The sequence below is a fragment of the Arvicanthis niloticus genome, chromosome 9 (assembly GCF_011762505.2).
Source record: "Arvicanthis niloticus isolate mArvNil1 chromosome 9, mArvNil1.pat.X, whole genome shotgun sequence".
NCBI lineage: Eukaryota > Metazoa > Chordata > Mammalia > Rodentia > Muridae > Arvicanthis > Arvicanthis niloticus.
The window spans coordinates 84745469-84817557 of record NC_047666.1 but is presented as its reverse complement, the minus strand read 5'-3'; positions in this window follow the sequence as shown (position 1 = coordinate 84817557).

Genomic DNA, 72089 nt, shown 5'->3' with positions numbered 1-72089 from the left:
TTTTGTTACTACTTCTGAGAAGGACTGAAGCACCCACACTTTGGTCTTCCTTCTTCATGAGGTTCATGTGGTCTATGAGTTGTATCTTGGGTATTGAAAGCTTTTGGGCTAATATCCAGTTATCAATGAGTGCATACCATGTGTGTTCTTTTGTGATTGGGTTATGTCACTCAGGATGATATTTTCTAGTTCCATTCATTTGCCTAAGAATTTCTCGAATTCATTGTTTTTAATAGCTGAGTAATACTCCATTGTGTAAACGTACCACATTTTTTTGTATCCATTCTTTTGTTGAAGGACATCTGGGTTCTTTCCAGCTTTTGGCTATTATAAATAAGGCTGCTATGAATATAGTGTTATATGTTGGAGCATCTTCTGGGTATATGCCCAGGAGTGGTATAGCTGGGTCCTCAGGTAATGCTATGTCCAATTTTCTGATGGACCGCCAGACTGATTTTCAAAGTGGTTGTACTAGCTTGCAATCCCACCAACAATGGAGGAGTGTTCCTCTTTCTCCACATCCTCACCAGCATCTGCTATCAACCTCAGTTTTTGATCTTAGACATTCTGACTTGTGTGAGGTGGAATCTCAGGGCTCCTTTGATTTGCATTTCCCTGATAACTAAGGATGTTGAACATTTCTTTAGGTGCTTCTTGGCCATTCAAATTTCTTCAGTTGAGAATTCGTTGTTTAGCTCTGTACCCCATTTTTAATAGGGTTATTTGGTTTTCTGAAGGCTAATTTCTTGAGTTCTTTGTATATATTGGATATTAACCTTCTATTGAATGTAAGATTGGTAAAGATCTTTTCCCAACCTGCTGGTTGCCATTTTGATAGTATATTTAAGTGACCCCAAAACCTCCACCAGAGAAGTTCTAAACCTGATAAACAACTTCAGCAAAGTAGCTGGATATAAAATCAACTCAAGCAAATCAGTAGCCTTCCTCTACTCAAAGGATAAACAGGCTGAAAAAAGACATTAGGGAAATGATACCCTTCACAATAGTCATAAATAATATAAAGTACGTTGATGTGAATCTAACCAAGCAAGTGAAAGATCTGTATGACAAGAACTTCAAGTCTCTGAAGAAAGAAATCAAAGAAGATCTCAGAAGATGGAAAGATCTTCTATGCTCCTGGATTGGCAGGATTAATATAGTAAAAATGACCATCTTGCCAAAAGCAACCTACAAATTCAATGCAATCCATATCAAAATTCCAACTCAATTCTTCATAGAGATAGAAAGAGAAATTTGCAAATTCATTTGGAATAACAAAAAACCCAAGATAGCGAGAACTATTTTCAACAATAAAAGACATTCTGGGGGAATCACCATCCCTGACCTCAAGCTGTACTACAGAGCAATAGTGATAAAAACTGCATGGTATTGGTATAGAGACAGATAGGAAGATCAATGGAATAGATTTGAAGACCCAGAAATGAACCCACACAACTATGGTCACTTGATTTTTTTTTTTTTTTTTTTTTTTTTTTTTTGGTTTTTCGAGACAGGGTTTCTCTGTGTAGCCCTGGCTGTCCTGGAACTCACTCTGTAGACCAGGCTGGCCTCGAACTCAGAAATCCGTCTGCCTCTGCCTCCCAAGTGCTGGGATTAAAGGCGTGCGCCACCACCGCCCGACCACTTGATCTTTGACAAAGGAGCTAAAACCATCCAGTGGAAAAAGGACAGCATTTCCAACAAATGGTGCTGGCTCAACTGGAGGTCAGCATGTAGAAAAATGCAAATCAATCCATTCTTATGCCCTTGTACAAAGCTCAAGTCCAAGTGGATCAAGGACCTTCACACAAAACCAGATACACTGAAACTAATAGAAGAGAAGGCGGGGAAGAACCTCAAATACCTGGGCACAGGGGAAAAGTGCCTGAACAGAACACTAATGGCTTATGCTCTAAGATCAAGAATTGACAAATGGGACCTCATAAAATTGCAAAGCTTCTGTAAAGCAAAGGACACCACCAATAGGACAAAACAGCCACCAACAGACTGGGAGTATTTATATCCATTTCACATAGGAGTCCGATGGTGTGTAACACGTCAATGCTTCTTGTATAAGGAGCCTAGAAACTGGAAGATGTCAGCTATTGGCAGAGTCTCCCTGCTTTCCTACTCTGACACACACTGAATAAATGTACATGCATCCATCAGTTCTCCTTAAGAAAGTGAGCAACAAGTCAAGAGACACCTTTTCACTGGGCAGCTGGGAAAGTACCCTAATTAAAAAGGAAGAAAAGGCTAGTGCACTCAAACAACTGGATTTCTTCAGCTATGCAAGATCTCCCAACCGTCTTATATCTTTAGGTCAAGGAAGAGCTGAGCTAGTTTTCATGCCTCTGGTTTTGCATGACAGGGGTTTTCCTGTAACCTGCACCCACTGGGCTGCTGACTACCGAGGAGCATGGAACCAGCCTTCCCCAGGGACATTGTTGCTCAGGGAGCTATAGACTTCTTGATCCTTACAGTGAGCTTTGAGCTTCTTGACCTTCCTTCCCTGTATCATTACGACAAACATAGACCCTTCTGGAAGAAGTTTTATTTCACCTCATTTGGAAGAGAAATGACTAGGGGCATGTAATCTTCTGAGGGTTACACAGGCTCTTCTAGAGATCACACAACCTTAGGATGTAGGAAAAGGAGTCTAAAGGCATAGCCTCAATTTTCTTCCCACAGGAGGTTCCTGTATACCCTTTCATAGTGCTGGCTGGCAGTCTGGTCTCTAACAAAACTGTATTGAGGGTTAATAGCATGAATACTAGACTTCCTGGATCCAGGGCACCTGAATGTTAACCAAACCCTTTTCTTCCTCAGCACCACCAAGGCACAGATATAGGAGTGTTTTTTTTTTTTTTTTTTCTTGAAGGAGTCTGTCTATACACCAAGTACCCAACATTTACAACTCTCACTTGACGAACCATATTCTATGTGCCCTGGCTTTGGGAATAGATAGCACAAAACAATATGAATTGCCCAAGACCATAGTACAAAGAGTTGGTTTTTGCCAGTTTTGCTAGGTTATACCTATAATCCCAGAACTCTAGAGGGTGAGACAGTCTCAGTATCAGGAGTATCAGTAGTTCAAGGCAAGAGTCAGCTACATAGTGAGTCTGAGGACACCTTGGATAAATGAGACATTGTCTCCAAAGTAGTAGTAGCAGTAGTAGTGGTAGTAGCAAAAATAACAATATATAATGCAATATATAATTAATTTAAAATGCCCCCAGGGGCTACATTTCTCAGAGATAGAGCATAGTAGGTAATAAAAAGTACAGTCCCCAGTTTCTTATCAGAAGGGCTTGCACATAACAAGGCGCCTGAGTCGGTGCTCTGGGTTTCCTAAGCTTCATTTCAGCTTGTTACAACACTAAAGTCAGGCCTGCTGATTCTTGTCAGCACAATTTGTATAGCTCCCACCCAAGAGGTGACCTCCTTAACCTCCCAGCTTAGAGAATTGGATTCTACATGTGTGGGTCTCCTTAAATCTCTGAAATATGGAGACAGACAATCACTGTGTTTCACTTATGGCTGAAACCTCACTAAGTCTGGAAAGCCTAGTGGGAACCAATACAGACATTTGCCATAGATATGGCTTGATGCAGGAAGAGTAGCAGGTGTGTATATATACCTGTCCTCAGTTTTACATTGAAGATATCAAGAAACTGAAATATAAACACCGAACACCTTGACCTTTCCAGTCATGTCATCTAGAGATCTGGCTTCTTCCTCACCCAGACCACCATCTTGAAAGGCCACGCCCTAATCTACTGGGAGCTGCTAACAACAGATAGTGTGGATAAACACAGACCTCATGATAACTTAGCATAACTGCTTGGACAAATCAGTGAGTTCTTTCTATGTGAGGTCAGTCTGGCAGAACTGAAGAAATTGTCTCTGAATAAAACAGATAGTTGAGGGGAAAATGAAGATACAAGGCAGCATGCTGCAAATAAAAGAAAATATATATTCAGAAATCAATCCCAGTGAAGTATAGTTATGTGTGTTACATGACACGGACTTCAAACTAACAACCACTGAGATGCATGCCATGATCAGGTCAGCAATATGAAAGCACACTGCAGGTTTTAACAAAGAGACAGAAATGTACTTAAAAATGTACTTAAAAATGTACTTATCACTGCACTGAAAAATACTGTGACTGATTAATGAATTCAGAGAGTTCAACTTCAGACCAGATCAAATAGAAGAAAAACCAGTGAACTAAAAGGTAAACCAGTTGCCCATCCATGTGTGAGCTTATTTCTGGACTATCTTCTCTATTCCATTGATTGTCATGTCTTATTGTAGGTCTCCTCCAGTAAGCTACTGAACTTATGATAACTTCAGATTACTCTAAAGAGAGGAAGGGTATGTAATATAGAGCAATCAGATTGTACCATTGTAGTGTTGTGTAAGTATATGTTACTCCCACTTCCTTCTGACTTTAAAGAAAAATATATTTAAGGATAAATTGTCAACTGGTTCTCATATTTAATTTTTATTGGTAGGACTTTTCACTATCAGTAAAAGAAAACCCATCCAGTAGTGTCTTTGATTTTTTTTTTTTTAAAAAAAAAGGTTTTTCAGCTTGCAGATAGACAATTTGATATCTCTACAATTCTCTTGACATTTATTTTATACTAGATCTTCTATATTTCAAAGATCATGTGCATATTAAAGTTGTGAAGAGGCAGTTTGGGCTATAACTACTTCTTTAATTAGTGAAGAAAAGTTTCCCAAAAGTTACCTAGCAGACTTCTATTCCAGTTACTTTGGCCAGAAAGATGGAACATGTTTGTATGTAGCTCCAAAGGAAACTAGATAAGTAAGTTTAGTTTATTCAACTTCTATGTCAGAGAGAGGAACAAGGTTAGTTTGTAGGATGCTGTCTAAGTGATCAGCAACAGTGTTACCAGAAATAAGGTCCTGCTACCAGGTTCTTAGAATGGCCTTCTGTGCCTTAGAATGCCTCTGTGAGGCATTTCCACAGTTGCGAATATTATCAGCAGTGTTTATATAACTGTAGGAGAAAGATAAGTACCTGGAACTTTAAGGTACAAAGTATTGTTTCAACTTTAACCGTGTATGTCATAACGGGGTTTAGAAACCTCCTCCGAAGACTATCTTATTACTATTGATTTCTGCTTAAACGTCTCGTTTCACTATTCATTGGCCATTATTTTTAGTGTAAAACTGCAGAACTTCTCAGAAGTAACAGTTGAAGGTGGCAATCAGGATTTTACAATTTCTTGTGAGAGGATGTTTTAACCTGAACGATCCATTAAGACAATGAAGGCAGTTGGACATGGGAACAAAAGTCAGATTTGATCCTCATCCTAGTTTTGTTCTGAGCTCATCCTTATTAGTAATTGGCCATCATGGTCCACTGCCTGCCTCTACAGTGGCCACCGTAGAGGTGGATTCTTCGCTGCCCTTTTCAAGATGGTGGCCATATGCGAGTGCATATCTCATTCATCTTGTTACTCTCCTGATGAAAACAGGTGGCTTTTTTTTGTGCAGTTTGCTATTATTATTATTCAGTGTGCTCTCATTCAAAATGCTCTCCTTGCCCACGGACATCCTGTCTATTGTCCAAGGATACCTCAAATACTCATTTCTCTGCTCATTTATCTCAGAATATATCAGTAAACTGTCTTTGTGTGCCTATCACAAGCTACTTTGTATGTCAAATGTTATATCTTCAGTAGGCCATCACATCTTTTATCTTAGAGAATTACCATCTCCACAGTACCTGACATGAAGCGTTCCACATTGTAGGTGCTTGCATATTTGTTTTGTTTTTTATATTTGTTGAGTTTTAAATTCTATTTGTAACAAAACTGACTTCTAGAGTGATTGAATAATAAAAAGTCATACGTAGTGGCTTGAAAAGTTCTTGGTCTGAAGGATCTGAAAATTTTCTGATCTCAGTACCAGCAATTGTCTCTTTTTCAAAGAAGAGCCCAGATTTGACACGTATCTGAGTTGTGACTACATTCTAGAAGCCATGATTGAAAAGAAAAGATAAAGAAAAATAATATTCACTGGAATAGAAAAAAACCTAAGAATTCTGAGCATTTAATACACAAAATAGTCTGGTGTCCAGTGATTTTCATCAGCGATGTTTTGGACTGTGTGACCTCAGTGGCTCACCTTGGTTACTTGTGATTACTGATGTTTGTCCCTCTGTTGTAGCAACCATTCCATCCAGTGATACCGACCAGCTGAGCTAGGTTCTTCATCCTTTGCCAACAGAGTGGATGACTTAATAAAATTGTGGTGCTTCTACATAATGTTAAAAATATGTCATATTTTTTCCTGATAAGTCATTTGCTCCAGGGAAGGAGATTCACAGTTGCTTGCTTGTCTCTGGAAATTAACTCAAAACAGAGCCATAACAAATGGATAAATCAATCTGTTTAAAGCTGAGAGACTATTGACCAAAGGAAAAGGTTTTTCAATGGCTGTGGGTAACACCAGGCAAGATGATGATGATGATGATGATGATGATGACGATGATGATTTTACAACTGTGTACTAGCACAGAGAAGCCACCCTGATCAAATCATTATGGATAAATGCCTCTAGTAGAAGATAGAATTGTTAAAATAAATACAAATGGTGATTTCCATTTGTTTGTTTATTCTTGAACCAAGATTTCTCTCTGTAGCTTAAGTTGGCCTGGAACTTTATGTAGCCCAGTCTGGAATTGTGCTTGGATTTCAGGTAAGAGCCACCACAGTCCAGTTTTCTTCCCTATGAGCAGTCCATCAATCCTGAAAATTCAAGTTTCAGATACCCTGCACTTTACATAAAGAACAAGAAGACTCTTTGTGTATTAATTCTGACCCAGTGCTTTCTTACTCACAAACTTAGGAAACCCGTGATCTCATAGGCAGAAGCAACCCCAGACTGGGAATGAATTCATTGTGAAATTTTCAACCAAAGTCTAAAAATATTGTTGAACTAAGGGGATGCCAGACATAACCTCAGAGGTGTGGGGGGTCCTAATTTTCACCCACTGACACTTCAGGTGTTCATGAGACCATGTACAGCTTGGGAGTAGAAACCTGGAAAAAGACAGTAAGGGAGAGATAGATGTTTTAGAAGCCTTCCAGAAAGCACTGCCACCACAGCAATTAGAACCTCCACTCACAATGTCCATCGAATCTTATCCCAAAATCTATCCCACAGATAGGATAAGTCTTGAAGTTGTGAGACCTTTGCTCCAGCTGAGGTTCTACTCAAATCCTTGAAGCTGCCTGTAATTAAACCTGTGGAACCCTGACTCCTTGCTTGCTGGAGACTGGGTTGCTGATCTAGAGAATGGGATCGCTTTAGTAAAGGTACCAGTATATTGTCTAAGACTTTGCTTCTGAAATAACCCCTAAATAATATTGTAGGCAAACTCCATAGACATTATTATATTTTATTATACTAGAAAGAACCACAAGACATTAGTCACAGCTAGCTGCATTCCAATGACATGAAAGCATGCAGTACTTATGTGTCTGTACTAAAGAGCAGTCCCGTTCCCCTGCCCTCACCCCATCGTTCCCAAGAACAGCAAATCTGTCCTTACACTACCATCCAGCCAGCACCACAGCACCACAAGGATGCTCTGGGCCATGTTTCATTAGAAGGTCCTGGTCTGAATCTTTTGGGGCTTTATGTGTCTTTCATCTGCACTTTGTTGATAGCCTAAAATTTCAGGAGGCCTGTAAGCCTGGAGATCTACCAGTCAGAGACCAAAGCTCATGTTTCTGTGAGACTCATGTTGAAAACTCCCTCATCACAGTGTTCTTGAGTGGCCTTGTATTCAAGATGGTCAAGCCCATGGTAGACAGAAAAAACAGATCTTTTCATATGTTTCATTATTTTTTTCCTGAGGCAAGGCCTCACTATGAAGCCCTGGCTGTCCTGGAACTTGCTCTCTAGACTAGGCTAGCCTCAAACTCTCAGAGACCCTTCCTCTGCCTCCTGCCTCCTGCCTCCTGCCTCCTGCCTCCTGCCTCCTGCCTCCTGCCTCCTGCCTCCTGCCTCCTGCCTCCTGCCTCCTGCCTCCTGCCTCCTGCCTCCTGCCTCCTGCCTCCTGCCTCCTGCCTCCTGCCTCCTGCCTCCTGCCTCCTGCCTCCTGCCTCCTGCCTCCTGCCTCCTGCCTCCTGCCTCCTGCCTCCTGCCTCCTGCCTCCTGCCTCCTGCCTCCTGCCTCTGCCTCCTCTGCCTCCAGTGCTGGGATTAAAGGTGTGTACTACTGTTCTTGGCAGCATAAGTAATTCTGTGCTTTTTTGAAATGTCTTATTGTGTGATAAATGTTAATAACATTGAATAATCTAAAAACCATAGAAATTACTAAGACTGCAACAGCTCTGAAGTAGAAACTTGGGAAATATTTCAGATGATTATAAGAATTCAAAATGAGTCATTATGCTGCCTGGCTTCCAGTATTTTAAGATATAATAATGTGTATGCTTATTTGGTTAGTTATTTTTTACATCCACATGGCTCCTTTCTTGCAAAACTAGAATTTGGTATTTGAAATGAAGGCCTTTGATGTCCTCAAAAGTCACATGTGCATGCTCTGTTTCCTCATGAAGTTTTTTTTTTTCTTCTAGCATGTAGCATAGGTTAAACTTAGCTAGACTGGATCCACTGATTGCATGCTGATCTGGAGTGGGACCAGAAGCATAGTCCTGACCCTTGATCAAAGCTACAGAATATTGTAAACGAGACAATAGACCATGAGATAACAGCCTATGGTCTAAAAGTTGTTTGTTTGGGGAAAGAAGGTAGTCACTAGTTAGGGTTGGATATGTTTCAGATTGATGACTGCACTGGCGTTAGCATCACCTATGAGTCCCAATTCTGAAGGCTGTTACATACTGGAATGGATACCCATAAACAACTCCTATGAAAAACCGCTGCTATAGAGCAAGCTAGCTGTGTTGGCATCTGAAGTGCTTCTGGGAATGATGACTGGTTTCTTTTATAAAGAGGCGGCTTAGGCTGTTTTGAGGGGAAGCAAAGAGAAGATAATATAAAAAATTAAAATGAACTTTTCCTGTATGAAATGACCACAACCTATCCTCTGCCTTAAATGTCAAAGTATTCCATGATCTGTGGTGGGGAGAAAACCTGCTACTGGTGTCCAGAGATACTAAGTCTGGATCTCAGGGAACAGCAAGTGAATTGAGAGAAACATGTAGATTGATTTCAAAACACAAAAGCATTTTGCTAGTTGCTTAGTTGTTTTGGGGAAATTAAAGAAAACCTAATCATAAGAGAACCAAGATTCAATTTATGGGCTTCATCTAGTGCTTCTACTAAAAGAATTATAGCAGATATAATATTTTAAATTTACATTATTTTTGTGTATCAGCATTTGGCCTATATATAGGTCTGTGTACCATGCTCATTCTGAGTCTTCATGTGGGTGCTGGGAATGGACTCCAGGTCCTCTGGAAGAGCTATCTTTAGTTATAAAAGGAACACCTACAATAGACATTGGGACACTTTAAAAAAAAGAAATAGGGGAGCTATGAAAAAATTCCATTAGGAAAGTGAGCCTCTTCACTCATGTCTCTCAGGGAACTGTGGCCAGCATTCTTGCCCACTTCTCAGCCACACTGGAGCTTCCCAGATATCACCCAGGGTTCTTTTGGAATGTTTCCCCTGGCTCTACATATGGAGGACTTTCTTGGAGTTAGTCCAACATATACATTATGCTTCAGGGACAAGTGTTCAACCTGTTGGATTCACACCTGTAAAGAAACATTGGTAGAACTCCCTACCCCATATGACTGAAGTTGGCCACACAGTGGCTTATGACTTATTACTCAGTGGTCAAGAGAGCTCCATGTCTGTTCAGTATATCTCATCCCATTTAACTGAGGATGGGTGAAGCAAACTACAGCAGCAAGACTATTACTGTTTTTGGTGGGAAATCAATGCATTTATTTGATGGTCTGTTTTAAAATAAATTATAGCAGAAAAGAAGGTAAAATAATTTTAGAGAACAAGTTTTCAGGTGTTTCTCTGTGTAGCCATAGACAGACTAGAATAAGCTCTCATTTGTGGATAGAAGTGTGGTACCATTGTCAAGCCCCAATGAGAGACTTGTAACTTATATTTCTAGAGATACAGGGAGAGCCAAGCTTTGTGTAACTGAAAATATCTCATCTAAGAAGTAGCTTCTTCTGCCCTAGTGAGTGCTACAGAAAGTCAAGTGCCATGGGACACCAAGTAAGTTGTATCAGGTAATTCCAAGGGGCTCACTGTGAACTGGATAGCTCAGACCCCTGAAACCACAATACTAAATGGGCAAAGAAACAAGTCATATGTGCGTGAAATTTGGCCTGAACAAGTGAAGGAGGCAAGAGTACATTCTTCATATCCATGTCCTGGATTCTCACGGCATACACTTCAACAGTGCCAATAGCCTCCCCTCAAATAACAGGACAGTATTTCAGTAGGTAGTTAACTAAGGCTGAATTCACAACCTTATCTCATTGCCCCTCCCCTTCTCTTTGTGGCAGGATCCTCTTGCCTCTAATCCCTGAGTGTTGGGAGGACTGGCTTACATTACCATACCTAGTTTAGGCAGGGCTGGGAATCAAAAACCCAGGATTTCCTGCCTGCTAGACCTGAGTCCTACCAACTGTGTGACAAGCTCTGCCTGTCACATGAGCACAGCTTAAAGAGCAGAATGAAGATCTGGAGGTTTAGAGACATGGTGTTCTGTGCTTGTCTTCCGTTTCTTTGTTTGTCACCTGGGTATCCGCCACCCGTTTAACCACAGGGCTCTTACAAGGTTAAAATGAATGTAGTCTGAGAAAGGCTAAATGCTACTTAAGTGTCTGGTGCTATTAATCATGCTTTTCCATTGCTGAATTTCTTATGCATCTGTTGCAAAGCCCAGGGCTATTTATAGTGGAAGATCGTCTTTCGATTAGTCAAAATAATCCCTTATTATCCTTGGGGTTAATGCAATGGCTTTAGAGATGATACAGTGTGAAAAAGCTTAACCCCAGAGAATGTACAATTGTTTTCTTGTTCTTTCTCTTAGCACTCTAGAGGCCATGGAGTCTTTTGTATAAGCATTCCTTCAGGGAGAGGGTCCTAGATTCACTGGTTCAGTTTCTCTTCTAGAAACTTTGTGATGGGTGTTGTGTAAGGGAATCCTTAGAGCTCTTGCTCATGAGGTAGAGATGATGTCAAGTGGAAGCACTGGTCATTTTCCTACTTGTCTTCCAACCCAATTTAGCCACTACAAGAATGGCCAAGCCTCTCAGAAACTAAAACATGGGCAATTTTCATACAAAGCTGAAGGCCAGTTCTGGGCCTGTCTTCCTAACCCTCCAGACCAGGAAGAGTGGAAAGGGAAAGCTAAGGAGGCAGAGAGGGCAATGGATGCTTACTCGAGATCAGATTGGAGATGGACACATGAGACCGAACCATAAGGGAAGTGGACACGGTGAGTATTAGTTCTACATTCACAGAACCTAGCAAAACACATGGTAGGCATGTGTGTATTTTATGAATAAACTGTTTAAGAACAACAAAAATCTGGTCTAAGAAAGTTCATTCTTTTCAAAGAGTAAGTGATTGTAAGGGCAAGTTAGAAAGTTTCCCTTCCTAAGAAACTTGTTTATCTAAATTTCTAACTGGAAAATTTTCTCATTTGTGAAACAGAGACTACGTTACTCTGCATAGGAGTGACATAAAGATCAACTTAAAGTGCAAGTTTGATCAAGATTCTCTTGCTTAAAACCTTAGGCCACGACTACTTTCATTCCCTTGTTAAGTGAACCATTATCAGGCTTCCTCTTAGCACATGTTCAACAAACTCTTAAGTTGCAAAATGAATGATGGACAATTCATAAACCATAAGAGTCGGCAGAAAGCAGAGCCCATGGATTTCCAGATGGTAGTAATGATCTTCCTGCAAACAGCAAGAGTACCTACTGCAGTGGCTGAAGTGAGAAAGGGTATCAGGTCGAGAGTACTGAGGAAGCGTGGCAAGTCCTATTCTAGGAGGCTTGGAAAAATGGGAAGTCACAGGAGTCTGTAAATAACTTTGGTAGACAGATGTGGTGCCGTGGAATACAGTGGCAAGGTTTATAAGCAGGTCAGAATAAATATGAAGTGAGGGTCAGGAGATACTCAGAGGTTTAGCTTCATAGCTGATGAAAGAGGTGTAGCTGCTACTTGGAAATCAGAGAGAGAGAGAGAGAGAGAGAGAGAGAGAGAGAGAGAGAGAGAGAGAGAGAGAGAGAGAGAGAGAGAGATTTTGTTGATAGAGTAGAGGCAAAGCTGGTCTGGAGTAGGAGTTTAGGAGATGTTTATTGGCCTCTTAGTTAATATTTGGCCTTTGGATAGACATTGACCATGTAGATAAGCAATTAAGTTTGAAGTCTGGATCTCAGAAAAAAGGAAAAAGCTGGAGGAAGCCCCTCTTTCAGCAGGGTTTTTGAACTCTTCTGAAGTCGCAGGGAGCACCACAGACCATAAAAAAAAAAAAAAAACTAGGGAAAACTGAGGGGGGGGTGATGTTTCTTACATTTGTTTCCTACAGGTAGTTTCCATGTTAGGTTTCATGAGAAAGAGTTCAGAGTCACATTATAACAATAACTTGTGCATAGGGCATACTGTGTGTCAATGATCTAATATGTACAATATGCATGTATGCTAGTATCCACAGCAATCTATCAGTCATCTATCTATCTATCATCTATCTATCTATCTATCTATCTATCTATCTATCTATCCATCTATCTATTACCATGGCTCTGTTCCTTTTAGCCTTCAAAACTCAGTGAGGATCTGGGGGTGTAGCTCAGTTGGCAAAGTACATACCTAGTAAACATGGAGTCTTGGGTCCAATGCCAAGTCCTATGTAAATTTGAGAAAGGGGCATGCATGCTTTTATTTGAAGGACTTGGGAGGATCAGAAATTCAAGATCCTGCTTGGCTACATAGAGACCTAGAGACCCTGTCTCAAGCAACAAAGATAAACCCAGATAGGCAAAAACATTTTGAAAAGGCTTGATTGGGTTCTTATTTTCTGAAGGTGGAATATGTCACAGACTCCTTTGGACATTCAGAATGCTGCTTCTTCTGCTTCTGCTTCTGCTTCTGCTTCTGCTTCTGCTTCTGCTTCTGCTTCTGCTTCTGCTTCTGCTTCTGCTTCTGCTTCTGCTTCTGCTTCTGCTTCTGCTTCTGCTCTGCTTCCGCTTCCTCTTCCTTTTTATCTTCTTCTTCCTCTTCCTCTCCCTCTCCCTCTTCTTCTCCCTCTCCCCTTCCGTCTCCTCCTCCTCTCCTTCCTCCTCTTCCTTCTCCTCCTCCTCCTCTTCCTCTTCATCTTCTCCTTCCTCCTCCTTTCTCCTCTTCCTCTTCTTCTCCTTCTTCCTCCTTTCTCCTCTTCCTCTCTCTTCTCCACCTCTTTCTTCTCCACTTCCTCTTCTATCTACTTCCCCCATCTCACATATGCACACCAAAGTGTGAAAACCTTAGAGACAATGGCTCATTCTCTGTTACTGTAGGCCACAAATTTTTTCAACTTTAGAAGCTGATGGGTCAGAAGCCAGCACAGATGCAGAAGCATCTTGCATAATAAAGAGATGCATGGAAGTGGTATTTCATAGATCCATGAGTGCACATGCTTCAAGATAAGATCCTTCTAGCTGCTTCTGAAACACAGAGACGTTACTGAGCTCTCCTTTGCCTCAGTGCATGGCTTTGTGATGCACAAATAGGAACACACACTAGTAGTATGGTTGTAAGGATAAATATTACACAGCAAGTGACAATGATTGGTACATTCCATTCATCTGATAAAGTCTGGTATTATTTCATTACCTTAATCAATACCTGTGACTGTACAGACCATGTCTGTTGAATCACTCATTAACACAGCAGTAATTTTGTGTCTATGGGGCTCTATGTCTGTGTTAATTTCTGAGGATTTACTGGTGACCCACAAAGATAAGGTAGCTGCCTGCTCAGTGATTATGATCTCAGTAGGGTAAAGTGAAGTGAATTACTCATAGGCCAGTCCTAATGTGACGATAATGAAACTGTGGGGTGGCTGGGAGTTGAGGAGAGGCCTTTCCTCAGATTTGAAAGGTCAAAGTGCTACCTCAGGTAGGCACAGTAGTATTCAATATCAGTGTGTTAGTGGAAACAAACACCAATGGATGTTTAAACCAGGCACAAACAAACATTAGAAGCTAGAGAGCAAGGCCAACCTGAGAAAATTAAAAACTTACTGCCAGGCCTGTGAGAGGGCTCAGCCACTAAAAGCACTTATTACCAAGAAAAAAGAAAAAACCCCAAAACCCAAAAACCAAAACCCCAAAACAACAACAAAAAACAAACAAACAAACAAACAAACAAAAAACCCTTGAGTCTGATCCGCATAGTTGGGGAAGAGAACCAACTCTTACAGATTGTTCTCTGGGCTTCATATGCATGTCCATACACATGCACATAGAATGACTAAATGAATGTTCTGTTTTAAGAAGCTCATTGTCAACAGAGACAAGGCAGCAGAAAGGGCCAACCCCAGTTTTCAGAAGGTTTTAGTATCCAATTAACATGGACTCTGTTGTAAGAGAAATGGTCAGTTGTTAAAGTGAGAGCTGAGTTTGTTACCCTGGGAACCAAATGGAAATGGCTGTTGTCTTAGAGGCCAGTAAACTCTGCCTCTTACCAGGACAAGCAGCCTGTGCCTACCTGGGACTTGCCATTGCCTTGTGCAATGAGTTTGTTCCTCCTTACCCTGAAAACTTGGCACCACTTGTAGAACACAGAACAACCCCCCCCCCCCACACACACACACCTCTGCATAACAAGGCATCCTTCCTAAAGAGCTATTTAAGGTCAGATGATCATCATTATTATTACTATTATTTTGATTTTAACCTTTTATTAAAATAAAAATTACATACTTTATAGTAATTTTATGCATCAGAACTGAAGAAGTTGTTGTAGAAAGAGGCATACACCCCCCCACACCCATCCATCAATACTACTGATTCCAACTATAACTTGAAAGTTTTAGTTGAGTGCTCAACTAAAACTTGCCACTGTGTTCTGCTGAAAACCTTTAAACCACATTGGATTTCTAATAAAATGAGTTGGAGGAGACTCATCAAGTGGATCAAGTGGGCCAGAGCTTGGTTTTCAATAAGTGCCCTAAAGAGGCCCACAGGATGGAAGCAACGGGAACATGGCTGATTAGGAAAGGGTGGGTTTTCTCACAAACGACCTTCTGTCTTTGCATTGGAAGGGAAGAATACAAGTCATTTTTGTAAGAGTCCTAAACTTCCATTTGATAATTTAGAGAATATTAAATTGCATTGTTCATGTAGTGGTCAACTTGTAAAAATTACAGGTGACATCAGAACAAAATTGATGAAGCACTTTCCCACAAGTAGGATCTTAACTAACCCTCGGTAGTATAAGAATTTGAAGAAAACCTTCAGTAAAGAAGAAAGCAGACCTGGCAGGTACTCATATAGCAATCTACAGCCATTAGGAGCAAACAACCAAGATTTGCCTTACTTGCTTATTATTTTTTAAGAAACAACATTTTTCGAAATATTTCTGTCCTCTTCTGAGTTTGAGTGGAAGGAAGTTAAAAAAAAAATAAATTAGGTAAAAGAACAGAAAGTCTCTGCTTCTTCTCTGCTGCTTGTTCCAGGACAAACACCACAGGAGGTGAGGTGACCACCACAAGACAGACACAAGCACTAGGAGCATAGAATTTTGAGTTGGAGGAGACTGAATCAAGTGGGCCAGGGCTTGGTTTTCAACAAGTGCCCTAAAGAGGCCCACAGGATGGAAGCAACTGGAACATGGCTGATTAGGAAAGGGTGGGTTTTCTCACAAATGACCTTCTGTCTTTGCATTGGAAGAGAAGAATGCAAGTCATTTTTGTAAGAGACTCCTAATTAGAATTTAGCAACAATTTTACTATGACAAGATGTCAATAACTCGTACAAATGAGCTACACAGATTTAATCTGGGAACTTTGAACAAGCATGCTAACTGTGGAACAGTAAGTTTCTCTAAATGTCACACATTTTTCTTACTAGTGCAACTGACAAATTGGAAACCAGATCAGAGAGGACTCCTGGCTGCTTGTCCCAGGAGTTGCTGCTTCCTGACAACACTTATGTAGTATTGTAGATTTTCCCATTGTTTCTGAAACTATTCACACATGCATTCGGTGCACCAACTATAATAACCAAGAGAGAAGAAGATGTACTTTTGTCCCTGACCATGGCAGCAGACAGACAGGCAGACCTCAGTCTGACATTCTTTTTCTTCATCACCTGAAAACATGCTTAATCACACGTCTAAGCAGATCTCTCTCTGACTTTGTTCTGGGCCCTGCTATATGTTCAGTTTTGTTCTCAGGAATAAGACTCTTTTGCTCTCTTCAACTATGAAAGTCTAATGAAAGTCATTTGAGGTCATGATGGCCTGTGATCCTCTGTGTGGCTAAGGTTGAAAACCGCATCATATAAAAATTTTAGGTGAAAGGCTGGAGAGATGGCTCAGTGGTTAAGAACACTGACTGGTCTTCCAGAGGACCTGGGTTCAATTCCCAGCATCCACATGCTAGCTTACAACTTTCTTTAGTTCTAGGGAATCTGATACCCTCTTCTGGCCTCTAGGTATGGACATGTGCAAGGTGCACAGGCATACATTCAGGCCGAACATCTTCATGCATAAAGTAACATTATACAAAAACTTAGACAGATGGGTATTCTTGAACTGATTTGTTTGGGCACACCACCCATGTACAACAAAATACATAGGTAGGAACTAGGGATTAAGCTGACCTGGATTTTTAGATCAAGCAGTGCATATTTATTCTGATATTTTTGCAAACATTAAGTAAGAATAAATTTCAATGGCTTTCAAGGGTTTTAGGTACATAGTGTACATAGTGTGGTCCTGGTTTACACCAGTTGACACTGGCTTCTTTTAACTAAGAGCAGGGTTTTATTTATATTCTGGTTGGAACCATTGACTCAGATGACCAGACACCCACACAACTCCTTCAGCAATAAAAGAAAGGGGGAGGGGGAACCCCAACTACTTGGATTTACAAGACTGAAGAAGGTAGCTTGTAGAATCCTTTGTGGAATGTGGTCATTGCAATTCATCATGAACAAAAGAGACCTGAAACCACTGGGTTTGGGCAGGGAAGACTTCAAAGCTGCAGCTGCCTTCTGACTGAGCAGTTTATACAGGCAAAGTGAGGCATGGTGAGTTTGTGTCCTGAGATGACTTGTGTGCCCCAGACCAAAGGTGAATGAATGGTGTTTGGAGAACACTGATCTCTGGTTGAACATCTTCTGTGTGCAGAGACTTTCCACATGTCATCTTTTCTGTCTCTAGATCAGCCTTATTTACCAAGAGAGACTAGGTAAGTCACTTTACATATTTCAGGCTTTGTACCGTTTGGCCACTTCAACCTCTTCATGGTGATCACCACTCTGCTCTTTGCTTTTGAGAGTTTGTGCATTTTAGTGCAGATGAGATGGCTTCCTTGGTTACGAGCACTAGCTATTTCTCTAGAGGACTTAGGTTCAGTTCCCAGCACCCATGTATGGTGGTTCGCAACCACCCATAACTCCAGGAATCAGATACCTCTGGTGGTACTACATATACATGGCACACTGACATAACAGTCATACACATAAAATAAAAAAATAAAGGGAAACTTTAGAATGAAAACAATTACATGTATATTTCTGTTAAAACCGTGAGACACTAGAAGAAGATTAACAACATAGGGCAGCACGTGAAGGCCCACACAGGAGGGTTGCCATGATTTGGAGGCCAACCTGGGCTACATAATGAGACCCTGTCTCAAAAAACCCCACATACACCTTAAAACAAAGATCAGCAATGAAGGCCAATAAAGAAAGGCAGAAAGGGTAGGTAGGTTGTGAGACTTACCTGCTCTGATTCTAAAGCCCACCACTCTGGAAGTAGACATGTGCATACATCCAAGTGTTGAGATTACAGGTGTGCACCACCACATCCTTCTGCTAGTGATTCTTGAGCACACCAGTTATTGCTGCACTGGTGGCCAGATGCTTTTGTATCTTTTAATTTTAGCTGGATCAGAATGTCAATGAGTAAGGAAATGCATTTTCACTCTCTGGCACAACCCTGGCAGCTTAGGTACAGCGCAGACCTTGCCAGTCTTTGAACCTTGGGCTATAGTGGCTCATTCTGTGACAGGCGTCTTCAGTGTGCTGCTGTTTTTAAGGACCACTTCACAATTTGGAGAACTATCTTGCTTCTTTCAGACTGCTATCTGTAGGGATGGAGTCATATCTGAGTTTTACATAACCAGGCTTTCAGTGAGGTAAGTTGTTCATGTACTCAGGAAGAGATTGACATTTCTCTCCTGGTTTTGAAAAGGCTCTTGACTCTGAAGAATAGGATCATCATTTGATAGTAACACCGCTGGCATTGAGAAAGAACCAGTCACTTCAGCAGAAGACAGCCTCTTCCCTGCCATGGCTGGGAGGGCACAAAGCCATGGTGCTCCCTTATCTGGACTGTGTATTACATTTGGAGTGTGCTGATCATGAGGGTTTCAGGACAAAGTATATCTTTGCCTTCCTGGGAAAGCCAGGCTTGCTAGATGACTGGAGATTAGAAGCTAAAAAAAGAAAAAAAAAAGAAGGTTTGGGGAATTTTTAAACCCAAAGTTCTTCTGTTTTTAAGAAGAACTTAAAACTTCTACTTTTCTTTTTCATATACCCCACCCCCTTCTTTTGAGTCAATGTTTCACTCAAAGGCTGACCTAGATCTTGTAGCAATCCTCCTGCCTCAACCTCTCTCGTGTTGGGACTACAGACACAGGCCACCACCATGTGCAGCTGGTCTGTTCTTTTCTCGAACTTTTTTTTTTTTTAAAATCTTTTTATTGGTTCTTTGTGAATTTCACATCACGCACCCCAATCCCACTCATCTCCCTGTCCTTCCACATCTGCCCTCTTCCCTTGCAACCTCCCTGTCAAAAGAAAACAACAAAGTAAAAACAAGTAAACAAAACAAAACCCCAAGCAGCAGTGTGTCACATCCAAACAGCTTTATTTGTGAATGTTTTTTGCATTGAGTCATTGATCTGGTTTGAGGCCTCTCTGGCTTTTGCTACACTATCAATACTGGGTCCTCACTGTGACTCCTTGCAGATATCCTGTTGTTGCCTTGTGTCATGGAGATCCTATAGCTTTGGCTCTGCAGGACGGGCCCTTTCACACACTCTAGCAGTTTATAGATGATGCAGATATTGCGGTGGGTCGACTTAAAACTTGGATCTGAGCCTGGGTAGCCCAGAGTTGTTCAGCCTTTCCACTCTCCTGAACCCACAGGATCAGGGCCAGCTTCCCTGCTTTGCCCAGGTGAGGGGTGGGGTGCTCTCTTGCCTGTGGCAGCTGGCAGGGGACAGGACTGGCTCCCTCTGTCTCATACCCCCAGGGCCAGGTCTCCAGCACTGCCCCCATGAGGGGTGGGGCCAGCTCGAGCACTCTCATGCCCTCAGACCAACACCACCAGGGAGATACCTCACATTGCCCAGGTGAGAGATGGGGCCAACTCTCCACCTACCACAGGCAGTGAGGAGTAGGGCCTGTCTCTTCCATACTCACACCCTTGGGCATGCTCATCTGTACTCATGCCAGCTTTACTCTGTTGCCCAGGTGAGGTGTGGGACTCACTCTCCTGAGTGATGTAACTGACCAGAGGTAGGGCCAACTCTGCATAGTCCTTGGACATCAACAAGGCCCTAGGTGGCAGCCCAGACCAGGGACATTCACATGGTCTTTGGTGGTAACATTGGGCTACAGATATCAACACAGACCCTGGCTGCTGGTGGCCATGGATCCAGACATGGCCCTTGGAAGCAGCTTGAGCTGGGATATCCCCATGGCCTCAGAAGAGGTCAGTGCAGGCTCCTCCTGTCAGGCTCTTCCTCAGCACGCTCTCATCTCCAGTTCTGACTATCTTCATAAAGCACAAACCATTCCAGTTTGCCTTCTCTCTCATCTCTCCACCACATACTTGCTCATTGTAAGCACCATCCACCATGCCGGTGCTGTGTGGCAGCAGGCAGTGGACTCTTTAAGGGACAGATCAGGAACGACAGGGGAAAATAGTCATGAAGCTGTTTAATAGCTTCCAGACTTGTTGTTGTTGCTACTATTATGTTTTGTCTACTATCCTTTTTTGATGGATTACAAAATCATAAATTGTTAGTCTTATGTGGAGGTATGTACGCAACTCTCACACCAGCACTTGGGATGTAGAGGCAGGAAGATCAGAAATTTAAGGTTATACTCGATGTCAAAGTTTTAGGCTAGCCTGGGCTACATAAGACCCTATATTTTAAAAAAGACAACTTTGTTATGTTGTCTGTCTTTAATTGGGGGGGCATGCATGTGCCATGTGTGGAGACCAGAGATCAGTTCTGAAGAGTCAGCTCTTTCCTTTAACTAGGTGGGCCCAAGGGATTGAACCAGTTCGTCAGGATTGTTGCCAAGCCCCTTTACCCTCAACCCATGGAACTTCAACTTTTAAAATTTTGTAAAATTTACTTAGTTTATGCATTTCTTGGTCTCTCAGAGTTACTAAGGATAGACATCACATTGAGAAGCAGAAATCCAAAAACCTCAGCACAGTGAGCCTTGCTGTAAAACACACATTGCTATCATGTGCTTATGATAGCAAGAATTTTCATCTCCTTAAGAACAGAGTTCATGTGGTGGTCATTATGTCCTGGGGGTGGGGGTGGGGATTCATGACTGCTAAAAGAAAGGAATCCTGCCCGTGAAGTTTGTAGGTGCCTATATGAGAGAACCTGGCATAATTTTTCTCAGCAATAAGAGATCTGGGGGCAGTGTAAGTACCACAGCAAAGGGAAGATCTATATAAAAAGATGATGACCAGTGGTCCCAGATTCTTGCTAGGTCTCCATGAGAGTTGGTCATACCCTGTCCACATGTTCCAATTTAGGGATATAGCTGGTTGGTTAGAATAGAATTCTGCAGTCTTTTGAAAATTATAGTTTCTGGTAAAAAGGCAGAGATAGGATTGTGGCAATGATACCTCTGTTGGGTGGCCACAAAGAACATTTCAGAAAGCCTTTCTGAAGGATGGCCCATATCAGGAGAGTATAGAAAGATTGGATCCCTCAGCCAGTCAAATGTATTATTCCTGTTGTATGAAAGTCACTCACTAGACCAGATGAATAGGGGCTCCTTCCCTTAACAGAGTTTTTACAGTGTAGCTGTTGTCAAGGACTGTTACTGACAGAGGGCTGGAATGGTCAATACATAGGTTCTGCTTTTTAGTCACTGGGGCAAATGCATAATAATATGTGGACAGATAGGCACATAAAATAAAAAGAGGAATGCAAGCTTGGCTCAACAGAACATGGAAGATGGTAACTGTCCCTAGACCAGTGGTTCTCAACCTATGGGTTGGGACCCCTTTGAGGGGTCATATCAGATATCCTGCATATCATATGTTTACATTACAATTTATAACAGTAGCCAAATCACAGTTATAAATTAGTGACAAAGATAATTTTACGGTTGGATGTCACCACAACATGAAAAATTGTATTAAAGGGTCACAGGGAGGTGAAGAACCACTGCTCTATACAGTAGCTCTTCCAAGAGGAAGCCCAGGAAGTCACAAGGGAAATGCTGTAAGAATCAGAACCACACCAAATGTGCCATGGCTCCAGGCTGAGATGGGCCTAGAGGAAAGGGCCCAAAAGGGACAAGGGACCATAGGACTGAGACATAAGTGACAAGAGTTTCTATCACTCGTTGTTAAACTGTGTCACAGGCTGTTGAGCATGCCCCAGGCATGTTGATTAGAGAGCTAACTGGTCCCAATGGGGCAAGATCTGTCCCAGTGGAAAGTATTTGTGTTAGTAGCTGTTGTTTTGATAAAACACTATGACCAAATCAACATATAGAAAGAAGTTTATTTTGGTTTATAGTTCAGAGGGAGAGTCCATAACCATAGGAAGACATGAAGGAGGGAGAATGAAGCTGAGAAGTCACAGCTTCAACAACAAAACACAAAACAGAGAGAATGAACTGGAATTGGGACGAGGCTATAAACCCCAAAGCCAGTACCCAGTGGTATTTGTTTACCACTAAGCTTGCACCTCTGATAACCTCCCCAAAGAAATGGGGATCAAGTGTTCAAAGCCATGAGTCCATGGGGAAATTTCTTATTCAAACCACCACAGTGGCCAAGATGATACTCAACCATCCCATGTCTTTAGTTTGAAGGCCTGGAACTATGTAATCAAACTTGGATCCACAGGGCAGGGGATGAGCTCCATTGATTGAGTACATGCTTAGTCTATAAGAGTTCTTGAGTTTGATTCCCAGCACAGCATGAACCAAGCATTGTAATGAATGCCTGCCTGCCGTCTCAGCACTTGGGAGGTGGAGGCAGGAGGATCATACATCAAAGGCCATCTTCAATTACACAGTAAGTTTGAGATAAGCTTGAGCTATATGAGACCTGTCTCAAACCAAACCAAACCTTGGGTCTTGAGTGGCGGCTCAGAGGTTAAGAACACTGTCTGCTCTTGTAGAGAACCCTAGTGCTATTCTCAGCTTTGGTGTGGGGCAGCCTACAACCACCTGTGTCTTAGATTTCTGTTGCTGTAATAAGTTATTATGACCGAGTCAACCAAAGAAAGTTTTTTTTTTTTTAGGGTTATAGTTCTAGATGGATGCGTACATCATGTGACCAAGTAAGAAACAAGAAAATAAAACAAACAAACAAGTAAATAGCTACATCTCATATGCTGTGCCTTCAAGACCCACTGCAGTATCATCAGAGGTCAGGTCTAAGTAGGAGTGAATACATCATAAGGCTCCACCTTCATGAGTGGCTTAAAGCCTTCTTGAGGGATGGGGTTAGTTCTCATGAGAGTACCTTTGATAGACACAAAAACTTTTCCTATGTGTATTCTTGCCCTATGACCACAAGATGCCCTCTGACTATATGACAGATCTGATTGTAGAATGTCTTCTCTTGCCACATGATGCCCTCTGACCTCTTCCCCCTAGACAGAAATCCCTTACCATGTGCTGCTACCACACCTTGGATCTTTCAAGCCTCCAGAATCACCATGTAGATTTTTCATTATGAATTACCTAGTCTGTGATATTCTGTCATAGTGACAGGAAGGAGAATAGCATAAGTAGTTTGAGGAGGAAAACACTAAGCTGGAAGTACCTTTGTGTGTAAAAACATGGGCCAGAGTCCCTGACTGTCACTCTCTTTGGAGACTGTAGTACCTGGGCTGTGATCAAGCCCAGGGAAGATATCACGCAACCTCATTGTCTATGGTTAAAACTATACACATGGACTTGTGAGAAGATGTATATTTTGCATATAAGAAGGAATGACTCAAGAGATTAAGTGTGCAAATGTATAATCTGCATCTGTCCAGAGTCTGACCAGTCCTGAGGTGGAGAATATATATGAACATTCACCAATGGATTCAAGAAACAAAAATAAATAAGGTCTCTTTTGAAAGTTCAGAAGCTTTCTTAACAAAGTAAGGGTAATAAAATTTCATCTTCATTTCACATTCCCAGCAACTCATGGGAATAGTTTCTGATGAGCAACCCATGCTGACTCATGCAAACGGAAGCTCTAAGTATGTCACCCTTGGATCTGGGGAAATGGCCCAATTGGTAAGTGGTCACTATAAAAGCACAGGGATCTGAGTTCAATCCCCACAGCCCACATAGAGATCTGAATGTGGCTATGTGATCTCAGCATGGACAGGCAGAGACAAGCAGATCCTGATGATCACTGACCAGCTAGTCTAGCGACTGACAAGCTCCCAGTCTAAAAAAGATGAGGTGAATAGTGATTGAGAAAGACAGTTGCCACAGACACAAGCACATGCATAAGAGTACACACAAAGAAACATACACACACACACACACACACACACACACACACGCACGCACACGCACATACATGAACTATACAACTCCTGGCAGAGTATACATCTTCTGTGTTGTCCACAAAAGAACTGAACCTAATTGGATTATACATTTGGAACAAACAGCTTTCATGGAATCCATGCCAGAGAACATGTTACTCATACCAGGGAGATGTAATCAATGAAGCCTAGACTGTGGGAAAACCACAGGACAATCAACTCCCTTCAACATAAAATTCTAAGGTCAGAGATGGACTGAGGACTTTCAGATTAAAAGAGATTTAAGAGACAGCTAATTACATTATTTAGTTCTCATCTGCATAATTACACAAGCAAGCTCTAACAAAGAAGAACTGTACCAAGGCTTAAACCTATTCCTCGGTCATTTGGGCAGCCTAGGCTTGGAATATTACCTCACCTGTAATAATCCAAAACTATAGCCACTGTTCTGACCTCTTTCACCATGGGCTAAGTTCACCCCTTCATGACCTTTTGACAAAAAATTATATAACACACCTCTGCTTTCTTTTGCCCAGTGTAATGCCTGTGGGACCCAGTGGGGTTTTTATCAGGTAGCATTCATCCCCTTAAGACAGCTAAATCATGGAGTTACTCTCTGGGAGTTTTACAAATCATTCTGTATGCAAACAGCAATAGCTTTTACTTGAACCTTGCTGAAATGTTAGCTTTAGCGCCATGGACCTCTTTTATGCAAAACATTTATTAAATGTTATTAAAAAAAAAAACAAACCACCAAATAAAAAGTATAGTCCTAGGTCCCAGTAAAAATATAGTCTAAGAAGGAGATGGACTTAGTCAAGGAGAACCTAAACACGTAGATTCAAACTGTCAGAAGGCATGGCCATGGGTACCATCATTACTAAGAAAAATGCAGTGGCCACAGCAGAGTTTATGAGACTCATGGACATGAAGAACCACAGAAAATGGGTAAAAAAGAGGAATCATAGGTAGGAGAATGGCAGAAGGCTTTGGGGAATTCTGGCATTTTGGACAGGACAACTCAGTCAATATGCCTGGATCTGTAGGCGGCTGGGATTTGTTGTTTTCCCCTTGAGCTGTGTTTAGGCATAATTGATTGAAAACAAGCTATCATGCTTTATATGGTTTGGCTCAACTTTAAATATGAGCTCAACACTGGAGTCGTCACACAATTAAGATAATGAAAACGTTTGTCACCAGAACTTTCTCTCTCCTCACCACAACGCTGCTTTCCCAGTTCTTCCCATCTTGATGGTGCATCAGGAATGAATATTTCAGGTTGCCTACCTGCTGCCGCACACAGACTTGGTTACTCATTTTTATGGCTAAAATACCAAGACTATGTTTTGTTTATGCTTCAGTGAGGTGGATACCTGAGCGATCTCTGGTTTGGGATAATATGATTAGATTAGTGTGGCTATCCACGTGTAAGTATTTGGGCAGAAAGAATTTCATCTGTGTAATGGCTGGATCCCATGTATGGATGTTCCCATGTTGGCAGCAAGTAAAGAACCCAGTTGTCTCTGCATTCTATGTAACCAGTGCATTGTCCCTCTTTCTGGCACAGGCAGGTTTGCAGCACAGACTCAGAGCCTGATTTCCACCTGGTCTCCATGTGAAGAGGTGTTGAACCTCTTCCTGGTCCTGTTTGTCAGTAGTAAATCTTTGGTGAAATATTTGCTCAAATAATCTGTTCACTTAAGTTTGGGTCATTTCTCTTCTCATTGAGCTGCAAGTGGCCTTAATACCCTCTATGCACAACTCTGTTATTGTCACACCGTGGTCTGAAGATAGTTTCTCTTTGGCTCTCATTCACATAGTCTTAGCAGCGTTCTCTGGAGGGCAAAAGCTTTGAACCTGCTCCTGCATTCTTCATGTCTGATTTTAAACTATTTGAAAAATATTTGCCTAACCCCAAGTCTCTAAAATCTTCTCTGTTTACCTCTAGAAACTTATAGCTTTTGTGTTTACATTCTTGTTGGGCTTATTTCAAGTTAGTTTTTGTATAGTAAGGAATAAGGGCTTTTTTTCCCTCATGGCAATCTGACATTCCCACATTCACTGCTGAAGAGGTTGTTATAGAGCTATGGAGTGACTTTGTAATATTTGCTCTAACTCAACTGACCACATGCGTGACTATCCTTACTGAATTATTTTTATTTCATTGATTTACTTATTTATTTTTATGCCAATGCTGCTACATGATTTTGATTTTAAAAGCTTTAGATAAGGCTTGAAAATAACAATTGCAAGCCTTCCAACATTCATTTTTAAAGTGTTTTGTTTTGTCCTGGCTTTTAAAAAGCCAGGTCTTTTATACACCCTTGGGGATTTAAGAATCAATCTGAAAACTAATATTTTTAAAAGAATGTTTTCTTTTCTGGAACCCCAACTTTCTCTGTCTGTCTAGTGTAGAATTCTAGTTTCTTTCTTGGTCCTTCTGTGCTTGTGTAGGGTTCTGGAGACTTGTCTGGACAATCAGAAGGCCATCTTCTCAGAGATCATCTGGCTGTTGATATCTGAAGTCTGGAAAGTATCTGTTCCATTTTTTTTAAGGGTTGGTATGGGTCAGAGGATAAATGTAACTTTGGATCTTACATAAGTAAGAAAATGAAAGTCATATTAGTGTGTCATGCACACTCATGTGCCACGTGTGTTCCAGTGTGTGTAGAACCCAGAGGACAACCTCAGGTGCTGTACCTCAAGCACTAAACACGACTTCTTTGACCCAGGGTTTTTGATCTCTCCATGGCCTAGAACTCCCCACAGGCTAGCTGGTCTAGTGAACTGCCTGTCTCCCCTTCCCTGATGCTAGAACCAGGTACCTTCCATGACACACTGCTTTTTATATGGGTTGTTGTGTTTACATGACAAACCCTCTACCAACCATGTATCTCCCCAGCCTCAGGTGTTACATTTTCACCAGAAAGTCCTCAACTTTGACAATTTATGAAATATTTAGGAGACAGCTTTAAAGTGTGAGCTCCCGATAGCCTGCCCAGAGAAATACTTCTTAAACATCTATATCAAAATGTAAATGTTTGTATTTTTACACCATGTCCTGAAGCTTCTGCTAAAGGATTAAAATGTAAAAAACATCTGGATTAGAAGTGGAGAAGTTCAAGTTCTTTTCCTTGTCTTCATGAAAATTTCTATACAAATAACATGGAGTCACCCTCATGACACCCAAGAGAAGCCATTTTGGTTGGTATTCTTCTAAATTAAGGACACTAGACAAATCTATACACCCTTAACCATACACAATACAAACTCCCACACAAATGATAACTCAAACTATGTATTTCAATAAAGAATATCATTAGTGTCACTTTGATTATATTTTGATTCAACAATAAGAGAGAATTCTTTCCCCTTGGATTTTGTTGTTGCTTCCCTGTGGTCTAGTTAGCTTTTGAGCTTACTGTGTAGCTGAGGCTAGCTTCGAACTCCTGATCCTTCTGTCTCTACCTGTGCTGGGAATACAGGTGTGTGCCACCATATCATATTTTAATACTATGTTATACTAGATAATATAGGCACGTTTAGAGTCTTCTTTTGATGGGTTTTATGTGTTTGACTCTGTCCCTCTACTAACAATCCTTATAAGAAGGGGAAAAACTCAAAATGTTTTGGGTGAAGATATCAAAGATGAAACATTTTAAGTATTATTGATGACCAATTTTCAGCATTATAGCGTAAGCTGGAGCAACTATGAAGTCACTAAGCCCTACAAGTCTGACATTGCTTCACGGCTGCTATGGGTAACTGCTGGGTGAAGACAGACAAAGACCTGAGGGCAGAGGTTCTCAACCTTCCTAATGCTGGGACCCTTTAATACTCATGTTGTTGTGACCACCCAACCATAAATTATTTTCTTGCTACTTCATAACTGTAATTTTTCAGTCATGAATTGTAATGTAAATATCTAATATTCAGGATATCTGACACCCATCCCCATTCAAGGGATTTTTGACTGCTCCCCAAAAGGCATCACAGCATATAGGCTGAGAACCACTGCCTTAGAGGATTCTCTGACTCCCATTGATCAATGTCTCTTGTCAGCTTGATGACTTCACATTTTCCTCTCCTCTGTCAGTGTGCTTGCTTCAAAACAACTTTTAAAAGAGTTGACAGATTCAGACAGAACTTGGAGCATTTCAGATTCTACCCACATCTTAAGTTTGATTTCTGGCGGGATCTTGAAACAAAGCTGGTTTCTGATTTACTTTGTTCTTTAAATGGAGACAACCATTTTGCCATCTTTTGTTTTTAGCTGTGTGTGTGAGAGAGAGAGAGAGAGAGAGAGAGAGAGAGAGAGAGAGAGAGAGAGAGAGACAGAGAGAGAGAGAGGCAGAGAGATATACAGAGACACAGAAAGACACACAGAGAGAACACAGTGGTCTGTAATCTGAGGCATACGTGACATCTCACAGATCCTGTAGCTTTTCTTCTGAGTCCTTCATTTTGCTCCTTCAGTTCTATTCACCTCTAATCAGTTTGCCGTCTTCTTGACAATTTAAAAAATATTGACCCAATTCTCCTGAGCTATCAAGTTTTATGCAAGTTGACTATGTAGTCCATTCCATTTTCCTTGACATAAGCTGCAATTAATACAATCTGTCAAATATTTGTCATTAATATTTTGGGACCAATTTTTTAAAAATTCCTTTATAAGTTGAGTGTCTGAATTAGGAAACAGATTACCATCAAGACAAAAACCTCATTCTGTAGACATTAACTATGACATCTATTGGTTTTAGACAAAATACAAAGATACTGTTATGAGATTTCATAAGGCAATTTATGATTTCACAGACGATATCTGCAAGGTGGACTCTAGCCTTGTCATCATAGAAGTTTTGGAATCAAAAGGACCTCAAGAGGCCCTGGGAAGAACCACATTGGATTCCGTCCATGCTTCTAATGATCCCAGTTGAGTTGGGACTGTCACGCCTGAGACTTTGCTCTGGAGTTGCTGGCTTGTACTAATCAGCCCCTCTGTAGCTTTCCTCATGATCATTTTTCCACTTGGGTTAAAAAAATTTGACTCATACATACACTTTCCATATGAAAGCTCTCTCAAGATTATACAGCATCCAATGCCCCACAGGGCATTTTTCTTTGTATGAGAAAAAATCATCCCATTTTTGTCAACCATATTAATTTATCATGATTCCATGTCATACTTACTCTTTTATGAATTAACAATATTTAAAATAAATTTTTATTATGTCTTAAAAATACTCAGACATTTTTGTTAAATGGATAAGCTAAATTTGTAGCCGAAGAAAGGTGAGCCATAAAATAAAGGAAGCAGCTTGAACTAGGCATTGAATATTACCACAAATTTTAGGAAAAGTCATTATTAGCTATTTTTTGTTTGGTTGATTTTTTTTTTTTTACTCGAGGTTTAGGGAAAGCTGTGGTCACATGTTTTATAGTATGAAGTAATGGGTAGTAAAATAGATGTGCTCCAAGATGAGGAGCAAATGGGGGAGAAAAACATTACTTTTCAGAATCAAATGGTTATATAGGCAATAGAAACTGCTTTGAATTTCTAATTCACCATCTTAGAAAAATCAATCAACAATAAACCAAGATGACGCTGTTGTAAAAATAAACATTTAGCATCTATAATGTTGAAAATGAGGAAGAATGGAAAGCCCATAGGTCTTTGTGGAGTTTGGCAAGGACAGTAGTAATTTCCAGAGTTTACGTTTTACTGTGTTGTAAAACCCCAGAAATCTCTAACCTAAAATGCTGCAAGGAAGATCGTGTCCTTCAGCAGATGTCAAAGGCCCACTGCTCTTTCTGTAGGAATTGCTAATGCCTCTGCTGATGGGTGTTTTAAACTGTAGGTCATTACCCACATAAACATATTTGCGTCACATGTTAAACATATGACCAACCATATGTTACCTGGTAACTGAGCATGGGGACATGAAAAATTTGGCAACAGTAAAAGGCTTCTGAATGTATAGTAACCAACCACTAACTCCAAATAAAACCTATAAGGAATCCAAGGTACATCTGGCTGCACTTGCCCATGTGACATTAAATGGCCTCACCACAGACTTGGTTTTGAACACATAGAATAGTTGTAAGAAATGTACATTGGGAAATAAACGTTCCTTACAACACAGTATACCAATAAATCCTGTTTGAGATACCAGGATTCAGACCCCAGAATACTGCATGTTACAAACCTTAGAATGTTTACTGTGTATACAAAGTCTACTGCTATTACAGAAACACAGTGACATAATTACAGGAAACAAAAGCTTTTTATATTTTCCTATTTATCAAATTAGTGTATCTTTGAATCTTGTTGTGCTAGAATGTTTGGCTTAAAAACTGTTGTTGAAGATGTTGACTTGATTTTCATAAGATATCATTAAGTTAATTTTGGTTTGAGATTAGGACAGAATTTCCAACCATTTCCAAAATAGCTCTGAGCTTACTTCTGCCATCTTGTAGGAGGAGGTATTGGTGTGAAGTTATGCCCTCATCACTGATCATTTCTGAAATCAAAATATTGATCAACTCTGAAGAGATGCTGACACTCTGTGTCCTGAAGCATCAAATATCAGCCAAGATTTGTTCATGCAAAGAATAATTTTTTTATTACTTCCCTTTCTTAGCACATAAAATTGAAAGCAATTTCAATGTCATCTTTAAAAGGTATAAACTGATATATAAAGCACCCAGTCCCACCTCTCAGGATATACCCATAGCCATATATATTGATAATTTTAAATAATGTGCTCTATAATGTTATTAGTGTTTAATTTATATATTTATTTTTATATATTTGTAATATGTACCTGGGGTCTTGTAAAACTTATCATGCAAAAGGAGTTATAAGTGGGAAAGGTTTAAGAGGCCTTACTTCCGACTGGAGGAAGGTCTACACGCTAGCCTTCCATAACCTAACGCATCCCTGCCACAAGAGCATGCTCCTGCTGGATCCTTTTCAGGTCTCTGTGGGGAGCTGTGCAGAGCTATGTGTTAGAATAGAGCCCAAGAGAAGGCAAGCCACACTGCAAAAGAATATAGGACAGTGATGACCGGACTGAGAAGGTCTGTGACATGCAGTCTTCTTCATATAAGTAAGACAGAGAGCAGCGCACAGACCAGCAACAGTAGCTGAGCTTGCTAAGCCCATCCATCCATCCATTTGGTCATCTGTCCATCTTCTTTTCTTTCTGTTGTCTTTCAGAGAAGACTGCCCCCCCCCCCCATAGGCCATGTTGGTCTGGAGCTTGTAATGATCCTCCTGCCTCAGCCTCCACAGTGCTGTGATGACAGGTATGAGACCCTATACCAGTTCACTCTCATTTTTTAAAAATGACATAACCCCTGAACTTGGGTTATTTAGTTGTACAGCACCAGACCCCACCACTCAGCTCGCCCATTGAACCTTTCACTGGGAACTTCTTATGTACTCCACTTCTCCTTAACACTCTCAGAGTGTCCCAGTATCCAAATGTCACCTCTCCCAGGGGACCATGGAAAAGACTTCAGAACTCAAGTGTTGGAAGAAGGATTTTGAGAAATCTGGATGGGACTGGAAGTAGCAGAGTACTGGAAAAGCCCTGGGTTCCACTTCTGTCCTGAAAAAGAAAACCCCAGTTGGTAAATTTTCACAAATAAGTATGAAGTGAGAAATATGTTTGTGACTATGAACATGACAGAAGATTAATTTTAATTTTACTGCTACAATGTCTAGTAGATCCCCAGATGACTTTTTAGTTAAATCTTCCAGAGGTAGAAGATTTAAAAAAAGAAATGAGAGGTGAAGGAAGAGAAGGAAGAAAGAAAGAGAGAATATTAACTTAGCTTTCTACTGGGGGTGTGGGTGTGTCCCAGGAGATCACAGCAGGTGCTAAGAAAACATTTGTCATAATTAGCATTTACCTCATATCAATAGACCATGTGTTAGAGAGAGACCACCAGTTAGGAAATTCAAAGAAGACCAAAGAGGCAGTCACCAAACAATTGGGAAGAAAGTCACAAAAGGAAATTACTAACAGAACTATGTTTATAAAGTACTAGGAGTGGTACAACTAAAAATTACACTTGTGGAGGAAGTAGGAGGAAGCAGTTGTCTGAGATACCTAACTACATCTCACTGAGCTCTCAACTGCATGTGTGCATGTACACACACACACACACACATACACACATACACACACACAAACACACATACATATACATAAAAAATATTCATATACACACACGCACATATCACAAACACTCAAACAGACATATACACACATATATATGTGTACACACACATATACGAATACACACATACACATATATATGAATACACACATACATACATATATATATAAACACTCACATACACGTACATATATACACACATACATACACACATATTTATATACACACAGATACACACACACACACACACACACACACACACACACTGAGGAAATGAAGAAGCAGAAGAAACTGGTGTGTCTGCCGTCCCATGTATGGCTTCCTACAGTCTTGGGTTAGCAGGATTCTATTTCCCTTCCCTCCAGAGACACTTCCTCTTAGATGCTGTGACATGGGATAATGGCTGTGGGGTTGACTGAACCATTTCTGCGGGACTGGAGCACTCAGTTTTTCTGGTAACCACTGGAGGGCCCCAAAGGTAAGCTTATAGACAATCACCAGGTATTACTTAAACACAGTTTTCTGTTTGGTTGGTTGGTTGGTTTTTAGCTCCTTCTGAAGTTCGATCAGCTCCAGGCCTTTGGGGAGTTGGTGAGCAGCTATGTCACTCTTAAAAATGAGAGATGAATAATATTTGGCTGGAATAGACTTGAGTCAACTTTGGGCAGAGGTCACATGAGGATCTTGCCACACAGTTCTCTATGTAACCCTGAGGCCAGGCCGCCCACACTGTGCTTTGTGGACATGAAGGAGCCCACACAAAGCTCCTTCAATCCACTTGCACTTTGACCCACAGCACTGTATATGTAGTGTGTCAGCTGCATGGATCACCAGCCCCTTCTGCTCTCTGCCTTGGACTCTGTCCTGGGAGCCAGGCAAAGACTGAATTCACTCCCTGCTGGAGCCTGGAAATATCTCCAAAGGGGACCCATTAGGTTTTTATTCTTATTCTATCCTAAAGCAGCGAGCACTCACAAAAAATATGAAGGAGGTTAGGATTCACAGACACATGGACTTCACAGGGCTCTCTGCCTCCCTCCTGCTGGTTCATAGGCTTCTACCTTGCCTGAGGCATTCAAAGTTTAAAATACAGAGAGAGTGCCATGGTGAGCCCCACAGAAGAGATGCAAACAGCAGGGTTTTGTTTCCAAGTGCAAACAGACTCCAGTCTCAGCCCTCCAAAATGTACTAAGAAAGACAATGGTGTGAGATCAGTCTCAGTTACTAGAACTGTGTGTGTGTGTGCATGTGTGTGTGTGTGTGTGTGCCTGTGTGTGTGCATGTACTTGTGTGGTTGTAAATCATCTAACATGAGCACTAACTAGTAACTGAACTCTGAAGGAGCAGTAGGTATTCTTAACCACTGGGTAGTCTCTCCACTGTCTAAAGACAGTGTTTCTCACTGGGAGCTGAGGCTTATTAATTAGGCTAGGCTAGGGGGCCACCAGGCTCTAGGGATCTGCCTGTCTCTGCCTCTGTGCCACCACTGTACTTGGTTACCTAACATAGGTTGTAGGAGTAGAACACAATTCCTCATGTTCACATGACAACCACTTCATTCTGTCCTACCTCTCAGGCCCTAATGATGTCTGAATGACCTTTTTATAGGACCTACCTTGCTAGAAAGTTGACTGTGAATTAGAATGGAAATTTAAATTGGGATTTCTCCTCAGTTCATATTTAAATAAGAATTTCACCATTGAAAAGTGAATCCACCCAACCCTACCATTCTGTAGGATCTTGGGTCTTGATTTCTCTTAGAAGGATACAGTAAAGGATTACATTCTTGAGGACCAATCCTGGTGGCATTCAGAACCTACTTGTTAGCTGCTTCCTGTTGCATGTGATTAACACCAAGAACCCAAACCTGAGAAGATGAAAAGCTGGGCATCGGCCTGAGGGCTCTCATGTCAAGTATAACTTTGAGTTAACCAGATACGGTGTCCATTCACTCAGTGACCTACCTTCAGCACACCTACTGGTTGACATAATCCTTTGCATTCTAGACAAGGAGGGATAGAGCCTGGGCAGACAAGGCACTGGCCTGTGCAGGTAATGACCAGTTCTTGCTTAGAGCTTCCGGATTCACTATATATGTCTGGGTTCCACTTTATTATTTAGTTATTCCTATGTACTTTTAAGATACTGGTTCCATGATTACCCGTTCCTTCATACCAGAATCTAGGGCTGCCTAAGCCCCCCGTGTTACAGAGGATGCTTTGAAGGATGGGGAGGCTGCACATACCCTTGCTGTACTGCACTGCCTAGGGGAGGACGGGGGCAGAGTCATCGGTACGTCTCAGCATAGAGACTTTTTAAATTCTGGTTTTGATCTACTTGTTTGAACACACAGAACTGGAGTTGGCCGTCCTCATCGCCACTTTACTCCTGAACTGGGTTTAGAGGTTTGCAGACTTTTGGCAAGTCACCTGGCAAGAGTATTGCTGGATTAAGACAGTAAAGTTTCCAAAATACTGTGTCCCTGCTGTGTGTGTGGTATGTGTGTGTGTGTGTGTGGTGTGGTGTGGTGTGTGGTGTGGTGTGTGGTGTGTGTGTGGTGTATGTGGGTGGTGTGTGTGGGTGGTGTGTGTGTGGTGTGTGTGTGGTGTGTGTGGGTGGTGTGTATGGTGTGTGTGTGGTGTGTGTGTGGTGTGTATGTGTAGTGTGTATGTGTGGTGTGTGTTTGTGTGCACATTGATCCCAGAGGTTACTATTCAGTGTCTTCTTCAGTTGCTCTCCATTTTACTTTCTGAGGCAGAGAACTGAACCTGGAGCTCAACTGGTTGTCTGGACTGGCTGACCAGCCAATCCCAGGGATTTCCCGCCTCCATCTCCCCCATACTGGGATCACAGGTGTGCTCCACTGAACTCGACTTTTCTCTCTTTCTCTCTTCCTCTCTTTCTTCCTCTCTCTCTCTCTCTCTCTCTCTCTCTCTCTCTCTCTCTCTCTCCCCCTCCCTCCCTCCCTCTCTCTCTCCCTCCCTCCCTTTCTTCTCTTTCTTTTTCCTTTTTTAACATGGACCTGAGGACTGAGCTCAGTCTTTATGTTTACGCTGAGTCATCTCCCAGCCTCACAGTGATTTAATGTCGTGAACCACAAAAGTGAGAGACAAACCTCAAGAGTAGAGTAGACAACTGTTGCCCTCCTGGTTCAGGTTTAATGGTGACAACTGAGTGGTGTCCCTCCTGGTTCAGGTTCAGGCTCAGGGGTCCAGTTATAATTCACACACCTACAAGTCAGATAGTTATTTCCATTCTAACGGAGAAATGAGAAGTGCTGGTCTATGTCTTACTTCTAGAGACAGCAAGTTCCCAGCACCAATTTCCATAGCTCTTGGAAGCCCATGGTCTGACGTTCTTACACATGACCTGGTTCTGCTTGGGTGGCATGGAAAGCTCCTGGATCCATTTCTTGCCTGAGCCACCCTCATGGCCAAGTGACAGGGTGGAAAGGCCCTTCAGACATGGCCCAGCATCCAAGCAGCTGTCTCTACTGTCTAAATATTAATGGCTTAACTCACTCACAGAGGAGAAGAGAAGCATGTAATGCCCAACAAGCTTAGCCTGATCCTGGGTTCAATTTGAGTTAATTGTCACTGTTTCTGGAATATGCCTATGTGGGTTTTTCTCAGTAAGTGCAGTCAGCAAGTCTGAACAGAACCCTCCTATGCCGACCCACACAGATCAGCCTGGACTCTCGCTCTGCGACATTGCATCATCGTAAGAGGACTTCAGGGTGCTCCGATCCAAGTAGAATTGGCTAAATGGTTAACACATGACTTTGGGAAAAAACATAGACACTTCTCAGAGGAAGATGGGGCTGAAAACACTGTGGCTACCTCATCTCAAAACCTGAGAGAAATTAAGCCCAGAAACCCTTCATTTTTCAATCATAAGTAAGGGTAAAAATTATAAGCAGGGGCTAGGATTCATGGGAGACCAGAGCCACAGAAGAATCTTTTGGCAGCTTACTGAGTCCAGGACCCAAGGCAGGAAGCAGTGAACATTTCACCCTGATAGATGTAGTTAAAACTAAACGTGAGCTTTGAGCCCAAGATGGAAAACAGGGGGCGGAATTGTTGCCAGTGAACTAGAAAAAAGGTAAATTGCAGACATCCTTCATGCTTCCTTTAGAGGGCATTCTTGCCTCACAGATTCCTGGGTGTGTTTATCACAGAGAGTGTTTTCTTCCAAGGCAGGTCTGCATTATAGGTGGTCTAAAACTGGCAGACTCCATGCCAAGCAAGGCACACAAAGCTGAGGGGTGGGGGTGGGGGGATAATGTGACATTTCTTCCTGCTTTCACATCGGCAGCACGTACCATACCCAAGGTTAACAGAAATCAGCTTGGCCCAAAACTGTGCTCTTGAGCTCCACCCCCCACTCCCCCAACTCCCACCCTAGACCCCAGACCTTGTGCACTGCACTGCCAGGGACTGCTGGAGCCTTCCCCAGGGCAGCTGCAATGAGAGCTGGTTGATTATTCAGAGAGATTTTGTAAATGCAGCCAAGGAACAGGAAAGTGCCTCAAACCCCTCTCCCTGGGCAGTCACCAGGGCCACACATAGGGAAGAAAGCCAACAGAAAGCCACTCATCTTTTGTAACTCCAGTATTCCCCAGTGCCAGGATGTCTCCCAGGAAGAGGCTTCCCGAACTCTGAAGCCTCCCACAGGCCAGGCGTCTGTGTGTATGTGAGAAAGGCGCTCATGTTGAGTCATACACATACACAACCTAAAGGAGTACTCAGAACACCATGGTTCTACAGTTGTTTGCAGCACACTCAGCTTTAAAGCCCTAAGAGAATTGGTGTGAACTGCCGTGTTGATCTCTCCCAAGACCTGGCATGACAATGCTTGCTTCCACTGCTCCCAAGGCCTGGCATGATGATGCTTGCTGCTGCTGTGAGCAGAGAGGCCTGGATACTCAAGGGACAGGGAAACACCTTGTGTGCTGATCACATATGTGGTACTGAGGCACAAGTGGGAGAGGATGAGACAAGGGACCAGGAAGCTGCCCCTGTCACATGGACACACAACCATTGGGTCTTAGAGACAGAAGAGGGTTCCTTGCTATGTGGGAAGCTTAGCCTTAAACACTGTGGAGGAGTACAAGATGGAGCAAGAACTTGGGAGTTCTCAAGGCTGGCTCTCAACTGCCTCCATCCAATTCCCCATGTCTACACCTGTAAACAGAAAAGCAGATTGACATGACACTAAGGACAATGTCCTCTACCCTTTTCTTCTCACTCTCGAAACACATACATACACATACACACAAATATGCACACACACATGTACATACACATGCACATGCATACACATGCATGCACATGCACACACATACACGCATGCACACACATGTAGACACACGCACACACACACATACAGGTACATGCTCATGTGTCAACTTTGGGTGTCATTCCTTTTTTTCTGTGATATCCTTGCTTTTGGAACAGGGTTTCTCATCAAATCTCACCAACTAGGTTAGGCTGGGCAGTGCCCCAAGAATCTGCTTGTCTGAGCTGGGATTTCGAGAATGCTGTCCATGTGATCACTTAACTCTATGTTTGGGCAGCAAGCACTTGACCAACTGAGATATCATCCCAGCTCAACAGTGGGGATTCAGTGTCAAAGCACTGCTTGTGGAATCTGACAGTCAGACAGACACACAAGGTTCTTTTTTCTTCACCATGGACCCAAGGAGGGCAGTAGCCAGGATTTACCAGTTTAGGCCATTACAGAGAATATTTATCTCCAGGTGACTATACAAAATCATGTCAAGACAGTACTAGGAAAAAAAAAAGCTTTTATGAGATTCTTAAAGTACAGAGCTGGCAGAGGACCCACAAATGCCAAGCGAACCTGAATGACTCAGTGTCTCTCTAATGGGCTTAGGTTGGAGACCATGGGCAGGAAAATAAAGCCTTCAGCAAGTGCTCGAGAGGGCAGGGCCCTGAGCTGTACCCTTGGCAAGGTCCTCATGTAAAGTCATCCCATAATTATAGTCCTGGAGGAAAGAGCCTTGTTCTCTCCCTGCACCCCATAAGCCCCTGGGTTTACAGCTAAGTCTTCTGGCCTTGCTTTCATTTGGGTTCTGTAACAACACAGCACCTTTGGCCCAAACCTCTCCCTTTTCTATTTTTAAAAAAGAAAGGACTTAGGAGTCCTGGGGAACCTGTGATTGACAGAGCACTTACAGTCATCAAATCCACCCCGAGGCCTGGATACAGCCAGGCTCCTACTGCAGATGTTGATGTTTTACCACAGCACTAAGGGCTTCTGTTATGTGCAGCCTGGTCGCCATGGTTCCCCAAAGGCTGGTGTTTTATATCTCACCTAATGTAGAGGTGGGTGTGCCCAGAATGTTTTCAGCTTGAGAAACATGGCAGGACTTGCTGGTATAGAACCCTCTGGAACCCTGTGAACTTGGAGCTCCGGGTAGGATGCCAAATACCTTTTTTTCTTTGTCTTTGAGGTTCAGGTTCTTTTTAAGTTTTGGCACACGCAGGACATCCTGTTTCTAGGTGGTGTCGGGAGAGCTTTTAAAAGGTCCATTGAAAAGAGCTGCTGAGGAACCTAGGTGCCCAGTGGTTTTCACAAAACATACAGGGGTTGGAGTGCAGGATGCAAGAAGGCAGGCCAGGTACCTCTTAGAAACTCAAACACTTGAAAAATACTGGGAGGCGTTTATGTTCAAACCTATGGGTCTGGCCCACCCAGGATGACAGCAGTTACACTCAGCTGCACAGACACACCTGCTCCCTAAAGCTGACCTTTGCATAGACGGCTTGCAGAACAGGTGTTGTACTATGATGGTGACAAAGCAATGCTTGTCCAAACATGGAACAGTTCTCTCTCTCTCTCTCTCTCTCTCTCTCTCTCTCTCTCTCTCTCTCTCTCCCCGCTCTCTCTCTCTCGCTCTCTCTCTCTCCCTCCCCCCTTCTCTTCCCCCTTCCCTTCCCCTATCCCTTCCTCTCCTCTTTCCTCTCTTCATCCCCTCCCTCTCTGCCTCCTCCTCCCCACTTCTCTGACAGGTTCTCATGTAGCCCATGCTGGCCTGAAACTCCCTATGTAGATAGAGATGACCTTAAATTTCTTAAATTCTGAGGTTGTTGGTGAGCACCTGTGTGCCTGTATGGCTGGTTTATGCAGTGCTGGAGCATCTTGGACATGCTAGGGCAAACAACTGCAGAATTCCTGAAGCCCAGAATATGATACTTTGTGTACAGACTGTTGGAAAACAGACCCTGATGAAGCAATTGAAACCTCAACTCCAACCCCAATTGGACCAATTGCCAGCAATGGGGATTCCGCTTAGCTGCACCATGCTATGTTCCTCCAGCTCATATGCCTGCTCCTGTCTGTTGTGGTCTTTTTTTAGATAAAAAAATAAGAAGAATCAATAAACCAATCACTCAATCAATCCCATACAATGTGTTCTCATAAGACTTAATGATTCTAGTCATTAAGGCAAAGTCTCAGATGTATTTCACAGAACCTCGTGGTTCTGAGGGGCTGAGGGGGCCATTGATCTTTCCTGGGACTCATAGTTCACCTTGGGACAAGTGAATCTTAACTCTGAAAGGTACAATTGCTTTGGAAAGGGAGCAAGGAGTTCAGAGCAGCTCAGGGCCCGGGAACTCTACTTTTCCACAAAACTTAAGATTTCCAGAGTCAAACAGACATTCATTCTCTCTCTCTCTCTCTCTCTCTCTCTCTCTCTCTCTCTCTCTCTCTCTGCTCTCTCTCTCTCTCTCTTGTAGCTTGTTATTTTCTTGGAAGATGACATAGGTGTTCCCTGAGATTCCTCTTCTTGGCTGCATTCTATGTTCCTGCTTATCAACGACCCAGCCAGCTTCCTGCAGATATGTGGAGAAATGAAAGTATGTTGATGGTTTCTTGTGTGTGGACTGACGTAGTTGATGTAGTTGTGTCTGGTAGCTACAGGGGTCTCCTCAGCTCTTTGTTGGACTCCTGAGGCATTCCCAGAAGTCTCTATTATGTATAAAGGTTACACAAAATTAAAAGCCGAAACCGAGATGGTGTGACTTCCACAGCAAACAGGACCTTGAACAAGCTTGAAAGCCAAGTGGCTTCAGTTGAAAGGATGGGCATCAAAAGAGATAGGGGGAGCATTTGCCCTCCCCCCGTAATTAAGCTAGCTGTACAATTAGTTCCTCGGTTTCCCTATATTCCAGAAAGGATGCTTTTAAATATTACCAAATAACTTCTGAGTGGATAATGCAGAACACTTCAAACTCCTTAAGGGCAAAGATGTCACATTAAAAAAAAATACAATAAACCACACTATAGAATTATGGTGGAATCAAGTACAGCTCAGAGGATGCTAGGAAACTTACCTTGTTCTTGCAATGTGGTCGCCTACACATAATAATAGTAATTAGTTATGTGGTGCCTGCCATATGCCAGGTATTTCTAGATTTTTCTATGCATCTTAACTTATTCAGTCTTCACAACACCATTAATAAGTAGGTTCTTTTATTAACCTGATGGGGAAACCAAGACACTGATAAGTAGTTTGCTCAGTTGCCAACACACTTTGGCAAAGCCAGGCTTTGAACCCAGGCAGTTAAACACTTTCATCTCTAGGCTGGACAATCCAATCCTGCCTCTGATTTTTCTCCTCTGATCTTGAAAATACCCTCGTGACTTTTTCTTCCTCTCATGTATTTTACAAGCAAATAATTATGTTGAAATCACATAAATCACACACAAAAACATTTCCCTCTAATTTGCCATGTCTACATTCGCTGCCAGCAGGGGAGTCTTCATACAAACGGGCTTTGTCGTCCGGTGAAAGCCTGCAATGTTTGCAAAGAGGAAGCAGTTCATCTCCTTTGGTTAAAAGTAGATCCACAAGTATCTAGAAAGCAAGGGAGTTTGCAGGCATCTACTGAAGTTGGTGGAGAGATGAATGAAGAACACCTCAGAGGGCTTGGACTCTTGGAAGGAAGGGAGGACACCAGGACCTAAGGCTTCTCTGAGAGCTTTTTCTGCATGGTTCATGGGCAAAGGCGACTTTCTTCCTGATTGGGCTGTTTCAGAAGGGCCTGTTCCCAGCATCATCCATACAGAGCCTCTTGTGGCCTGCAAGTGGTCCAGTGTCCAAGAAAGAGATTGAGATGTTTCAGGCCCACACCCAGTCTGTCCCCTTCTCTCACTCACAGAACTTCCACATGGTAGAGCAAGACACCACAGTTCTGGCCAGGAGCAGAGAGAACACTGAGGATTCCTGATTGCTATGAGTGCAGCCCCTCCCCAAAGTTCCACACATAGCTCTAGCTTGTAAGAAGACTCAAGTAAGCTGTCAAATTGTGCATCAGCTTCCAAGTGATGTTCCATCTGTGAATCCCTGGAAGGTTGTTCAGACTTTGCAGAAAAAGCCCGTGCTAAGTTTTGTTTCTATGGAAATAGACCCATTAGGTTAAACAGCAATTGAAAACTATTTGGTGAAAAAGATACCAAGTACCATTTATTTTCATTTTACACTAAATTGTACAATTTATTTTAATTAGCAACCAGTGAGCAATGTTTATGTTTGATTATATGAAATTACACATGTGCCCACATATTTAGGAAAGAAGCATTGATTGGGCTGGGTACCACAAGGTGGGACCTGACTATGTGGTCTTGAGGAGACTCTCTCAATGTTCTTTGTAGCTGTCTGTCAAAATAGCTATGTGACCATAGGGGCTGAAAATAACACCTCATACTTTCTTTAAAAATGGCAAAGTGTCAAACATATTGGTTATTGTCCTTTCCTTCCTTGGAAGAGTGTGTGACCTGACAGCGGTGGTCTGGGAGAAGGCTCTTCAGAGAGTACACCAGAGGGTGAGGCTGCTGAACACACAGGTCCATGATGTTCTTATAGTAGATGCATGCTACAGAGATGTCCAGAAGACCAGGCAAGGAGTTTTCCTTATGTCATGGGGGCCTCTCCTCACAGATCTTGGCAAATTGGTTACATTTCTCATTTGGCAAAACACATGATAGAAGTGGCTTAAGTGGAAAAGGCTTTCTTCTAGTTCATGATTTGAAGGCGGATTCCATGGCAGCAGAGAATGTGTGGCTGGGACTTACCACATCTTGATAGTTCCGGAAGCAGAGACGGGACAGGACACGGGACCCTTTCTTCATCAGGCTTGTAGCCCAAAGGCTCTGCAGCTTCCCCAGACAGCACCATGTGGAGACCAAATATTCAGACATGTGCACCTGGGAAGGACATTTCACATTCAAACTTTATGTCACTCAAAAAGAAACTTGACCTCTATAGAGGGTCAGGGCCATTATCTGGGCCATTTGGCCAAAGCTCACCATGGCCTGTGAGCCTCTAATCTCCGAGGAAGGAGTACAGCCAAGACCCCAGGCCCCCACCTGGATTGTTCTTGGTCTCTTTGGACATAGGACCAACAGTCAACCTCCACACCAACACAGCAGTCATGGGTGACCTTACAAATAACCGGAACCTTCATCTGGGAGATCCTCAGTAGCCAGAGTCCAGAGCTCATGGGATCGGTGATGCTGTCCTGGATACAATGCCCTCAGACAGGCTGTTGGGGGGGGGCCTCAGTGTGAGACCCCCCCATCCCCAGTCTGTCTAGCCAGTGTACCCCCCAGTGACTGTGAAATACCAGCTGTCTTTGCCTCCTGTGAATATTAGAACCATAAGTGGTTTTTCTCCTTGTTAACTACTGGTCAGGTCTTGGTTTACACTTCTCTTCCATGCCTGTACACTGTGCCATCCATCCAGGCCTTCTGAGGTAGCCGAGGGGCAGTTCTTTTCATTTGAGCTTCATGTGCAGGTTCTAAACCCATGGCTCTAGGAGGTTAAAGAGTTTGTCTACATAGCTAACAAGTTGTCATGTGACCTCTTGTCCAGCGATCAACTTTTAGATCGAAGGTAGAACATGACTAATCGCTGTATGTGTGCATATCTGCATGTTTGAGTGTGTATACCTGTTTGAGTGTGAATGCACATACAAATGTGTGCATGTGTGGACATTTGTGTATGCGTCTCTGTGTTGACATTTTTCTGCATGTGTGTATGTATGAATGTGTGTATATGTGCATGTGAGTGAATGAATGGGGATGGTAACACTTGCCTGATACCCATCTTTTTAAATAAAGTCAATTATTAACACTAGGGCCCTATCTTAAGGTTGTGTCACTAGGTGACTATCATTGTGCATACTTTGTGAGGAGTGTTCACATTAAGGCTATGATGTTCCTAAGTGACATAATGACATGGAGCCACTGTCACAGACCTATGATGTCACAAGACAATCTAGTCATATGAGGCTGCTCACACAGGGCTATGATTTCACTAGGTGATTTAGTCTTATGACTGTCCTCCCATAAGCCTCTGATGTCATTGGGTAACAGCTGTGGCCATCTTCCTAAAAGGTATGATGTCATGATGCATGAATGCAGTCAGATCTAATGGATCAGACTGGAGAAGTAAAACAGAACCTGGGTTTCTCAGTCCTAAGCCACAGTCTCTGTTGGGTCAGAGCTGTCTGCTGACTCAGCAGTGAGTGAGGTACAGACTTCTGATCCGGATTGTATCTCTTACCATCTCTGACAGGTCCTAACACTTCCACATCTGTCCCATCAGCCATTCTAGGGAGGCAGCAGCTCCTTCAAGCCACCTATAGACATTTTCATTCCAGAAGGTCAATGCTTTACTGTTTTCCTAGCCCAGAATCAATGGTAGTAGCTTTTCCACAGTTGTTTTAGACTCATTTCTGAGTACACTTGCTGCTTGAAAGAGATGACCTTTGTTCTTAGAACCTATCATGTCCCAACTTTGTCCCCATAGAGAATATTACCTGAGTTCTGGACTTATGAAACTTTATTGAAAAAGTTTTGTTGGTTTTTTGCCTATTGCATGCATATGTGAGCTAGAAGTTGATGTCGGGAGTCTTCTGTTGCTCTCCACCTTATTTTTCAAGACAGGGTCTCTCAGGTAACCTGGAGCTCACTGTGTCAGCTAGACTGGCTAGCCAGAGAGGCCCTGGAGTCATCCTGTTCTACCTCCCTCCAGTGCTGGGATATTACCTGCAGGCCATGGTGCCCAGTTTGAACTTAGATCTTATGCTCATGGACTTTAACCACTAGGCTGTCTCCCCAGCCTGAATCATTTTTTAATCTCTGACGGATTCTGGTCTAAGAAATTTCATGAATTCAGCCTCTCTTAATGTGATCAAAACTGAGACACACCAACTCCATTTTTCTCTTGTCCTCTTTTCTCAGCCCCATCCTATTCTTTATTTTCTAGTAAGAAAACCAGCTAGGAGGGTAAAAATAACTTGTGAATAAAGACATTGGTTTTGTGATGATTTGTGAAGAGAGAAGTAGAATAAATTCCAAATCTAATGATTTCAGGAATACAGATTTACTGCCTAATGTGGCAAACCTTCCTTGAAATTTTGGAGCATTGGGAACTATGGGTAGACTATATATGAAATTACCTCTTGATGAAGGGTGAGTGTCAGGAAGGCCACAGATAAGTGGGACAGAGGCAGGTATAGTGGTGGATACAGTGATGCAGAAGCAGATACAGTGATGATACAGTGATGGATACAATGATAGATACAGCAATGGATACAGTAATACAGAGGCAGATACAGTAATGGATACAGTGTGATGGATACAGTGATATGGAGGCAGATATAGTGTGATGAATACAGTGATACAGAGGCAGACACAGTGATGGATACAGTGATACAGAGGCAAACACAGTGATGGATACTGGGAGGAAGCAGAAGCTTAAAGGTTTAAGGCAAGTCAAAGTCAGGTAAGATGGTTTCCAAGACAGATAATCTGGAAAGGAGATAGGGGAAGAGAAACAGAAAAGAAGGAATTTACAGTTCATCCTTCAAATGTAGCTGAGTTTAAATATATAATTTTGATCCAAAATTGATCATGTAACGATGTACATTTGACTGCTACTGAGGCCTCAGTTGAAACAGTGAGTTTGCTAAGAAGGGAGGTTGATGAGGAGTCCCTTAAGGAATGTGAAGAGTAAAATATAAAAACTTTGGTAAAGGAAGTATAAGAGTGGCATGTTGGGGACCTAGAAAGGAAAGGGATGAGGAATAAATGAGAGTGTTGTGTGGTGTCTGCAGGGAACCAGCTATCACTTGTTGATCCCCTTGACATCAAACTCATTGTTTCCCAGAATCGCACTTTATAAATGAGGCTGGGAAAACTAGGCTTGGACAACCAGAGTGTCACAGGAAGCACATTCTCTTATTTGTTTTCTTTCTGAATCAGGCCCAATGTTTGTTGGCAAAGAATTAAAAAAAAAGTTCTTTTCTACAGACTTCACTTAAAATAGACAGTCATTTGAACTTATTCAGTATGAGTAGGAAAAATGATCTTGGAGGTGTTATGTGCACTCTTAAGAAAGGGAAGTCATTTGTTCATCGTTATGTGACTAAGTGATTTAGGTCATACATTTTTAAAGACCCTTAGCACTGTATTCTTCCTTATGGTTTAGAAACACACAACCACTTTCTTTTGGTAACATTTCATGAAAAATATCATGAGTTAAAACCTTCTTTCACACAAGAAGAGAGTTGAAGAAAGGGGTTCTGTGGAATGGCCACATCAACATTTCACTTTTGCTTTTCAAATGGTGATGACTTTAAAGGACACTTGGGGACCTTTGGCATCTCTCAACACTCCTGCTGGCTGCCTGTTCTGACTCAGAGATTAATTATGAAATGATAGAGAAAACAGCAGAGCATAGTTTTGGCTTGTTTCCTGGTGGCTCAGGCACTCTGTGTATTATGACATTCCTATCGGCCATTTCTGTTCAGAAAAAAATTTGAGCTCTTGAGCATTTCATGACTTTCAGTTTTCAGTCTTAGCCAGTTAACTGAGAACCACCCCCATGGGATTACCTTCTGATGAGGGCAACATTTGTCACAGAAAACCCATACAATCAGACTTTGAGCAGAGCAATGAGAGCCCATGGGACACAGCTAGCACTCCAGCTTTGAGATCACTTCCCTGTTTAGAAGCAGGTCCAGCAGCAGATACAATCTTCAGAACATCAAAAGCTAGAGCTGGAAGCCAAAGGGCAACTTGGCAGCAGTGTTCTGGCCTTGAACCTGCTTTGGCATGAGGCTTGGTCAGATGACTTCATAGTTCCTTTTCTGTGAAGCATTGTTCTCAGGAGGGGGTGATTTAATGGGCTAACACATATCTGTGTCTGCCCACTCTGCTGTTCCCTGTATTTGTTATAATTTACTTGGTTACCCTGGGAAGAACAAATAGATTATGTAAGCTCAGAGACACCCTGAGGTCAACATCTGCAAAGGGCATTTTGAAGGGATGTGGTCAAGAAAGAAAGAGATGGTGGTATGTAGGAAACCTGAGCTCACAAGTGCTCTCTAGATGTTTCCAGAGTAAAGTTTGAAATAAAAAAGTATCAGGATGTAATATGTCTTTGTACTGTGGGAGGCAAAGAGAAGACCTAGTTTGAACTCTGACTTACCAGCTTCTTTCTAATGACTTCAGCTTTCCACACAGATAATGGGCTCAAGAATAATTATCTCACTTCTTTGAAGAGGTTTGTTTGAGAATCACAAGAGAGAATATGTGTTTGCCCATTAAAATGTAAGGAGATACGTAAACTAGGAACATTGGTATTTAATAAAATGGTTGGTATACACAGCCAGATAAAAAGTTCTGAGTGTCTGGAGCTCTGTCAAAAATTAGCCACGTGCTCTTAAAGTAATTTTTGAAGAAAAGACAAGACACTGATAATAGAAAACAATGCTTAAGCCTGCAGGAAGGAGGAGTAAGCCTTGCAGGCTCCTGCCTTCTGGTTTGCTCAGTCTTGATCCAACCAAACTAGAGACATGTTTAAAGCCACCACTGACCTTTCATATTTAGATGAGTCCTAGGAAAAATTAAAATTATTTTCTAAATAGTTGAATATTCATGAAGAAGATTGACATGACCAGCTAGTGTTCTGAGCAGCTTCTATGGGCCACATGATGACTCAGAAGAGTCATTTGAAAGGCATGCAGATGTTCTGCTTTCTCTCACATCACTCACTGGGACCTGGTCATGCCATTGGAGGCCATATTGCAAACTTACATGCATTTCCCTTGTCCCTCCTCCAGCCTTTCCTGTTAGTGTCCCATAGAATTGCCAAGATCTATAGAAGCCTCACTCACCTGCCCTGCTTGAGATCTGACTCCCACCCATGAAAACCCCACAGCACAAGTGATGCTATTGACAGGTTAGATGGGTGGATAGAGTAGGTGAAACAGAGAACAATTGGTTCTCTGTGGCTGAGAGAATGGGACAATCATGGGTCACATGCTTGAAAGAACACATCTATTATTGTTTTTACTATAAAGCACAAATAAAATATCAACAGACAAAAAGAGAAAAGGGTGGTCAGGACTGGGAGCACAAAGGGCAGCACACAGAGATGAAAGTGCAGAGCAAAGGCCTTCACTTTGAAGTAGCCCAAGGAAGAAAAGGAAAAGAGATAGATCATTGTCACCCACAGGAGATAAGATGTGCATTTCCACTTCCCGTTTCCACTTCCTGTTTCCACACCTTTTTTAAATAGACTGAGACAATTCATTTTATTTCCTTAATAGGATTTGAATTAAACTGTGTCCTATGTTTTAAAAGTATGAAATTTGAAATAAACTACAAGTGAGGTCCTAGGAAGTTGGGGTGGACCCAGACTTATCAAAACACCAGGACATTCATCTCCAAGGCCTCAGAGACCATAGCCGTGAGCAGAATATGTAATGGGGTGTCAGGAATAAAGACCAAGTCCAGCCACTATACCTTAAGCTATGGTTTGCTCCCTATGACCCAGCAACATCTGTCTAGTGATTGCCATGTTTTTTGTTTTTTGTTTTTTTGACTCACATCATCATGCTTTTCAAATACTTGAGTGGTTTCTATTGGTGGTTCTGATGAAATACACCTCTACCCCCTCCCAATTCAGGTTTTACCTTGAGGGATGACAATTCTTATTGAGACGTATGATTCCACCCAGACTGCATTGTAGTGAGAATTTTGGTTTTTTTAAAACACAGAAATGTTATAGGAATATGTTTTTGTTTTAATCCCAGGTGTTGGATATGGGCTTGTTTTAGATTGTCCACAGAAGCTGATTATGATTTGCCTCACGCTCTAGCAGGGGTGTGATTTTGACAGCTGCAAATAGTTTCTGCAAGTGTATGACGTTTGAAATTCTGAGGACTCTTGAGGGGGTATATAAATGCTAGAGTCCTGAGAGGGGCTTCAGCTACTGCTGCTCCTCCTCCTCTAGCTGCTGTTGTTGCTGGTTGCTGGGTAGCAGTTTGTCAGTTGGTAATATGCAAAGAGATGGGAAGAAGAAATTGGATATCCTGACAGCCAAATTTGCCCTAAGGAACTCACTGCCCCTAATCAGCAGGAAGTAGTCTAATGATATTGATGCTCCCTTTCCCCTCTGGCCGTCTTTTTCTTCTACCTAGTGTTGGGGTGTTGGAAATGTGAAATGGGGGTGGAGATAGGAGGTAGAAGAGGGAACTCATAAAGTAGCCAGAAGTCATGTTTCACTACAGTGGTGGAGTAGAATGAGTTCCTGCATTAACCACTGCACTGGGATGTTCAAAGCCACACATTCAGAATGATTGCAGACCTTAGATTCCTGATGTCTTGTTTAATCCTCTTTACTCAGTATCTTCAAACCTTTCATGGGAGCATGTATGTTGACTTTTGATCATGTCTGGTACTCCAGCAATGATGTTCAGATTTAAAAAACATTTTCTTACTTGCTTTGAGAACATCTGGTGTGTGTCATTAAGTTAGAAGCCCCTTTTGAGTAGGTCTAACATGGAACCGTTTAAACCCAATGCCTTATATTGTAATAATCTTACCAATACTGAATTATTCCTATGACATTCAATTTGTCTTGTTATTGTTTTTAAACATGTTTTTGGAGCAGCCAAGGATTTAAAACCTTCCAGAATTCCAGAGACCATCATCCTTCTCTACTCAGGTGACCCAAATAAATTCTTGTTGCCATTCGGCTATCAGAATAGACGTGTCAGCTCTCTGCAAGAAAAAATAAATCACTGGGATGGGAAATGGGGTCTGAAGACCCATTGGGAACTTAATGTTTCAGTAGCAAAGACATCCTGTTGGCACTCTCTTTCTGTTTACCCATCAATAGCCCTCCTCTCTGTCAGGCCTACACATTCTCACAAATCAGCACTTTATTCACAGAGTAAAAGAAGGTTATAAACACAGCAGTTGAAGGCTTACTGGGTATTCATGTGTACACTAAACCATTTCTGTAATGATGAGAAATCTTCACTGCTGTGGTTCCCCCATGTTAAAGGCATAGACACAAGCTTGGGCTTGAAGCAGGCTAGGCAAATGTCTCAAGGACACATGACAAGCATGACTAAGACTGAGACACAGATGCAGAGCTCTAGGATCCCAATTCCATGCTCTCTGGAATAAGATGCCTTCTCTTCCAGTCAAATGGAAACATTGTCGAGTCCTGACCTGTGCTGAGGGAGCAGGGATGGGGCTTTGACAATTCTGAATCTGACATTATTTTTTTTTTCCATTGATATCAGTGATTAGTACAATAAGTCACTCAAAGGATGTCTGGATGATACTAAACTTCTATATTGGTCCAAAATCTCAGAAGATTCTTTTCATGAAAGAGAAATGCATGGCTAGTGATAATTAATAGGGAAAATACAAGGGTTTAATTCAGGAATTAGAATATAAGGTAAGGTTGGTACATGATCTATTAAAGCCCTGGGAGACAAAGCCCATACCTACCTTATTATATTTTTTACAACATAATATTTTTATTGATTATTTAGAATTTTATACAATGTACCCAGATTAAACTCACTTCCCCTTCTTCCAGGTTCACTCTCCCACACTTGTGTCACCAAGTCAAATTTGTGTTGCCCGTATACTCACTGGAGCATGGTCATATTCCTAGTGGCCAGCCCCTTAAAGAGAACTGAGTGCTTTGCCTATGCCTTTGCCAGAAGCCATCTTTACTTCAGCATCTTTATCACCACTTTTAAGAACTCTCAATGGCTTCCTGTTTAGACTGTTTCCTTTTGGGGAGGCGGGTGTTGTAACAGAAGCCTCCAGTGTCTTTCATTCTCAATGGTGAATCTGCAGTCTCCCATTCCATTGCAAAAGAAACCACCTTTTCCACAACAGCCAGTGGCAGCTCGGACCACAGACATCCACATGGCTCATTACCTTTTAAAGGACAGGAAACGTGGAAGAGCCAGATAGTCTGAAGCATGGGACAGAACAGTGGCCAGGAAATGAAGGTTTTTCATATACTTAGATTCTAATAAGCCTTTAATAATAGATTGGGTGCAGGTTTGTCTCTTTCAACAAAGAAGAGGTGTTATGGATGTTTTAGCAAAAACTAGCAGAAAACAGAAGTCAGGAGATGGAAGCGTTGCTCATGATGCCTGAGCTAATCACTTTAGAGAAAGGACCGAAGTGCCGCACACTGTGTGCTTCATATCATGATAAAATTTGCAATTTTATTGGCTTCTACTTTTAGAGGGATCCATGTGGGTTTCAGATTGACCTCATTTTCTGCAAAAAAAAAATCTTTTCTAAAAAATTGCATGTAAATCAAGAGTGTTTGCCAATACCAAACCATGAGCAGGAAGAATTCCGTTAACAGATTCAAGCCTGAAAGAAATTGAAGCCTTGAATTATCTTTCCAATGGCACCGTGAACAGACCACAGGTCCCCTCTGGTCTCAGCTGCCCTCTCTTCAGAAGGCCTTGTTGAGTCAGGCTGAGCTGCAACTGATATTACACATTTCTCTAAGGAAATTGAAATGGAATAAAACCAGAACATCAAAATACTCTCCAAACCCAGTGTGACCCGACCTGATATTTCACTTGGTCGGAATCCCTGGTATGGAAAAAAATTTTTTTTGAGTCATAAATATACCAGAAAATTCTGTTACTTCAAAAAGAAATTCTATAATAGAGGCCTTAGGAAAACAGACTTTTGTCAAATGAATAATTGTCTACTGATCTGTTTGTTCTGAAAATGTCTGGTTTTTTAGGACTTTGATTGTCTTAAACTGCTTGAAAATCTCCAGGTTTTAATCTTACATGTGCCAAACAAACAAACAAACCCAAAAACCTAGTACTCATTTGGGTCTCTGACATCTACAACTCTATGAACAAAATAATCAGGCAGATCATTTTTAATTAAAAGTTATTATGTAATTTGGGCAATTGGTGGCATGATTAAATTTCTTCTACAAAAAATATAGGATGAAAGAGTTGTCTTTTTGCATCCCCCACAGTTAGAGATTATAGGAGTTTCAGGAAATCAAAAATGAGCCCTTTTGTTTCCACAACTCTGTGTGGACAACAGTAATGTTACCCATGGCAAGGGAGGGTCAGCTGCCCTCTTTCCTTTTCTTTTTGAAGGTTGAAGTCATACCTTTTTCCTTTAAACTCCCCACTAGATAGAAACACACACACACACACACACACACACACACACACACACACCACACCCACACCACACCCACCACACGCACACACACACACACACACACACACACACCACACATCACACACATCACACACATTACACACACACCACACACATCACACACACCACACACACACCACACACACACCACACACACCACACACACACACACACACACACACACACACACACACACACACACATCACTCATTCCCTGCAACCCACACCCCATACCTGTCATAGGAAACAAACAGTACATTCACTTTCCCCTAACAAAAGTGAAAAAAAAAAAAACCCAATATGCATGGCCCAATTTCTTGGTCGTGGGTTCTATTTCTTCAAATTTCTTTGACCTCTGTTCTTGGCTAGTTATTCTTCAAGCTTTTCTTTGCACCCAGAGACTAATTCAAGCCCATCTCTAACAAGGACAGAAAGGTATGGATGGGTTATTGTGTATACATAGGGAGTGTGACAAAGACCACGAGTGTGATTTCCATGAAGGACCCACTAGCTAAACGTCCTCTTTTATCTACAACATCTGTGCTGGTTAAATTTCTATCATCCTGACTAGAGTTAGTCTGGGAAGAAGGAGCCTCAACTGAAAAAAATTCTCTTATCAGATACATGCGTGTGTTGATGTGTATGTTTGTGTGTGTATACATGCCTGCTCACACTTGTACTCATACTATGTGCTTTAGTGTATAGTCTGGGCTTTCTATAAAATTGTATTTGTGAGCGTCTTCCTGGGGTGTGTATAGCTGTCCTTTGTTTACAATGACAGATTTCACAGAGATGAACATGTCAGAGCCAGGAGTTTGTACATGCTTTCTGATGATTCATGGTGACTAGTGTCTTTCCAGAGACTCAAGTGTTTGCCTTTTTGTGCCACGGCTGGCTTTTGAGAGACCATTTATCAGTGGTAGTAGATACTGCCCATCTCTATGACCTCAGCAGCTTCTGTCAATGATCTCCGGTCATGGCCAGTACAGTATGATCCTGGTGAGTGTACTGTAGCCCTGGTGAGTACACTGTGATCCCAGCCTGTGCACTGTGATCTTTGACAGTGCAGTGAGATGCTGACCATGGCATGGTGGTCCTGACCAGTGCACTGCAGTGCTATTACACTGTGATATGTATTTGCATTTCCTAGACAGTGGTGTGGCTGAATATTTCTCAGTGTTCATTGGCCAGCTGAATGTTCCATCCTATGACATAGGATTCTGGCCATCTCTTACTAACAAACTTTCACAAGTATATAGGATTTCACCATTCTGTCACTCTACAGTGTAGGAAACCCGTCCCCTCCACGGCATGTCTGTCTCACACTCTTCACAGTGTTGAGCAACAGTATATGTGCTTTTAATGTGGTTCAATTTACTAGCAACTCCCTTTGATGATAAGGTTTCCTACACTCTTCCCTTCCTTCCTTCCTTGTATAGAGGGCAGGCTCTTTAATACAACAACTCAGAATGTTCATTTTCCTTTATCTTCATTTCAGGGCAATGGCCACTTTGGTGTGGATTGAGGGAGGGCTGTTTCATGGGTACCTGGCTTCAAGCACATCTTAAAGGAATGATGATCCACCCCCTCCCCCAGCCTGGGAAGGCACATTACCACCTGTAAGTCTAGAGCACACATACTGAGATGCCCATTACCACTGGTCTATCTGTTGATTCTTGAAGCAGCACACTGTCTGAGTTACTGTCACTTTGCAGTGTAATAAATGGGAGAGAGCATCTTCTTATATATAAAGTGGTTATATTTATATAGAGACAAATACTCATCAACATTTATATTGTATCCATTACATTTTGAGTACTGGAAACAGAGTCTGATATATCTATTCACCATAGGCATTCAATGCAGAGTTGTGTTATAAGCCCTATCTATAGACCAGGCTGACTAGAATATTGTAAGGGTAATTGCACAAGTTATTGCATAGCCATGGGAGAATAAATTGGTGAAATAATTTTGGAGAATTGGTTATACTTCCCAAATCCTAATTGTCACCCATCCCTTTAGTACCAGAGGTGAACAGCGCTTTAGAAGGCAACGGGTTTGACATAAAGCACTAAGCTCAAAGAAAGCCCAAGATGATAGTATATGTCACCCAAGCCAAGACCAATGTGTGAGCTGGTCTAAACTCCATAATAGTGCTGCTCTTAATTACAGTGATTATATAAATGGCAGAATCGATTATTCATACTAAAGTAGGCAAGACTTGGAATGTTTAATCAAATCACACTATCCTATAGCAAATAAATAAAGAATATTCTAAATAGTGGCCTTGTTTTCAAAAGAATTTCTCAGTGTTTACTTTGAACATCCTATTCTGTTTGATCAACTCTTTAATTTTCCCAAAACAGAAGTACCAAATTCAGCACTTTTATTTGTTTTATCTATTGTGAGACATTGGTGTACCTTAAAAAGCACTGCTTAGTACAGTGTCCCCACTACCAACCATAAAAGTTAAGCTTGAATCTTCAGGTCCATAAGAGTATTACATTAAAACTTACAATCTGCCCACTGATGTTCAAATGCTCATTTCAACACTATTTTCTTTTTAAAATTTTTTTATTGGCTACTTTATTTATTACGTTTCAACTGTTATCCCCCAGGGTTTTTCCTCCTCAAATACCCTATCCAAACCCTCCTCTCCCCAGCCCCTGCTTCTGTAAAGATGGCCATAGGTACCTTTAATTTCATTGCTGTTCAGGGCTGACAGGAGGATTGCTGGGGCTTCCTGGCCACCAGCTTAGCTTCAGGTTAAGTGACAGTCCCTATCTCAGAGGAATAACCTAGAATATGAGAGAGTGGCACCCTTTTCTTGCTCCTTCATGTGCATGCACACTTACCCGTGTGTATGCAAAACACATACCCCACCCCCACCCCATTTAATTTTCATTTTCATTTGCTGTAGTTATCTTCAACACAATTGATTTTGTTCTTCTATTGATCTTTCCCAGCAATTTTAGTGAAGTGGATTATTACTGCACCTTTGCATGTAATCGTATCAATTGTGAATAATAAGGCAACAAGGTTGTTTCCAGTTCTAAATTTTCTTGTCTACTATTGCGCATTCCAGGACTTTCTGATCTCAAGGAGTAAGCTTTTCGGATTCATTTCCATTAAGGATGGCAATCCTCAATATTGTTGCAAATGACTCTGGCACCTCCAATAAGATTAAGCACGTTTACTTATATTCCAGGTTAGCTAGGAATTACAAATTTCATTAGTGTAATTGGCTTTTTTCAAATATTTTTGAACAAATGTTTAGGTAAGTATCATTTCTCCAACGTTATTTTATGGTGATGAACTGCAATGATTGATTTTTTTCAGCTAAATCGGTTTTTCCTTCCTGGCATAAATGGAATGGCTCAGGCTGACTAATCTCAGCTCAGTTCAGTGCTTCTCCTTCTGCTTCTTTGTGCTGGAGTCAAGTCAACCCATAAGTTTTCTGCTCCACATCTTTGTCAAGTTCTGTATTCCTGGTTATCCTGGCCTCATAAATTATAGACGGGGAGCTTTCTGTATTTTCTGTACTTTACAAGTGGTACTGTTTCTTCCTGGATATTTGCTAACATTCAGTGGTAGCCTTTCTTGGTCTGAAGATACTTAGTAGCTACCTCTTCATCTTTGGTAACTATGTTTTAGGTATGTGGATTCCCCCACCCCCATGTTTTTCATGTAAATTTCAAGGTTTTTTTTTTTTAAACATTGTTTCTAACTTTAGTGACCATATAATTAACAATCCCCACTGGATGGTTGTGTGAGTAAGAGGGGTACTACAGATAGTTGAATAATATAACTTTCGGAATGTTTATTATTGACCTAGAATTGATTTTATTATCTTGCGGTGCTTGTAAAATGGTTTTATTGAAAGTCTACTTTCTAGAAAAAAAATCCCGTAAAATACAAATAGCATGTCACGTTTTCCTTAACACACATAATAATTGTTTATTTATAGAGTATGAGTATATAGAAGTCACCTTAAATATTTATTTATTTATTTAATTTTTTTTGTGTGTGGCATTGGGGGTTGTACCCAGGGCTTTGTGCATGCTAGGTAAGCACTTTATCATGAACACACATTTTCAGCAATTTGCTTAGTTTTATTCTATGTATATGAGTGTTTTGCTTGTGTATGTAGGTGTGAAACATGTGCCACAGAGCCTATGGAGGCCAGAAAAGGAGGTAGGATGTCCTGGAACTAGAGGTAGAGATGGTTGTGGGTTGCCATGTGAGAGCTGAGACCAAGCCCAGGTCTCCTGCAGGAGCAGCCAGTGCTCTTAACTGATGAGCCAGCTTTTCAGTTTTTAAATTTTATTTTTGGTAATGTCCATGTCATTTAATTAGTATCTTGGCTGTCTTTACTACAAATGTTACTATATTAAAGAATTTGTTTTCTATTAGTGTCTTGTTAATTTTTAAAAATATAATTGCCTTCAAATTTGAATTCTCTTTCTAAGTTTGGAATCATTGACACTTAACACTGGTCTTTCTTTGTAGTTTAAAATATTCTTAACCGAGGGAGTATTCTTTCCTCAGGCCAACTTCATAGTAAGTTTCTGGAATACATTTTAGTATTTTTTAAATAACAAAATGTATAAATATTTCAGACTAAATATTTTCACAGGTTCTGTCTTTGTACATCCATGCAGAGTACATTTTTTTTTGAAAAAATATTTTTACAAGGGAAAATTAATCAAACAAGTTGTTATGGTTCATTTGAACATTTGCTAAATTTATATGCTACAGAGTTTTGGGACCTTTCAACTTCATTACGTCCTGTTCAGAATATAAATCTATCCAATTAAGAATGGGAGCTGCATCAAAAGAGTCTCATGACAAGGTAAAATATCACAAATCTCAATTATGGTGTTTTTAAAGCTAAGTCGTCTCTACCCTTTGAGGTCTCCAAGTTTATTTCTCCACTTTTGTAAAAAAAAGAAATTACTGTACATCTCCCAGTGAAGCTTTCATGTCTAGCTACACTTAGAAAACTCTGAGAGCTGAGGTTTCCCGTTGTTCCTTTGTTGGGTTTTCACTAAGGGTCTCCAACCAGATCTGAGACAAGAAAAGTAGGTTTTAGAGGTTTTGTTTACAAAGAATTTCAGAAGCATTGCACAACCCTGACGTGGACTTGCAGATCATATCCTCAAAGGCTCAAACATTTCAGACACTTGGTTGATGTCAATAAAGTATCAAGGCATCATGGCTGTCCTGCTATTTTGCTGGGTTTTTTTTCATTATTTAATATCAAGGTCTTTGAAACTATCTAATATTGGGACCAATCATTATGGACATCAGCAGAGAGAGATGTTTCTTTTAGAAACTAAAACACTCAGATTCTATGGGACTCGAAGAAAACATTGTGCAGAGACGTGTGAACAACTGTTGACAGTCCAAGTGTTGGCCAACAGATGAAATAAAGAAAGAAAATGTGGTATACATACCCATTGGAGTTTTATTATTTCATAAGGAAGATTAAAATTATGTCATTTACTGGAAAGTGGGTGCAACTGGAGATATTCTTAAATGAATAATAATTAAAATATTTAAATCAGATGCAAAATGAAATTAATAATTTAATCGGTTATTCCTTACAGATACATAAATCACATATAGACACACACACACAAACACACACATTCACACACAGTGTTGTGTTGTCTGACTGGATATAAGGTTCTTAAGATCCACATGTCACTGACTCCCAGCACTGTCATTACGGACATGGGCTGGCATGCCAAGCTTCCTCATGTGGATGCTGGCATCTGAACTGAATTCTTCGTGCTTTTGGAGCAAGCATTTTGCCCACTGAGCTACCTCCCCAGCACTCCTGCTCTTCCTTTTTGGGTGATATCATGGCCAAATGGCTTGAACACAGCTGTCAGATGCTTTCCTTGGTGCCCGGTTGTTTTGCATGGGCCCCCGAGGTCTTTGTGTTTATGAGGCTAGTCGTGAGCACTCTTCTAAGAGCTGAGAATGCCAGCACTAAGGCCACTGCCTCTCAACTCTTCATGGTTTCCTAATACAGCAGGCGTTAACAATAAGACTTTGTTACAAAGCCGGGTGGTGGTGGCGCATGCCTTTAATCCCAGCACTTGGGAGGCAGAGGCAGGTGGATTTCTGAGTTTGAGGCCAGCCTGGTCTACAGAGTGAGTTCCAGGACAGCCAGGGCTACGCAGAGAAACCCTGTCTCAAAAAACAACAAAACAAAACAAAACAAAACAAAACAAAACAAAACAAAACAAAACAAAAAGACTTTGTTACAAAATGAGGAACTGGCCTAAACTAGGATGCACAGGCATTCGTTCTGTAGACAGTGCCTTCTGATAATTCTCTTTCCTCTACCTCTTCTTCCGTCCTCTCCATCCCCTATGTAGTTCAGGATGGCTTTGAACTTGAGTCAGTTGTCCTGCCTAAGCCTTCCAGTGCTGGGATTCCAGGCAGGAGCCACCATACCTTGCTCTCTTGTATTCATTTTGAGTATGCAGCACTATTCTCATTGTTAATAGATCTACAACATTCTTCAAGCAGAAATAGAAACTGAATTCACAAAGCACAAAATGACTGGAGCCTTTCTCCTTGTATTTGCCTTCTTTTTTAAAAAAGTAAGAATGAAGAGCAGTGGAAAGACAGCTCAGTCAGAGTGTTTGTCATAAAACTCAAAAAACCAGCCTTCAGTCTCCAGAACCCATGTGAAAAGTCCAGGCGTTTGTAATTCCATTAACAGGGGGAGAGAGAGAGAGAGAGAGAGAGAGAGAGAGAGAGAGAGAGAGAGAGAGAGAGAGAGAGAGAGATTCCTGTAGCTCACTAGTCATCCAGCCTTACTTAACTGGGGGAGTCCTAGATCCCAGCAGGAGACCTCATCAAAAGATGAGGTGAACAGTATCTGAGGAAAGACACAGAACAGGAGAGTGATCTCTGTCCTTCATATCCTTGTTCTGTGCACCTACACACATGAACTCACAAGAATGAATACCCAACACAAAGACACAGAAAGGAAGCTAGAGAGATGGGGGCTTAGTGTGATTTCTTAGACTGGCCAATAGTATAAACCACAGCGAGCTGACCAATAAAGTTTAAAGCTACGGCCTTTTGCTTGGGAAGTCTCCCAGCTACTCTAAACTTATCCCAACTATCTAACCTATATGGCCTGTCATGTGGCTAGCTCTATCTTTTTCAGCTGCACTGGGGACTATGTATTGACACAATATATTAGCCTTGGAATATGATTCCACATTGCTAACATTCACAATGGCAGTTTCTGTGGGTAGGGCAGGTGATCTGCTTCCTGAGCCATGCCTGCCTAGATATTGTGTTGCTCCCACCTTGATGATAATGGGCTGAACCTCTGAACCTATAAGCCAGCCCCCAATTAAATGTCATCCTTATAAGAGTTGTCTTGGTCATGGTGTTCTTCATAGCAGTAAACCCCTAACAAACACCATAGTTGTTGTGCTTCTCAGAGCTACTGGTCAAGTTGGCATTATGCTGGTCTGTCCTTTATTCATCTGTTTCTGGAGCTCAGGAAGAGCCTCTTGGTGCCTATTTTTTCACTTGTTCCAAGCTACTCAGACCTGAAGTGAGTAAAGCTATAACTGTTAGATTTGTCTGTGAGACCTCAGAAAGCTGCCTCCAGCTGTGGGGACTCTTGGGAAAAGACACATTCTCTTGTTCTCAGGCACAGTTTTAAACAAGTAAAAGAAACCCCTCTCTCCTTGGTCTCCTCCTGGCCTCAGTTCTTATAGGGAAATCCTTAAATAAGGCTAATGAACTGTAAACCTCAATCCCCAATCAGGATGGAGTACTCCATATTTGGCCGTCTGGCTACAGGATCTGTGCTCCTCCCAATAACTTAGTGGCTTTGGAAAAACCTCACCCAGGTCCCCTGCCCCACAGCCCCAGATTGTGGGATTTGGTGGTCACAGAGAGCAACCAGAGAGTCTCGAGTTTTAGTCTCTGCCAAGAGACTCAACCGTCTGTCCTTGAAGATGAGTCACTTGGACACCACCTACTGGAGGAAAACTCCGGGGCAAATATAGGAACCTCTGAAATCCAGATGCTGCTTCTAAGTTGTGTTTTCCAGATCAAACAAACAAGTCCAAGCAACAGTCATCCGGGCCCTAGAGAAAAATGTTATGTGGCCCAGATGCTTTTGTGGCTGGTGGGTAGCTAAATTGGGTTCTTGTTTTGTCTAACGGCATTTAGGTCTACATAAAAAAATTATATAGCAGAAGATCTGGTGTCCTGAATCTCTCCAATTATGAAAACTACTAGTCTCATAGTGCATCAGCTGCAAAGTATAAACATAAATTAAAATCCAATTTACCAATAAAAACATGTTGCTTACATATTTCAGAAACACTGTAAGCACCAAGCCAAAGCTGATCAGGGCCCTAAGCCACTACTCAAGAGTTGTGCTTCTAGAATCTCAGGATCACGATTTACACTGAAAACTCGAACTTGGAAAACCTTCAGGGTTCCGGGGAAAGTAACACATGACTTGAGACATTTTTTTCCATTATTCAAACTCAGTATCTAAGAAAATCACAAACAAACAAAAATCCCTAAAAAAACAAAAAACAAAACAAAAAAACCCAAAAAAACAAAAACAGAAAAGAACAAACCCATCCCTCTGAGTTCCAGTTTCTTTGAGTGTTTGTCAGAACACTTAGTGGGTTTGAGTGTCCCCTTCTTTCCTCTTAAGTTCCAGATTACATGATCTAGAAATACCCCTAGGAAAGCCTTTTCAACTCCTTCCTCAATTCCCACTTCTGCCTTTTCTTATCCTTTCAACCAGCCTCCAAGAAATGTAGGGTCATCTTTTTCTGACACCTTCGCCCCTTACACAGGAATTATCCCCAAAAGTCAAATGTTGTCCTCTTGCCCTTCCCATCTTTCTCATCGTTGCCTGAGATATCCCCACCTTAAACAATTTGCTGTGTCTCAGACACCAATGACCCCAGTGTTCTTCACTTCTCTTTCACTGGCTGAGACGGCTGATCTTGTCAAGGTCATAGGAAGTAGAATCGTCACCTAGGAGACAAGCTTCTATGTGTGCACGTGAAGGACCATCTGGGTGAAGTTAATTGAGATAGGAGATCCACACTAAAAGAGGGTGGTACCATGCTACTGGCTGGAGTCTTGGACTAAATAAAAGGGAGAAAGGAATTTAGCATCAGTATCTGTCTTTCTGCTTCCTGACTGCAGATGCAGTGTGACCAGCTGCCTCAGGTTCCTGCTTCCCTCATGTCTCTGCCACGACAGACAGACTCTACCCTCTAAACTTAAAGTCCTAAATAAACCAGTCACCCCCTCCTCCCTTAAGTTGTTTTTGTTTGGTATCCTGTTGTAGCAGTGAAATAAATAAGTTTAAGCCCCTGTCTTAGTTTTCTCTGAAGACTTTCAAAAAAAACCCTCAGTGTTCTGTGATCTTGGCAAGGGATTAGGGGCAGAAATAGTCACCATAGTCACCTTGTGTTCACTCTAAGTTTTGAGAGTTTTTCCCCCATGAACCCTGCTTTCTTCATTCTACAATGACAGAGTGAAGAGATGTAACTGGAGGTTTTTAATTAATTAACTATTTTTTTTCTGCTGAGCCCAGGATTTAATAATCCAGTGCTTTCTCCCTTTATTTTGTTTGTATAATGTGTCCATTTTAGAGAGGCACTGTGGGAATTTTTCCTAGGGTTTTGTTTCGTCTTAGACTTTAAAGTCTCTGCAGTGAGAATTCCAGCCACACAGGAGACAAATGTAAACAGCGGCCCTTCCTGCATGGATAGGGCCATTTAGACTTCTGCGTTTTATTTATTAAGCACATGCAAAATATACCCTGAGACTGTAAAGCATACAATCTCATCTTATGTTCATGTTAATTACCATGAGAAAAGTGGGACCAGTAAAGTGAATACGAGAATTACCAGAGAGCTTCCCGTTACTGTCAATCAACACCGTGTGCTCTCAGCTTAAAGGAGAAAGTGTTTGATTTGGATCTTGGTTTCAGAGATCTTGGTGACCAGCTAGCTCCATTGCATTTGGGCCACAGCAAGCCAGAGCAACATGGCAGAGAGTGTAGAGCAAAGCTTCTTACTTTATTGGTGCATGTTAGCTCCAATATAGACGGAGGCCATGTTTCCATATCCTCTCCGAGGGTGTGCCTCCCAAAACCTAACTTCCTCCCTCTAAGCCTCACCTCCCTAGTGTTACCCCAGTTCTCTGTAGCTCTACGATATTAGAACCAAGCCTTCTACACATGGCTCTGTGTATACTTCAGATCTAACATCCACACATGGGCCCAGGCTCCACAGCTGGCAGAGGAGACACAAATTCAGGCAGCGTAGCCAGGCAGCCTTACTCTTTCCAAGTGCTATGGTAAAGACGGTCTCACAATGATGGACCACATTTCTTGCTTGTATTTCCTGCATCACTGACAAAGCCTTAGTGTGGAGCCAGGTCTTCATCAGTAGACTCTACAAGAGGACAACATTTGCCTTTTGGGGGTAATTCCTGTGTAAAGGGTGAAGGTGTCAGAAAAAGACGGCTGTTAGTGTAGTTCTAACAGTTTGAACTACACTACATTCTTCTCAATTACATTAATGTAAGTAAGAAACATCCAGCATCTTATCTTCCTGTGCAGAGATTATGTCATGGTTTACTTGCTTGTCAATTAGATCACATTAAGGTACTCCTTGGGCATCAATGAGATGCACTTTTAGGTGTGTCTGCAAGGGATTTTTCAAAGATGTTTAACTAAAGATTAAGACCTACCTTGAATATGGGCATTATTCAGGACCTGGGGCATCACGCTGGATGCAAAGAGGTTAAGGAGGAAGCAAGCTAAGCACCTGCACTCCTCTCTTCTACTTCCTGCCCCCTCAGATGTGAACAAGTTCCTTCCACTGGGGCTGTGAGCCACCTCTTGCCATGGTAGATGTACCCCAAGCCAGGAGCTTCTTACCTTACACTGCTTTTTGTCACGTATTCAGTCAGAATAGTGAGAATAGTAACTTACTAACATAACTATTCACAGCCCACACCTTGTATCCTGAGCTTAGTCTTGCTCTGCACTCATTTCTCAAGATGTAAAAGCCTGACCTCATGTATCTACTAGGGTTCTGCCTTCTTTAGGGCTTTTTCTGATCAAAGGACAAAGCTCTCTATTCACCCATTTAACCAATTATTTGCCCAGAACCCAGCATTGTTGGAAGATAGAGCCCTTGGACATTGATAGACACAATGTGATCAAAGGCAGAACTACAATTATGCAAACATAAAGGTGGATGTTCTTCCTGAATATATAACCCAATGTTGTTCTCTGGCCTCAATATACAGACACACACACACTTGCACACACACACACACACACACACACACACACAGAAAGGCACACATAGACATACACACATGTATATACACACAGTTGGGCATGCACACACATGCACACACACAGATAGGCACACATAGACACACACAGATGTACACACATAGGTAAGCACACACATGCACACACAGAGAGACAAGCATATACAAATGCACACACAAGGATAGGCACACACACATGTAAACACAGAGACATTCATTATGGCTTGAATGAAAATGGTCCCAATAAGCTCATAAGAAATGGCATTATTTGAAAAGATTAAGATATATGGCCTTGTTGGAGTAGATATGGCTTGATTGGGAAAATGTGCCATTGGGGTGGGTTTTGAGGTTTCAAAAGCTCAGGCTAGGCCCGGGGTCTCTCTTTTCCTGTTGCCTACAGATCCAGATGTAGAGCTTTCAGCTCAGCTCCATTTCTGCCTGCATGCCTCCATGCATCCTACTGTGGTCACGGTGAACTAAACCTCTAAACTATAAGCAAGCCCCAATAAAATGATTTCTTTTTGTAAGAGTTGCCATGGTTGTGGTAGTTCTTCACAGCGATAGTACATTGACTAAGACAGGCACAGAGAAAGGTAAGCACACACAGAGACAAGCTCACGCAGAGACAGGCATACATATATTCAGACACACACAGATGCACACACAAAGACAGGCACACACACACATGCATACACAGACAGGCATGCACACATTTAAACACAGAGACAGACACACACACACATATGCATACACAAAGACAGGCACACATTCATACGCATAGACAGGCATACAGAGATAAGCATGCAGACATTCATATACAGAGACAGACACATACACACATATGCATACACATGTGTACACACATAAACAATTAAGTAAATACTATTTTTATCTCATGAGTTGTCATGAGAATGAATGAGAAGTGAGCAAGTGTCCAGTTGTGACTAAGTGGCTGTATTATGTAACCTGTCCTGTCTTCCTCTCACCCTGCCTTCCTCCATGTCCCCGTAATTACTCAGGGCTGTTGTGGGCAGGGATATGTTTCATAGGAAGCTCACAGGTCTCTCATCTCTGCATCACCAGAAGTACCAGGAAAACTTATCCTCCTGGATGCTTGCAAACCAAAAGCTGGCTTTCTTGAAGCAGGACCAGATGAGGAAAAAATGTCCCAGGCAGAGACTTTGTTGGAAACATCCATTTCTAGTACTTGTGATGCCAACCCTTGCTGGCAGGATGTTCTTTTCCAAGAGGGGGAACTCCCTCCATGATGGCTTAAGGCAAGAGTCCAGACTTCACCCTGTCTCTTTCCAGAAAACAAGAATCTCTTAGTTTGTGTTTATGAGAAGAGCGTGGATTTCACCCAGCTGGAGGTGAGGAGAATGTCACCCTCAGCAGCTCCTGTCCTTGTTGAAAGTGTGGAACTCTTCAATGTGTGTGGGGGGGTGGGGGGGGTGGGGGCGCCAGTCAGGAGCCACTCTGGACTGATGGCCTCAGAGCCGGGGTTCACTTCTTGTACTGGTACACTGTGTATGTTGTGCATAGGGTTTGGAGGATGAGCCAGGAAAAATCCCTGTGGAGACAGCAGGGCAGCTCCTACTGGCTCAGTCTGGGGGAGGTGCCCCTTCAACAGCCTTGCAGAAGCTGCTGTTGACAGATCGCTGGGCGTTCTCAGTTCTGGCTTCCCAGTGGAGGGCAGGAGGGGAAGATGGAAGGCTTTGGTGCTGCTGGAGAGGACTCACCTGCACCTCCAAGCCTCTGCTTCCCACAAAGGACCGCAGCACCATGGTGGATGCACATTGCATTCTGACCAGTCAGGCCTCACCGGCAGGTTTCTTGCATACGAAACCAGACTGCGATCCCTGCCACCAATTTTTGACTCCCCTGTGTTTTAGCCCAATAGACTATGGCTGAGAAACTCAATTACAAACAGTGAGATGGAGGCTGCTGGTGGTATCCATGAGGAAGCTGCCTGAAGAAGACAAGGACATAATAATTTGAAGTAGAAACATGCATACTCTCTGGACAAAATCAGTGAGGCTAACATGAAACACTAACACAGTGGTATGGACTATCATCCACCTACCTTCTTACCTACACACTATCATTTATATACATGAAATCCTAACACAGCTAGTATGGACTATCATCTACTTATCTCCCTACCTACACACTATGATTTATATATATCTACAACCTATCTGCCTACCTATCATTTATCAGTCTACTATCTATTTGCCCATTGCCTATCATGTATTTATTATTGGTCTATGATTATCTATCATCTATCTGCCTACCTTGTTATTTATCTATTATATATCTAGCTATCATCTGTCTGCTATCATTGACCTTAATATTATGTATCTAATATTCTCTGCCTATGATTTATGAATCAATTATCTATTTGCCCACATATTATCATTTATATATCACATAGCTATTTATCATCACTCTGCCTACTATCATCAATCTATTGCATTTGTCCACTATCTATCATCTACTTATCATCTAAGCATTTACCGTCTCCCTGTTCTCTTTCCCTTCTTCCTCCACCTTCTGTCTTCTGGACATTTGGCAGCTGGAACAGCATCCTCCTTCCCACTTCTCTATCTCTCACTCCATGGAGCTTTATGCAGTCTTGCTGAGCCAAACTGAATCTAAAAGGCAAACAGACCTCATTGCCATCTTCAGACAGCATATGTTCCACTATACTCAAAAAAGCAGTAAGCACTTCATTTGGTGGAAAGAGGCAGCGGGAAACCCATTTCCTAAACAATAGCAATAGTACTCTCAGTAGCACCCTCAGATGAGTGGCGCTCTCCCGTGCTACTGTAGCTCCAGCTAGCCTCTGCCTCGGCTTGGCAGCAGGCTCTGCCTCTGCATCTCCCCCTCCTCCTGTTGGCTGAGCTCCCACCCTCAGCTTGGCTCCTGCAGCTCAATTCCTGGCTGGCTACACTAAGCCCACATAATATTTTACGCAAATTCATAAGAATCCCAATACAAAGCTCAACGAGAAGGCGCTGCTTCGTTTCCTTGCGGGAATTAATCATTTTAACTCTGAGAAGCCGCTTCAACTGGAGGGTCCTTGAGCTCAAAAGAAACATTACCAGCTTCACTCCAAAAGCAACAGATTTCCCATTCCTCTGCCCTCCCTTGCCCCCCGCCCCACAAAGTGCCGTCTCCTTTGGAAATTCCCACTAGTCTCATTTAGAGCTGTGCTTACACAAGCTGCCTGGGAATTTCTCCCAGAAAGCCCCCATCTCTCCTGCTCTGTGGGGCCCGATTCCCACAGATCTTTGGGTGGTTTCTGTTGTTGTCTCCATCAACAGTGCGATAAACTTATTGTGGCTGCCCAGGCTTCTCCAAAAGAGCTGTGGGAACCATTGGGGAATTACTTTTGATTTTTTTCTAAACAAAATCCTGTTTCTTCTCTTGTTAAATGGCTGTTCCCAGAGTAGTTTCTGGGTTTGGTGGCATTAAAGAGAAAGACGAGATCCTGGCTCTAACTAAGATCAATGAAGGCACCGAGCTCTGGCTTTTCAGTAAAGATAATTAAAGTTCAGCCAACAGTGGCTTTATCTGCCCTCGATGTCTCATGAATAAGGAAGGTCTTCCCTTCTGTAGTTCTTTTACAACTGAAGAGAATATCTAAGGACCAGGCTACACGTTTTTTGCACACGCTGCTCTGGGAAAACAAACTAGAATTTTCCTGTTCTTGTTTTCTTTAGGCAAGAGTAGTAGACTCTAGCATCCTAGCACCTCAAACCTTTCAACAAATTTCAAGGATCACTCTCCTCGAGCAGTGTAGGTGGTGGTGGAGGTGGGATTTTATGTATTTATTTTTTCTATCTTGTGAGAGCGAAAGTTGGTTGTCTGTGTTTATAGCTTCAGCTTTGGGAGTATAAATTCTGCTTTCCACCACTGCTTCCTTGCCTTCATTTTTCCAGAAAAGAGTCATGACTAGGCCTGTTGGAGTAGCAGTAAAAAATACTGGAATAGATACAAATTTCTCTTCTTGGGCATATGACCATTACCATGATGACTCTTTCTAACTTAGAACAGTGACTGTACAACTCAAACCTGAGACATGATTAACATAAAACATACATACACACACACACCAGCAGAGGAACAAAAAAAAGTCTATGTGTTTAGTCAGATCCTACAAACAGTAGCTAGATTAAAGGTGGGCTCCACGGACTTTGTGGGAGAAGGTATGATAACTGCTCCCTGTAAGTGGACTCTTTATTTTACTACAGGACTTGATCCCTCAAAAGTCAGCAAATATAACATGGAGAGTCCTTATAGAGTCAGCTTCCAGTCAGGCCTGCCAACACCTTCTAGTAGTGTGACAAACTGGTCACAACGGAAAAGCCACACTGACAGTGATGACCAACTACAGGCCACACGTTACTCAGATAGCTCATTTCTACCTAATCAGTCAACTCCTTCTCTCATACCACCTCACATGTCTGTCACATGTCTTTATGCTCTACCCATTACAGTAACTCAGGATGCCCTGCGGCTTGATAATCTCATTTATTTAAGATGCAGAGCTCAGGTATTTGTAGACTATCCATCAGTTCCTAGTGTCTCATGGCTAGGGTGGGGTTCAGCTTTGGTGAAGGAAGACTATCATGTCTGTGTGACAGTGAGCGTGGCTACTACTACCATGAATTTATTACCAGGGATGTTATGAGCCTGTATCACCCTCTTGTCAGATTTCTCCAGCAGTCAAGTTGATTTTCACTCCATTTTTAATGAGTCTTTTGGAATAGGTGTCCTTGAGTGTGGACAGAATGACTCACCGTGGACAACGCATTGGGGGAACTGTGAGACAGGCTCCAGGGCAGAGGATTGTTCTTGGATGTGATTTCATGCTTTCTATGACAAACATTTACATTCAATTTATAAGACATGTTTATTCTTGTTAGATGTTGGAACATAGCTATAAAACCCAATCTGATAAAATGATATGCTGAGTGCTGTCTTCAATGTGCCCTGAATCTGGATATGGTCTTCTGCTTTGCTTTTGTCCCTTCCAAGATAGTTTGTAGTATGTGCCCAGGCAATTGTGTTTAAATTGGTCTGTCCTAAGAAAGCTCTGGGAAAGGGCTGCTCTGTTAATATTTAGTATGTGCATTAATGACATTTATTTGCATGTTTTTCTGAACTCAGACAACCTTCCTTGGATCATTGCTTTCTTTGTTACATTTGTGTATAGAAGTACACTGAAACTGAAGTAAGGTAGTCTACAGCATTAGACTGTAGTCTGCCCCATTATTTTGGGTCCTCAGGTCACAGGTCCAGCAGACAAGATCTGAATAAGTTGGCTGAAAATTAACACTTGAGGGGCGTCAAGAGGGCAGTAGCTATAAAATAACTTAGAGATTGCCTTTGATTTACTGAACCACACAATATACATGCAAATGGCATAGATAAGATTGTAAGAAAAACTAAGTGTCAGAGAGTGGAGAAAAGGAGAAGTATGAGTTCTCAGAAAACACTGACTTCTGCTTACCTTGCAGTATGAAACCTGTTTAATAACTGGCCAAGTGGTGCTGGAACAAGCTTAGTCTGCAGAGTGTTTGCTGTACAAGAGCAAAGACCAAGTTTGCCCCAGCCAGTGCTCACATAAAATCCTGGGTGAAGAAGTGTACGTCTACAATCCCACTGCTGGGACAACGGGCACAGGAGGATTTAAGGGCTCACTGGCCAGCAGTCTATCCAAATCTATGAACTGCAGGTTCAGTGAGAGAAACTGTCTCAAAAAAAAAAAAAAAAAAAAAAAAAAAAAGTAAAAACACAGTGAAGAGCGGTCAAGGAAGACACCCAGTGGTGTTGACCTCTGACCTCCACATGCACACAGGTTCATGAGTACCCCAACACATGTTCACATATAAACACACAGCACACACAAATAAATTACATAATGCATATTAACCTGAGGTATTTATACGTTGACTGAGTTCTTATGCCTCATGCTTATGTCTATCCCTTGAGCCACTGAATGTCACTATGTGAGGTAGGGAAAGTCCTACAACTATGACTCTATGTTCATCTGAGAACGCTGTAGCAGAATGCTTGATTTTGGTCATGCTTGCAAAGGACGCCCAGCTCTCTCCATGAGTGCAGTGCTTGACCTCCCCAACAGCATGTATAGTCTGGCACTATCCAAGAAGGCAAGCAGGCTGCTTGTACTGAACATTTGAGTCTTACCTGCCACTGGGTATCCAGGATTCACTCTAGTTTTCTTTGGCTGCCACAGGATTTTGACTACTACACCACAGCTCCCTTCCTCCCTTGATTCCCGGACTTCTGTAAAGTGTTTTGCTTGTCCTGTCTAGACGCCTGCTATGAAAACAGTATAAGGGGTGGTTTTTTGTGTGCCTACTTTCAAAAGATGCTGTCAAAGTGTCCACCTGGAATTGTCACTAACAGTGTTGGTTTTCTGGGAGCTCAGTTCATTCTGGCTCTGTGAAGATCAACTCCTTTGGGAAATGATGGCTATCTGCTATGTCTATAGCATCTAAATGATTATTCGAGGAAATGCGTTAAAGACCAAAATGATGGAAAACAATGGAAATTTCATCACCTAAACCTTATGAAGGCAAAGATGAAACAGGTCTGCAGGAGTAGTGCCCAGAGAGGGGGCTTCTGAAAGTAATGGAAGAGGCTGGACTGAAAGGAGATGGAAAGAGAAAGTTCACCCGAGGAAGAGTGAGCAGTGGAGACTGAGCAGGGGTCTTCACTGGTAGATACCATATTCCCATTCACATTCAGTGTGGGGCTCTATCCTCCCCATGGGGCTCTACCCTCCCTGAGACTTCTCTTGAGTTTTTCTCATAAAGGATTTGACAGCAGAAGTAGTGGTGGTTTATATCCTCCATGGAGTAATTTAAAGTCTATTCCAAATCCATACTCGTTTTAAAAAGTATATAAACTTTATTCTGTAAAGACACTTAAATAAAACATGCATCAAAATTAACCAGACCCAAAGTCTATGCAAATCAACAAACATATATGCAGTTAGAATAGGCATTTGCAATGGAAGCTTATTCTACATTAAAATTTACACATTTTGTGTTAAATATATTTTAACCACTTATCTACCACAAAAACAAAGAAATCCGTGAGAGTTAGAACTAGAAAACCTTATATCACTTCTTAAATTGTGTCCATTACCTGCATCCAGTTCTTTCTCACTTAGGCTTCTTGTTTTCTTTTCTTCATTTTGTACTATATCTACATGTACATTCATTCATTTACACATACTCCTATATTATTTATTAGAGTCCATATATAAGAGAATTTTTTTCCTTTCTGCGATTATGTGACTTCTCTTGATAATATTATACATTTTAAGTCCATCCATTTTACTGCCAAAATTTTAACTTAATTTTCCTTTATAGGTACATAACATTTATACACACACACACACACACACACACACACACACACACACACCACTCCAAATTTTTATTACCTAATCATCTATTGGGCAATTAGGTTTATCTCAATTCTTTTCTACAGTAAAATAAGTGAACCAATGAAGATATAGTTAATTCATTCTAGTTTAGTGGTTTAGTTTATGTCTGTGGACTGGGAAAGCTGTTTCTTGTAGAAAGTACTTTGGCATTAAACTGAAAGGTGACAGCACAAGTCTTGCCTCTGCCACATGCCTTCTAGTTACTTTTCTTGGGGCCGAGCACCCAACAAGGAGCAACTTAAGGAAGGAAGGGCTTCAAGGTGATTCAAAGAACTATCGACCATTTATTTCTAAACAATTCTTCTAGATTTTAGACTTTAAGTTGAGACCACTCTACTCCTGTCTTTGGCAACCAGAAGTTTACATGTCTTCAAAACTCAGAAATAAGAGAGAGAGAGAAAGGGGGAACAAAGAAGAACAACTTGAGATATGGTTCAGTGATCAACAGTACTTACTCTTCTGGAAGTTTTGAGTTGGGAACCCAGATCCCGTGTCAGTCAGCTCACAACCATCTGTAACTCTCCAGGAGACCCAATGCTTTCTTATGGCTGGCACACACACACATACACACACACACACACACACACACACACACACACACACACACACACACTGGAGACTTTTATTAAAACAAAAATGTTTGACTGTTCAGTTCCTACATAGTGACACAGTTATGGACACTGTGGAAACATTAGGCGCAGGGTCTAGTTGGAGGCACTGGGTCATGGTAGTGGGCAGGGTTGAGGCTTATAATGCAGTCTCGTTTCCAGCTACTTTATGCTTCCTGATCCACACAGTTGTGTGTGAGCAGTCTCAAACTCCTGTCTGTACAGCTTCAAGCCACACCTGAAGCCACGCCTTCACACTGTCAAAGACTGTACTCCAAACTGTAAGCCAGAATACACTTATGCTGCGTCTAGTCAGGTACTCAGTCACAGCCTTGAGAAACAGGACTTGAGCTGTTGTCTTTCAGTCCAATGTCAAAGTTCTTTCTGCAGCATTAATAAACTGCTTTCTGAAGTATGCAGTCATAAACTAAAATATAAATTACTTATATTTTATATTAAGGCCATAACCCAGTCTGGCCTTGAACTTATAACCTTCTTGCCTTAGTCTTACAAGTACACAGCACCCCACCCAACTGCTAGTTACATTATTCAAGAGAAATAAAGGTAAATCTCTAGATTTAATATACACTAAAGAGTTACCTTGGAGACAAGATAAGCTTCCATACATTTGGAGGGATTGTCCTGGGATGTTTAAGGCGAATGGGGTCAGGAAGAGCAAAGGCTGTTGGGAAAGGTCAGTTTGATAAGTGGAAGGCACAGTTAAAGGTGAACACGCGGTTTGTCATTTACGACACATTCCTTTCTTGTTAATTAGCTTTAAGATTGGGAGACTCTCTGCTGAGTTTGGTTACACTTTCTGGTGGATTAGGCTTTAAGGTACA